Consider the following 72,089-nt stretch of genomic DNA (forward strand, 5'->3'; position numbering starts at 1 on the left):
ACGTACCGCCGAATTGCTCAACACGTGGGGCGTGAGGTCTCCACAGTACATCGATGTTGTCGCCAGTGGTCGGCGGAAGGTGCACGTGCCCGTCGACCTGGGACCGGACCGCAGCGACGCACGGATGCACGCCAAGACCGTAGGATCCTACGCAGTGCCGTAGGGGACCGCACCGCCACTTCCCAGCAAATTAGGGACACTGTTGCTCCTGGGGTATCGGCGAGGACCATTCGCAACCGTCTCCATGAAGCTGAGCTACGGTCCCGCACACCGTTAGGCCGTCTTCCGCTCACGCCCCAACATCGTGCAGCCCGCCTCCAGTGGTGTCGCGACAGGCGTGAATGGAGGGACGAATGGAGACGTGTCGTCTTCAGCGATGAGAGTCGCTTCTGCCTTGGTGCCAATGATGGTCGTATGCGTGTTTGGCGCCGTGCAGGTGAGCGCCACAATCAGGACTGCATACGACCGAGGCACACAGGGCCAACACCCGGCATCATGGTGTGGGGAGCGATCTCCTACACTGGCCGTACACCACTGGTGATCGTCGAGGGGACACTGAATAGTGCACGGTACATCCAAACCGTCATCGAACCCATCGTTCTACCATTCCTAGACCGGCAAGGGAACTTGCTGTTCCAACAGGACAATGCACGTCCGCATGTATCCCGTGCCACCCAACGTGCTCTAGAAGGTGTAAGTCAACTACCCTGGCCAGCAAGATCTCCGGATCTGTCCCCCATTGAGCATCTTTGGGACTGGATGAAGCGTCGTCTCACGCGGTCTGCACGTGCAGCACGAACGCTGGTCCAACTGAGGCGCCAGGTGGAAATGGCATGGCAAGCCGTTCCACAGGACTACATCCAGCATCTCTACGATCGTCTCCATGGGAGAATAGCAGCCTGCATTGCTGCGAAAGGTGGATATACACTGTACTAGTGCCGACATTGTGCATGCTCTGTTGCCTGTGTCTATGTGCCTGTGGTTCTGTCAGTGTGATCATGTGATGTATCTGACCCCAGGAATGTGTCAATAAAGTTTCCCCTTCCCGGGACAATGAATTCACGGTGTTCTTATTTCAATTTCCAGGAGTGTATATTATACTAGAACTGACATGTGATTACATTTTCACGCAATTTGGGTGCATAGATCCTGAGAAATCAGTACACAGAACAGCCTCCTCTGGCGGTAATAATGGCCTTGATACGCCTGGGCATTGAGTCAAACAGAGCTTGGATGGCGTCTACAGGTACAGCTGCCCATGCAGCTTCAACTACGATATCACAGTTCATCAAGAGTAGTGACAGGCGTATTGTTACGAACCAGTTGCTTGCCACCATTGCCCAGACACTTTCAATTGGTGAGAGATCTGGAGAATTTGCTGGCCAGGGCAGCAGTCTAACATTTTCTGTATCCATAAAGGCCAGTACACGACCTGCAACATGCGGTCGTGCATTATCCTGCTGAAATGTAGGGTTTCGCAGGGATCGAATGAAGGGTAGAGCCACGGGTCGTAACACATCTGAAATGTAACGTTCACTGTTCAAAGTGCCGTCAATGAGAACAAGAGATGACCGAGACGTGTAACCAATGGCACCCCATACCATCACGCCGGGCGATACGCCAGTATGGAGATGACAATTACACGCTTCCAATCTGCGTTCACCGCGATGTCGCCAAACGCGGATGCGACCATCATGATGCTGTAAACAGAACCTGGATTCATCCGAAAAATGACGTTTTGCCATTCGTGCACCCAGGTTCGCCGTTGAGCACACCATCGCAGGCGCTCCTCTCAGTGATGCGGCGTCAAGGGTAACCGCAGCCATGGTGTCTGAGCTGATAGACCCTGCTGCTGCAAACTTCGTCGAACTGTTCGTGCAGATGGTTGTTGTCTTGCAAACGTCCCCATCTGTTGACTCAGGGATCGAGACGTGGCTGCACGATTCGTTACAGCCATGCGGATAAGATGCCTGTCATCTCGACTGCTAGTGATACGAGGGATCCAGCACGGCGTTCCGTATTACCCTCCTCAACCCACCGATTCCATATTCTGCTAACAGTCATTGGATCTCGATCAACGCGAGTAGCAATGTCGCGATACGATAAACCGCAATCGCGATAGGCTACAATCCGACCTTTATCAAAGTCGGAAACGTGATGGTACGCATTTCTCCTCCTTACACGAGGCATCACAACAACGTTTCACTAGGCAATGCCGGTCAACTGCTGTTTGTGTATGAGAAATCGGTTGGAAACTTTCCTCGTGTCAGCACATTGTAGGTGTCGCCACCGGCGCCAACCTTGTGTGAATGCTCTGAAAAGCTAATCATTTGCATATCACAGCATCATCTTCCTGTCGGTTAAATTTCGCGTCTGTAGCACGTCATCTTCGTGGTGTAGCAATTTTAATGGCCAGCAGTGTATCTGTATCCATCAGAGAGTGCAAAGCTCTGCCACTTCACCAATGTCCAGGGTCGATGGTCACGTGCCCATTTCAGTCATAGTTGCCGATGTTGTGGTGTTAAGTTTGACATAAGCATGGGCCGTTGCCAGCGGAGCCCCATCGTTGGCAGTGTTCGGTGCGCTGTGTTTCCAGACACACTTGTACTCTGCCCAGCACTAAAATCTGACGTTAGATCCGCCACAGTTCGCCGCCTATCTTGTTTTACCAGTCTGCCCAGCCTAAGACGTCAGACATCTGTGATGAGGGGTGGGCGCCCAATCCCACGATGTCTGGATGTGGTTTCATCTTGGTTTTGCCACGTATTCAAGACATTCACCACACTACTTGTCGAACATCCGACAAGTCGTGCTGTTTCCGAAATGCTCGTACATAGCCTCCGGGCCATCAAAATCTGCCTTCGCTAAACTCAGATCGCGCAGCTTCCCCATTCCGCACACGGACAGCACGCTCGTTGATACTACATGCACCGTGAGTGTGATGATGATGATGTTTGGTTTGTGGGGCGCTCAACTGCGTGGTTATCAGCGCCCGTACAATTTCCCAATCTTTACTCAGTCCAATTTCGCCACTTTCCAGGATGATGATGAAATGATGAGGACAATACAAACACCCAGTCATCTCGAGGCAGGTGAAAATCCCTGACCCCGCCGGGAATCGAACCCGGGACCCCGTGCTCGGGAAGCGAGAACGCTACCGCGAGACCACGAGCGGCGGACGACACACACGCACCATGAGTGTGTCTGACTAGCAGCCATTCCTCGCCAGGTGACGCTGCCATCGCCTCGACGGATTTCTATCGGTAGAAGGTGGTACTTGTAATGTTGTGGCTGATCAGTGTATGATATTATTATGCGTGGAGGGAACTGAACTAATTTGAACATCAATGGGCGATAAAGGAGCTAGAACTCTCCATCATCATGGGTACTGATCCCTAGCTGATTAGCTAGACTACATGTTTAATTCTGAACTCGCCTTTTGGCGAGTCGCTCGCCATCCCAAGCGTAACGAAGAAGATAGATAGGTCCACGCCGACTTGGATGCAAAGTGTCATTTGGCAGTAGTGGACTTTCATCATTTCACCAATGATGCGCCAAACTATAGCAGTAGCTCTGCTGCAGCAAAGGTTCTTCGATGGTAGCCCAAACTGATGGTGTTATTCGGCGGCTGTTATTTGTTGGAGCGCGGATACGGTAGCTGGGAAAAGAAACAATTTAATGAAGTCTTTAGAAACCGCACTGCTTCCGAGGAAATTGGAGTGATTTATTTTGTTGTGGGCTTTTTGGTCTTCATACGTCTCAATTGTTTATTATCCCAAGATATTTTTTCCTTGTATACATTGCCGAGGTACTTGCAAGGACCCAGTCAGAGGTTGTCAGCGATGAATGTTTCCAGTGTTCTGGACCGATCTATGAATTATTTAGAATCAAACCAGACTGGTATAGAGAAGCGATCAGTTGAGTCAGATATTAGTATATGAAGACCTCGGCTGTAAACAATGATTAGAGACAGTCGGTGAGCAACAGTTATTGCACGCAAAGGAGGGTAAGTGATGAACTTTATTCATATTAGTTGATAGTTCCACGATAAGCCAAGCATTGGCAGGTCTGTTTCTAATTTCACATTCTCAATAATGAAAACTTTGTCAGGATGTGTGCATGTAAACAGTGGTAAGTGAAAAAGACACAGCTACCAGTGGTAGCAACGTGTGCAGTGTTCATGCCACACAAGTGCTTTTCAGAGACAATTTGTACAAAACCGAGGATGATGTGGATACTTATGACTCAAATAAAGATCCTGAATATGTTCCTCAACGCGAAAGTGCTTCAAAAGTTGTTGCTAATCAGCTAAACGTGAATAATTATTTAAGAAAGTAAACAATGTCACGTTGTGACCCGTAGCATTGGTTGCGCGCTGTGGTATGGCGATGACAAAATTTTATACTGCGCTGAAGTACAGATTACGTTTTTGAGGTTATTTTACTTTACTATTGGAAAAATTGGTAATGCAGATCTTAGTATCATAAACTGACACAATTCGGACCCTTCTAATTTGTATTTTTGAGAGGTACAACAAAAGGCCTTCGGTAAATCTCCCAGCAAGTAAACAGGGGTAAGTTAATGCAAACCCATGTTAAGTACCCTCATTTGTTAGTTCAAAAAATGGTTCAAATGGCTCTGAGCACTATGGGACTTAACTGCTACGGTCATCAGTCCCCTAGAACTTAGAACTACTTAAACCTAACTAACCTAAGGACAGCACACAACACCCAGCCATCACGAGGCAGAGAAAATCCCTGACCCCGCCGGGAATCGAACCCGGGAACCCGGGCGTGGGAAGCGAGAACGCTACCGCACGACCACGAGATGCGGGCTCATTTTGTATGTGAACGATTTTTTGACTCACTGACGCATATTCGGGAGTACAAATGTGGACAGCATTTACTATTTTAACAATATATCGTCAGTCAATAAATATTTGAAAACAAAGACTTATCTGCGTTAAAAAATCAAAACGAATTTTGTCTGGGAAAACAAAAGAAAAAATTCGAAGGAACAGAGATGTTGATAACCAGAAGAGTCATAAAACATCCTAGAATGACAGCTTTAAACATGGTTGTTTCTCAGGAACCACATATATATTTTCAAACATAGGGATTATACAGCCAAACGGTTGCAAATAACCATTTGATGCATTGGCCTAGGTTTCGACACTTACTAAGGGTGTCTTCATGAGAATAAAATTTTGAAAAACCCTATAAAATAATACATAGAAAATTAAGTATGACAAAAAAAAACAGATTAACCAAGATGACAACTGTCATGAGGTACATACGTTGCCTACGTAAAATTACATCGCGAGAAAGATCTTTTAGTGTCAGTTACAAACAACGTTTATTGGGAAAAAAGAGGCACTAACGCACCCCATTCTATTTTGCTGATCATCTGTAAATTTCTGGTGACGAACCGAAAATCACTGAAGAAATTTCTATTTTACATAAAGAAAGGTCATACCCTCGACGTACTCGAAGAGCTTTAGATTTTCAAGTGTACGGTATTTCTAAGAACGAAGGCCTCATCCTCAATGAAAAGTTACAATTACATAACAAATTTTTTTTTTCAATGGTTTTAATCCACTACTCGCAGAATTTAAATTCCTCTATGTTTGGTTTGTGGGGCGCTCAACTCCAACCTTTGCTCAGTCCAATCTTGCCACATTCATGAATGATGGTGAAATGTTCACGACAGCACAAACACCCAGTCATCTTGAGGCAGGTGAAAATCCTTGACCTCGCCCGGAATCGAATCCGAGACCCCGTGCTCGGGAAGCGAGGACGCGACCGCGAGACCACGAGCTGCCTACAGCCCAACATCGGGCCACTGTCACATCCCAGAGCCCCACATATCTGAACAGTGCACCAGTCGACCAGTCATCAAATGGACACTCACAATGAGCCACTTATGAAACTGTGCACGTGTTGATAACGCTGTCTCGCATGAGTATGCCGTATCTCCGTCTACTTCACCGTGTTCACACAGCACCTGGCACTGTTAAAGCCCCTTAGACACTGAGATGACAAAAATGGGATGCTGACTACTATCGCGTCAGACCTCTTTTTGCGCCGCGCGGAGTGGCCGCGCGGTTAGAGGCGCGATGTCACTAATCGTACGGCCGCTCTCGCCGGAGGTTCGAGTCCTCCCTCGGCCATGGGTGTACGTGTTGTCCCTCCATACCCTCTTTTTCCCAGCATAGTGCAGCAGCTCGACGTGGCATGGACTCATCAAGCCGCTGAAAGTCCCCTCCAGCCATGCTGCCTCTAGAGCCGTCCATAACTGCGGAAGTGTTGCAGTTGCAGGATTTTGTGCATGAACTGACTTCTCTCTTATGTCCCATAAGCGTTCAATAGAACACATGTCGGGCGCTCTGGGTGATCAAATCATTCACTCGAATGGTACAGAATATTCTTCAAGCCAGCCGCGAACAACGGTGCGCTGGTGATTTGGCACACTCTCATCCACAAATATTCCATCGTTGTTTGGGAACATGAAGTCCATGAAATGCTGCAAATGGTCTCCAAGTAGCCTAAGGATCATTTCGAGTCAATGACCGGCTCGGCTGTACCAAAGGACTCAGTCCATTCCATGTAAACGCAGCCCACACCATTATGGTGCACCACCAGCTGTCAAAGTGCATTGTTAACTACTTCGGTCCACGGCTTCCTGGGGTCTGCGCCACAGTCGAATCTAGCCATTAGCTCCTAGCAGCTGAAATCGGGACTCATCTGACCAGGCCACATTTTTCCAGTCGCGTAGGGTTCAACCGATGTGTCCACAAGCTCTGGAGAAGCGCAACAGACGAAGTCGTGCTGTTAGCAAATTGCACTCGCGTCCGCCGTCTGCTGCCGTAGCCTATCAACATAAAATTTTGACGCACTGCCCTAACGGATACCTCCGTCGTACATACAGTATACATCCCACATTAATTTCTGCGGTTATTTCATGCAGTGTTGCTGGTTCGTTAGAACTGACAACTCTACAGCCGCTGCACTCGATCATTAAGTGAAGGCCGTCGGTCATTGATTTGTCCGTGGTGAGAGGTAATGCCTAAAATCTGGTGTTCTCGGCACAATTTTGACACTGTGGATTCCGGAATATTGAATTCCCTAGCGTAGGCTGTTCCAGCTCGTCGGCTCCGTCGTGAGCCGCGGAGCGCTCCCTGCTCCAGGGAGCCGTGTCGGTCGCTGTGACCATTCAAGTGGGCCGGCACGTGGCACGGCTGGCTGGGGCAGGCGGCAAGGCAAGCGTTCTGATGTGCTAGCTGCGTCTTACAAGGTCGACAACCTCATACTCTTAGCTGCTAAGACGTTGTGACTTGCTACACCAGAATATATACGATGTTCACGAAATAAATAAGAAACAACTGTTTTACAAGAAATTGCATACTACATTTATTGGGCCTCACTAGCTTGACATTTTCTTTTCATTACAAGATCGGAAATATCAGGCGTCAAAGTGTTGGCAGCGTTAATGCTGAGGATGGCCTTCATTGTTGCATCCTGAAGAAACGATTGTTCCTTACTTTTTACTCTTCATTGCTGAGAAAAGCAGCTCACAACAATACATACATCCAAACATGCACATGATCTGAGCGGCATTGTTGTGAAGCTTGGGAAATGGTTTTTGCTGTAATGTACGATACCATCGTGACAAATTCAACGTGTTGCAGTACCTCTCTTTCAACAAAGTTGAATTTTGCAAATCAATAATCTCCAATTGAAGTGACGATGACAAGTCATCGGGAGAAACTGAAAAAGGAGTGCTGAACACCTTAAGTTCCATTTCCAAACTAGTGAGGTCTCGGAATCGTGTTTCAATCGACGTGATGAGCTGCTTTAACTTTGCTTGGTAATCGCCGAAAGTAGTACCTTCAGGTAGTTTTAAAGAAGCAAGACGATTGAAGAACGTTAAATGTCCATTACTCATCTGCCTCTCAAATAAACGTAACTTTTCCATGAACGCTTTGATCTGGTCGTGCATGTCAACGATTAGCTGCCCTTTGCCCTGCAATGACAGATTTGAATTACTGAGATGCATAGTTATGTCAGCTAGGAACGCCAGGTCTGATATCCATTTTATACCTTCCAGACAACGCATTTCTTTGCCTTTCATTTCCAGAAAAAGGGATACTTCCTCACAAATGGCAAAGAAAACATCAAGAACTTTTCCCCGACTCAGCTAACGAACTGTACTGTGGTAAGGTATATCCCCATACTCCGCTTCCATATCTTTCAGGAATCCTTTGAATTGGCGATGATTCATACTTTGACGCCGCACAGAATTCATACACTTCACGACATCTTTCATTACGCCACCAGGCTCTACTGTTTCAGCACACAGTGTCTCTTGGTGAATAAAACAATGAAGAGTCAAAATGTCTTTCCCGAGTTCGTCCCCGAGTTTATTTTTCAAACGAGAAGCAAAACCTGGGTGACGCCCGATCATTTTTGGTGCACCGTCTCTCGCTACAGAATGGAGCTTATCCCACGGCAAATTCATATTGTCCACTGATTCACAAACAGCTTTAAAAATGTCACGTCCTGTCGCGCTGTAATCGGATGGTACCACATCCAAGAGTTCATCATTTACTTGCAGCTCCATGTCGACATCACGTACAAAGACTGCAAGCTGAGCACAGTCCGATATGTCGGCTTTCGTCAAGCGCTAGCGAAAATGCAACAAAGCTCTCCGCCTTTTTCCTGCAGCGACCTCGCAGTGATGTGAGCGACCCTGTAGCTTACTCGAATGGCACATTCAGTAGTGTTTTCTCTACTCTCATTCGCCTGAAAATTATAAACGCATTACAGAACACGAACTATGTTGCACGTTTTGATACCCTCCGTATTACGAAACCGTTTTTAGACTTAGGTCTCCTGGTATGTCGTTCTTAAGCCTGGCTACCAGTTCTCTGCGTGCAACGCCTTCTACCTGATCGTAGTGCGCTACTTGAAGACGTGTATAATGTCGTTGTATATTTTACCTCTTCGCAGAATTTAATACTTTATGGCAAACAAGACACTGCGTACGACCACCCCTCTCAATGAACAGAAAGGTATCCTCCAATAGAGGTACAGGGCTCCCGCGGCTAGTCATAGCTGTCATTGAACACGGATTATTGCGTCAGTTGCGGCTGCATGCGGCCAGGGGGCAGTGAGTTCGCTTTCCCCCTCCACGCCGGCTCCGAGCTGCCGCAGTGAGCGCTCCGGAGCGCTCCGGCTCCCTGGAGCTCGGTTGGAACAGCCTGCCCTAGCGAATTCCGAAATGGAATGTCCCATGCGTTTAGTTCCAAATACCAATCTGCGTTCAAAGTTCATTAAGTCCAAACGTCGGAAGCCTTTTCACATGAAACACGTGAGTACAAATGACAGCCGCGCCAATGCCCTGCCCTTTTATATCTTGTGTACGCGGTACCACCACCATCTCTACATATGCATATCGCTGTTTCATGACTTTTGTCATCGCAATGTATAGTCTAACAGGCCTAGTAACGAGGGTCAACACTAACGCGCTTTGGCGGCCGTTCTACCTGTCACAAAGAATCTCTAATCAGTTACACACCCGCCGATAGTACGTATGTGCAAGAATTTACAATGACATCCGAACACGTCTATTGGACGCTTCACTATTGTGTCAGACAGTGACAGGTGCACGAAAGAGCCGCACGAGTACTCACTGAGGGCTCCGCTCGTCGGGGATGTCGCGGTTGCTGGGCAGGCGGTCGCTGGCCTGCTGGTTGAACCTGTTGCGGGCGTAGGGGTCCTCGCCGGGCCGCAGGGCGCCCTTCTGGACGTAGGCGCGCTCGTCGAAGTAGCCCCAGGCCAGCCGCGAGTCCGTGGGCGCGGCGCGCGTGCTGGCCGCCGCCGCTGCCGCCGCCGCAGCCGCAGCGGCCGCTGCCGCCGCCACCGCCGCAGCCGCCGCCTGTGGCGCCACCGCCACCGTGCCGCCGTCCTTGAGTCGCAGCGCGCGGTTCTCCTCCGGCAGCTGCTGCTGCAACATCAACCACCCCACCATCAGCTAGCGCTCTGTGCGCGTGTGTGAATCAAAAGATATCCAATATACAGAGTTATTCATAAGCACATCAATCAGGTGTTGGAAGGTTTCTTGGGGAGAGGCAACCCATTCTTCACGGAGTGCTGCACTGAGGACAGGCATTAGTGTCGTTTGGTGAGGCCTGGCAGGAAGTCGGCGTTCCAAAACATCCCAAAGGTGTTCTATAGCATTCAAGTCAGGACTCTGTGCAGGCCAATCCATTACAGGGATGTTATTGTAATGTAAACACTCCGCCACAGGCCGTGCATTATGAACAGGTGCTCGATCGTGTTGAAAAACGCAATCGCCATCCCCGAATTGCTCTTCAACAGTGGGAAGCAAGAAGGTGCTTAAAACATCAACGTAGGCCTGTGCTGTGATAGTGTCTCGCTAAACAACAACGGGCACAAGCCCTCTCCATGAAAATGGCCACACCATAACACCATCGCCCCCGAGTTTTACTCTTGGCACTACACACGCTGGCAGATGACGTTCACCGGGCATTAGCCATACCCACACCCTGCCTTAGGATCGCCACATTGTGTAGGCTACCCCGATTCGTCACTGCACACAACGTTTTTCCACTGTGCAATCGTCCAATGTTTACGCTCCTTACACCAAACGAGACGTCGTTTGGCATTTACCGCCGTGATGTCTGGCTTATGAGCAGCCGCTCGGCCATTACATCCAAGTTTTCTCACCTCCCGCCTGTCATAGTACTACTGAGGTCGCTGATATCGAGTACCTGGCAGTAGGTGGGAGCAAAATTCACCTAATACGAAAAATGCAAGTTGTGAGGGGTTACCGGATGCTTTTTATCACATAGTGTGGTTGTGCAAACAGAACACGGCCTTTCTTACTCCTGGCGTTATTTTAATTTCTTCTGATGTTTTTCCGTCGGAACTGATAATGGCAGTCTGTTGCCAGGATAAGTTTTTAATTATTGGAAAGGAAGGAAGGAAGATTGTGCTCAACGTCCCGTCGACATCGAGATCATTAGAGATGGGTCACAACCACGGAGGCTGTCAAGGATGGGGATGGAAATCGACTGTGCCTTTTACGGAAATCACGAATAACCTTAATCTGGATGGCCGGACGAGAGTTTGAACCGTCGCCCTCCCAAATGCGAGTCCTGAGTGCTAACTAATGAGTCACCGCGCTCAGTGTTTTAATTATTCTGATGTTCTCCTGAAACATAGAAAGAATAACATGCCTCCGTTCCTCAGAGGTTTCCCATCCAGATTAGGCGCCAACAAGTGACGAACGACATTTTATAACAAGGCGCCTCTTTCACAAAGAAGGTGCCGTTCAGGTTTCTCACAATCAGTGGAATATAACGACTGTCGCCAGTTTGGAGAAACTGCTAAGTACTCTCTCGTTGACTGTATCACACACCAGGTTCAGCGATACTGATCTACAGTTCCCCATTCGTCGAACCGAACCTAGAATCCTCTCTGGAACTAATGCTTAGGGCTACACATGTAAAACGAGTTGAGAATGGAGACAAGAAGCGAAACAGAAATGGAAGGAATTTCATCATCATCTTCTTCTTCTTCTTCTTAACTTTTCACAGATTAGGTCCGTCGAACTGTTCTGACCATCCTACGTCCTTCTTTTCTTTACGTTTGTGTTGTAAGGCCATTTTTGCAATCCTTGTTTCTTCCATTCGTTCAAGATGTTCCTCACTGTTTTGTTTATGTCTTTCTATTTTGTCATTTACTAAAAAAAATATTCAGTTCCTGTTTAACGTGTTCATTAGGAATCAACTCCAATTTAGTGCAACCTTTGACACCTCGTAGAAAATTCACTTCAGCCTCCTGATCATGACTACAATCTTTTCTCTTCATAATCCAGGTGTCACGTCGCACAGTAAAACAGGTACAGCCATGTACAAAATTTCATTTTTCTCTCTCTTCGTGCATTCTTTAATGATCTGCTTACAGCGTCACATATACCCTAATATATCTACAGTTCAATATCTACGTCCTTTATCTACGTTGTAAGCAATACGGCTCGTTATGTAACTGAAGTGCTGAAATACTTCGAAAGTCTGATCTTCAATTACAGTTTTTATTAATATTGGATAAAACACACGAAAATTCATTGTCTTAGTTTTATTTACAGTTATCTTAACCCTTTCAGACCTGAATTCTTTTTCTGGAGGAAGGAAAATTCTTCTTTGTATGCTAATGCTCTTAGGTGAACATTTTGATTCAGATGCAAGATTTATACAAAAACATACACCCACTGACAAAACATAGTACGTATACATGGCTTCATTTTATGGACTAAAATAACTAATTACGAAATATTCTCTTTTGAAACAAATATTAGAACGGTCATTCAATAATTATCATGCAAAATAACACTAAAAATATTCAGTGACACAGTGGAATACAGCGAACCAACCACATCCATGTATTCTGGTGGACACGAGCTGCTGTGCACTACTGCATTTTCATACTGATGCCCAACAGTTGGCAGCACTTGCGCTTGATGAGAAAGTTGAATATTCTCAAATGAGCACCTAAGGTTTCTAATAGGAAAAAATACTTCCGTTGCAGCTGAGACACAGTAAAAGTTAATGTTCGCAATTGTAGTCAGAGGTCTGAAAGGTATAAAGTTATAATTCTTTCAAATTAAATTTAGAAGATGAATTGAGTTATGTAGTTCGTCTTCAGAATGTGCCATTAATATAATAGTACGTTCAATATATATATTCTTGTTGATAAGAAGCCTTTCTGGCACTTTTTATTCAGTTTCTGATGGCGTCACCTACAAAAATATTAAAAAGAACAGGCGACAAAATACACCTTTGTCTCACACCTTCGTTTATTAAAATCATTTCCCCTGTGTAATTGGAGACTTCATGTATAACGTAACTTCCAGTTCACAGACCCTAGATGCAGTTTACTTAGGAAATTTAGGTATCCACCTTTTGCACTAATTTCCCACTGGTCCTCTCAATCCAATCTGCCAAATGCTTTTTCAAAATGTATGGAATCAAGGTAGGTTGGTAAGTTATATTATCTTCTTTTCTAAGTTACCTGTCGCACATCAAATATATTATCGCTGTAACACCGTAATACAGACGTGCAACCTACAATTTTTACCCATTATATTTATTTTAAATAGTATTTAGATGTTTTATTCTACAAATCTTTACACACTGTGTGTTAATCAGAAATGAGAGATGTGCTGCAACCTGTATAAACTACTTTGTATTGTGATGTATTTATTCTGGGTCAATGCCTTCAGGGAAGGTCAGGAAAAGCTATATCGCTGGCAGAGAGTAAAGACGTGTGTAGGAGCGCTGTCTCTGGACGCGTCGTGACAACAGAGCAGAACGCGCAAGATACTAACTTGGTTATGAGACGTAAGAGCGAAGACACGCAACAAACACTTCCGCACCGTTTCATAACTCAAGCTGCTCTGCTTCCTCTCTGCTCGGAATGCGACAGAGACTCTCCATGCGCAAAGATAAACAGCGGCACACCTACTACAATTTCGTCGTTGCCATCGAGAGACTTCAATAAAGTTCCCTTGGCTGCAAATGCCTTGCACTGTTGGGCCTATGTGAGGTGCAACTGTTACAAGAGAGGTACCAAGAGCAGGACGGGCGTGGGCAGATGTGTGCATAACTGGTCAACGTGAATCGAGGTGTGCCCGCAATATAACATGGAGCAATGGGGACATTGTGGACGCAATGAAGATGACGCCTTGATATCTGAAACGAACTGTAAGGTTGTTTTCTTTTAGTCCACGTCAGAAACTTTGTGAGGCATTGCCCACTGGTATTCTCAGTGAAGTTTATTTCACTAATAGTGCTGTAAGTAAAAATTATACGTACCTGATCTTGTCATTATCCTCAGTTATCGTCACCAACCCAGGGTCCCATTTCTTTCAAGTTATTGAATACTCGAATGTAATTGTTTAAACAGCTACAAGAAAAATACGCTACTGGCCATTAAAATTGCTACACCACGAAGATGACGTGCTACAGACGCGAAATTTAACCGACAGGAAGAAGATGCTGTGATATGCAAATGATTAGCTTTTCAGAGCATTCACACAAGGTTGGCGCCGGTGGCGACACCTACAACGTGCTGACATGAGGGAAGTTTCCAACCAATTTCTCATACACAAACAGCAGTTGACCGGCGTTACCTGGTGAAACGTTGTTGTGATGCCTCGTGTAAGAAGGAGAAATGCGTACCATCACGTTTACGACTTAGATAAAGGTCACATTGTAGCCTATCGCGATTGCGGTTTATCGTATCGCGACATTGCTGCTCGCGTTGGTCGTGATCCAATGACTGTTAGCAGAATATGGAATCGGTGGGTTCAGGAGGGTAATACGGAACGCCGTGCTGGATCCCAACGGCCTCGTATCACTAGCAGTCGAGATGACAGGCATCTTATCCGCATGGCTGTAACGGATCGTGCAGCCACGTCTCGATCCCGGAATCAAAGATGGGGACGTTTGCAAGACAACAACCATCTGCACGAACAGTTCGACGACGTTTGCAGCAGCATGGACAATCAGCTCGGAGGCCATGGCTGCGGTTACCCTTGACGCTGCATCACAGAGAGGAGCGCCTGTGATGGTGTACTCAACGACGAACCTGGGTGCACAAATAGCAAAACATCATTTTTCGGATGAATCCAGGTTCTGTTTACAGCATCATGATGGTCGCATCCGCGTTTGGCGACATCGCGGTGAACGCAGATTGGAAGCGTGTAATTGTCATCTCCACACTGGCGTATCGCCCGGCGTGATGGTATGGGGTGCCATTAGTTACACGTCTCGATCATCTCTTGTTCTCATTGACGGCACTTTGAACATTTCAGATGTGTTACGACCTGTGGCTCTACCCTTCTTTCGATCCCTGCGAAACCCTACATTTCAGCAGGATAATGCACGACCGCATGTTGCATGTCCTGTACGGGCCTTTCTGGATACAGAAAATGTTCGACTGCTGCCCTGGCCAGCACATTCTCCAGATCTCCCACCAATTGAAAACGTCTGGTCAATGGTGGCCGAGCAAGTGGCTCGTCACAATACGCCAGTCACTACTCGTGATGAACTGTGGTATCGTGTTGAAGATGCATGGGCAACTGTACCTGTACACGCCATCCAAGCTCTGTTTGACTCAATGCCCAAGGCCGTTATTACGGCCAGAGGTGGTTGTTCTGGGTACTGATTTCTCAGGATCTATGCACCCAAATTGCGTGAAAATGTAATCATGTGTCAGTTGTAGTATAATACATTTGTCCAATGAATACCCGTTTATCATCTGCATTTCTTCTTGGTGTAGCAATTTTAATGGCCAGTAGTGTATTAAAAGTCTTTCATTACCAAGTATCTTTGTTTGCTAAAATGATAACGGAAAGTTATCAATGTCGTTCAAAAATATTTAGAGGAAAAGTCATTCTTGCTAATAGATTGAAGACAAGGTAAAATAAAGTAAAGTAACTAAAATTTAAGTAATTATGGCACTCGCAAATTAAAGAAAAGAATATATTAAGTTTACATATTTTATATCTGTGCCTATTGCAATACTGCTATTGCATACAGGCATGGTTCGTATTTCGGCGTTATCTGTCTGCTGCAAGCCAACAGTTGCTTATTTAATCCAGTAAATATTCGTGGCAATTACAGCCTATTGAATGTACATAGCTCGCCAGGTCCGGGAATCTAGTACACGCATGTAAAAGTTAGTAAGAGCTCACGTAGATTACTGTCGCAACAAAAGCGCTACCTCTAGACAATCATTTATTTTCGAACATCGTGTTTAAACCTCTTCTCAAAATTAACATAGCTGAGTTTTACCAATATCAGACAATTGCTTTCTTTATTCATTAGTATTTCGAAAGGTATTGTATTGTCACAAACGTGTGTCAACCTTCTGTTGACACACGTACAGCGAAACGTTACGTATTCATTGCTGTCTGCATTATTAATCAGATAGTGAACAAACAGTGTCTAATTAGACTGGCGACCATATTAATTGATTTCTATACTATTTCAAACAGATCTCTTGCAGACTCTCTGAGTCACATGGTACCCTTTTTCGTTTCTTATTTTATGTGACTGATGAAATTGTTATAATTATTACACAAAAATCCAAATAAGTAAAAGTGGGAGAGTAGAATTGGTTGCTCATTACAGCAACTTGTTGTACACTTCTCTCCAATAACCTACCAAATTTTCTTCGGAGGCGATAGCGTTGTCCAAAATCAAATTTATCAGCCATATGCGATTACAGTCGTATTATCGCATTAACCGATTAGTAATGGGCGAGGTTACTAAGTTTTTCTTATTAAGCCTCTTAGTTCTTCTGGAAGTAACGGTTCTATGATAATGTTTCATTTGTTGCTTAATACATCTGAATATATGTTGTACTCCGTGTTTAACATACCGATACCTCTATAATTTGAAATTTGGCTGCGGTCCTCTTTCTTTAAAGAGTGAGAACACTTTTTCTGTAAGACAAATCTTCTGGAATTCTAGTGTTTAGCCAATAGGTATAGATTAAATGTAAAATTATAACTGTAGCAATAATCCACCACGTCTACTCATATTCTGGGCATTTCTTTCATTTCCGTTTTTTAGTTAGTTCTTCCATTTCTTCTATGGTTATTAAATCTGTAATAACCAGTTATACTTTAATAATGACTACTTGCCTTTGGATAATTTCATAGACTGTTGTAATGTTCCTGACTTAACATTTTCATTTGTGCTACGTTTTTCTTATATCTATTTACGGGGAGTATCAATGCACGTCCCGGATAATGTTAAATTTAACCTATTTATATCGTTTTCTCAGGAATTACTTAAGATAATAAAGCAAAACTTTGCCGGTATATAGAGGAATATCTTATGCATCTACTGATTTACTATCAAGTATCTCACTGTTAGAAATCAACATATCAATGTTTCAATGAAGGTCTTAAAAATTTATCTAATTTTTCTAAAAAATATTTTTATGGTGAAACTATGAGTGCTATTTCCACCATCGAAGATAAACATAATTCCGCTGTCAATAAGAGATGAAAATTTCAATGTCAAACATTCGCAAAGTTTTTCAGAAACAGCACTTGAAAAGTGAAGTAAAGGAAAATTCACTATTGAATGAGGAGACAGTGTAAAATTCGCCAGCTGTGTAATCTTTATCTTCTTGACGATCAACCAGATGCAGTTTCTTTCTCTGTCTGAGGGACATTGCTCCTTCTGTTGTATTTTTAACATAACTTCTGCCTTCGAGGCTCGCTGTTTATCCAATTGGTGTAGGACTGCTTCTGTATTATGACCAGACATAATTTCGGATTGTTTCGGAATCTTCATTCTGCCGGCGTTTCCATCACTGAAGGCGATCGCAGTGTCATTATCCCCAGTCTTCGGCGTTTTCAAGCGCAAAAATGCGTTTCTGGACACCCTAGTCCATAAAAAATTTTCAGAAATTATTATTTCTACAGTTTTTTTTCTACAGTTAAACTTAATATTAAGATGTTATCACTGGCACTGGTTTCACTTTACGCTTCATTACTGTTCACAAGCTTCTTACAAGTTGTTGGCGGGGAAGGCCTTTTTTCAGTGTTGCTGGCCCTAATCCTATTCTCTAAATGTAAATTTCCAGCTCTATAGAATGTACCTGATGATCAAAAAGTCAGTATAAATTTGAAGACTTAATAAACCACGGAATAATGTAGATAGAGAGGTAAAAATTGACACACATGCTTGGAATGACATGGGGTTTAATTAGGGGGAAAAAACGAAGTATTGCTAGACGCGTGAAAGATCTCTTGCGCGCTTAGTTTGGTGATGATCGTGTGCTCAGCTGACAGTTTCGTCATGCTTGGCCTCCCAGGTCCCCAGGCCTCAAACCATGCGATTATTGGCTTTGGGGTTACCTGAAGTCGCAAGTGTATCATTATCGACCGACATCTCTAGGGATGCTCAAAGACAACATCCGACGCCAATGCCTCACCATAACTCCGGACATGCTTTACAGTGCTGTTCACAACATTATTCCACGTCTACAGCTATTGTTGAGGAATGATGGTGGACAAAATGGCTCTGAGCACTATGGGACTTAAGTCATCAGTCCCATAGAACTTAGAACTACTTAACCCTAAATAACCTAAGGACATCACACACATCCATGCCCGAGGCAGGATTCGAACCTGCAACCGTAGCGGTCGCGCGGTTCCAGACTGTAGCGCCTAGAACCGCTCGGTCACCCTGGCCGGCTGATGGTGGACATATTGAGCATTTCCTGTAAAGAACATCATCTTTGCTTAGGCTAATTATTGCTATTCTGATCATATGAAGCGCCATCTGTTGGACATTTTTTAAACGTTTGTATTTTTTTGGTTCTAATAAAACCCCATGTCATTCCAAGCATGTGTGTCAATTTGTACCTCTGTATCTACATTATTCCGTGATTTAGTCAGTTTTCAAATTTATACTGACTTTTTGAACACCCGGTATTTCCCTTATTTCTTCTCTTCTTAAACTTTCCCTTTGGTGGAGTCATATTAAAGAGAGACACACATCTCAGTGAGCAACAAGTCTAAATCTACACAACGAAAGGTTTTCAAACAACTTACGGGAATTCAGTCAGGTAATATTTACAGCTGTAAATATTACCTGGCTGAATTCCCGTAAGTTGTTTGAAAATTGTATACGCGAGGAGAAACTCAGGCCTCACAACGAAAGGTATAACGCGTCGTACGAAACGTGGTCGATTAACGCGTCGTACGAAACGTGGTCGATACTATGCATTATATCACAAACAGGAAATGATATCACAGCAGTCAATGTGGCCAGCCTATATTGCTGGATTTTTTTTACTATAAATCAACTGTCTTCTACAGTTAACGGCTTCCAAGATATCTAGTCGTAGCTGCTTGTGGAACCTGTAGACATTACGGTACAGTAAATTATTTCAAAATAAATTAAAAATCAGACGTCCAGAATCAATGAAATATGCATCTAATAAGAGAAAACTTAGTAAAGGAGTGTTGCTATTTGCGGAGCAAAATAACTGATGATGGACGAAGTAGAGAGGATATCAAATGTAGACTGGCAATTGCAAGGAAAGCGTTTCTGAAGAAGAGAAATTTGTTAACATCGAGTATTGATTTAAGTGTCAGGAAGTCGTTTCTGAAAGTATTTGTATGGAGTGTAGCCATGTATGGAAGTGAAACATGGACAATAAATAGTTTGGACAAGAAGAGAATAGAAGCTTTCGAAATGTGGTGCTACAGAAGAATGTTGAAGATTACGTGGGTAGATCACGTAACTAATGAGGAGGTACTGAATAGGATTGGGGAGGAGTTTGTGGCACAACTTGACTAGAAGAAGGGATCGGTTGGTAGGACATGTCCTGAGGCATCAAGGGATCACAAATTTAGCATTGGAGGGCAGCGTGGAGGGCAAAAATCGTAGAGGGAGACCAAGAGATGAATACACTAAGCAGATTCAGAAGGATGTAGGTTGCAGTAGGTACTGGGAGATGAAGGAGCTTGCACAGGATAGAGTAGCATGAAGAGCTGCATCAAACCAGTCTCAGGACTGAAGACCACAACAAAAACAACAACAACAAGAGAGAACTCCAAACAACAATTTTCCACAAGAATAAAAATGGACGTTTTGTACTAACACCACCTTTTGTACTGCCTTTAATTAGCTTAACATCTTGGAAGCAAGGTCTTGTCTGCCACGAACATCGTGTTCTAGCTTTGGTACAAATTTGTACGAACCATCTCGATGAGCGTTGTTTGTCTGTCCCTTCGTCGCGGACTTCGTGATAAAATTTAATCGCTGGCCATCCGGTTCAATGACCCTGTGACGCGATTCCGAGCAGTGCCGGGGCGGCGCGGCGTGTCAGTGCGAGCTGACGCAGCACTGTTAGGCGTGTCTGCGTCCGTCAGGCGTCCGCTAGGGTGGTCTGCGCCGCTGAGTCGGCAATGCGTCATCTGTGACGTCACGTCAGGCGCCTGAGGGCGTGCGGCCGCGGCCGGCTGTTGATTGGCTGCTGCTGCGAGCGCGCCGGTCCGATACAGGGCGGTGGGTAGATGCCTGCTGTCAGCGCGAGGAACACGCAGCCACCGGCGCCGACGTCCGCGCCAATAACCGCCGCCTCTGCCTCATACAGCCGGCGACGGATGGACGACGCGCGCGATGAGCAGGGCCGAGGGTACAGCGCCACGTTTCCGTTTCTGCGATTCAGCCCGCTGCTCTGCCATAATGCACCTCATCCAATACCCTGTTCTCCGTGCCCATGACGGACCGTGTAATGTCAGTGCACAAAAAGGCTAGATTTCAACAACAGTCCGACATTGAGGATATAAGTGACGGAGCTAAAGCCTAACTGGACAAAGGTAAGACCACAGAATGCACGGTAGGGGGCACTCACAGGCGGGCTGTGAGGTGTGACGTCACTGTGAACCATCTCGCACGCCGCATTGCAATGAAACACATGACGTACAAATGTTAAACTCATACCAATATATGAATGTGATGTAGATTTTTTTCTATTTTTGTGAATATTCCAGCTCAGGACCACATTCCAATTTTAGTTCTTCGCTCTTTTCTTCTCTTCCAGTACGCTTTCATCTGTTCACTACGATTCTTCTTTCTGTCTTCAGACCATTTCGAACAGTCTTTTTAGCTACCCTGCCTTGGACCCTTCCATTTTCAATACACTACTGGCCATTAAAATTGCTACACCACGAAGATGACGTGCTACAGACGCGAAATTTAACCGACAGGAAGAAGGTGCTGTGATATGCAAATGATTAGCTTTTCAGAGCATTCACACAAGGTTGGCGCCGGTGGCGGCACCTACAACGAGCTGACATGAGGAAAGTTTCCAACCGATTTCTCATACACAAACAGCAGTTGACCGGTGTTGCCTGGTGAAACGTTGTTATGATGCTTCGTGTAAGGCGGAGACATGCGTACCATCACGTTTCCGACTTTGATAAAGGTCGGATTGTAGCCTATCGCGATTGCAGTTTATCGTATCGCGGCATTGCTGCTCGCGTTGGTCGTGATCCAATGACTGTTAGCAGAATATGGAATCGCTGGGTTCAGGAGGGTAATACGGACCGCCGTGCTAGATCCCAACGGCCTCGTTTCACTAGCAGTCGAGATGACAGGCATCTTGTCCGCATGGCTGTAACGGATCGTGCAGCCACGTCTCGATCCCGGAGTCAACAGATGGGGACGTTTGCAAGACAACCACCATCTGCACGAATAGTTCGACGACGTTTGCAGCAGCGTGGACTACCAGCTCAGAGACCATGGCTGCTGTTACCCTTGACGCTGCATCACAGACAGGATCGCCTGCGATGGTGTACTCAACGGCGAACCTGGGTGCACGAATGGCAAAACGTCATTTTTCGGATGAATCCAGGTTCTGTTTACAGCATCATGATGGTCGCATCCGCGTTTGGCGACATCGCGGTGAACGCACATTGGAAGCGTGTATTCGTCACGCTATACTGGCGTATCAGCCGGCGTGATGGTATGGGGTGCCATTGGTTACATGTCTCGGTCATCTCTTGTTGGCATTGACGGCACTTTGAACAGTGGGCGTTACATTTCAGATTTGTTACGACCCGTGGCTCTACCCCTCATTCGATCCCTGCGAAACCCTACATTTCAGCAGGATAATGCACGACCGCATGTTGCAGGTCCTGTGCGGGCCTTTCTGGATACAGAAAATGTTCGAATGCTGCCCTGGCCAGCACTTTCTCCAGATCTCTCACCAACTGAAAACGTCTGGTCAATGGTGGCCGAGCAAGTGGCTCGTCACAATACGCCCATCACTACTCCTGATGATCTGCTGTATGGTGTTGTTGTTGCATGTGTTGTTGTGTGTACCCGTACACACCATCCAAGCTCTGAGTCAGTTCCCAGGCGTATCAAGGCCGTTATTACGGCCAGAGGTGGTTGTTCTGGGTACTGATTTCTCATGATCTATGCATCCAAATTCCGTGAAAATGTAATCACATGTCATTTCTAGTATAATATATTTGTCCAAAGAATACCCGTTTATCATCTGCATTTCTTCTTGGTGTAGCAATTTCAATGGCCAATAGTGTACTTTCTCCGAATTCTCTGTTCGTTATATCTTTTGTTTTTATATCGTTCCTTTCTAAATCCTTTTTTACTTCGTTGACCCAGCCTGTTGTGGACTTCCTACCACACAAGTACTTGAAAATCTTATTAGCTGATCTACTGTCTTGCATTCGAAATAAATGTCCGAAAAACATGTCTTCTTTTTCTCATTACATTCGAAATATTTTCTATATTTTGGTATATTTCGGTATTACTTCGTAATTCCCAACCTGCTGCTATATTTTGTGGTCCTAATATTTTCCTCATAATTCACCTTTCTAATACTTCTAATTTATCTAAATTATAGTATAATGCCAGGCATTAGTTTGCATATACAGGATTGCGTAACTACCGATCAATTAGAAGCCGTCTACGGGCTACATAAGGCCATAAGGCCACCACAGCAGCATATTTGACAGTCAGTTGCAACGAAGAAGAATCCGGTAATCGTCGAAAGCTTGAGATTTTACTCTGAACTGACGCAGGAAGAAGCCCGTGACTGTTTCATGCCTGAGTATTCTTTTAATTGTGACTTCACTAGGAAGAGGATATGTCAATATGTCCGTGATAAAAGATAACTGTTTATAAGACAGGCAACGTCAAGCTGCAGCCTTTGAAATACCTTCAGATGACAGTTAATACAGTCCTTTCACAACCACTTGTTGCTGAAGTCAGGAAAATAGCCGTGAGTGACTTTTCGACCCTGTTTAATTTCCGTAACTCAGCGAGTGCATTTAGAAAGACGACCCCATAAATCTGCATTCTTCTGACTAAGATCTTTTATTTTCGTTTCAATAATTCCTAATTGTTGGCGTAAGCACGCATTACAGCATTCACAACAGTGTCTGTTCTCACGGTTAAAGTTTTGACTAGTTGTAATTTCTTAATTAGTTGGTAATATACTTCCCTGTAAAACGGTAACTTCGTTTTATGCCAAGACGTACTGGGCTCATTACTACGGCCTAAAGAAGTAAGGCAGATTTAGCATTGGAATAGCATGAGTCTTCAACTTGCTTTTCGAAGGAAACAGATCATTTTTCAAATGCCTTTCGTAATTTGAATCAGTAAAATGTATTGATCACACATAAGCATTTTCAACTGAAAACGAATCAGCACGTCTGCACGCATTTCCATTTTTGTTCCGTGTCACAATTTTTTGGAAATATAAGAAATTTAATTCCTGACTTTTACTTTGTCTGCTGTGTGATGAGTAACAAACCATTGTTTTTCACATAAAAACTTATTCTAATAAATCACTCAATACACTGATAATTACTGCGTAACTCTGTACTCAGTCAATCAGTTACTAACAAAAAGCCCGCATCTCGTGGTCGTGCGGTAGCGTTCTCGCTTCCCACGCCCGGGTTCCCGGGTTCGATTCCCGGCGGGGTCAGGGATTTTCTCTGCCTCGTGATGGCTGGGTGTTGTGTGATGTCCTTAGGTTAGTTAGGTTTAAGTAGTTCTAAGTTCTAGGGGACTGATGACCTAAGATGTTAAGTCCCATAGTGCTCAGAGACCACTAATAAAAAATAAAACTGCCGCAAAACAACCTTGCAACCACTTGTAAACACAAATAAGAGCGCCAGTTGCTTTCACTCTGACGTCAAATCGCTGCTTCTTACTGCTCATACACCTCGTGATCCCTGCCAGTAATTATAGTATGGATGACACCTAAAAGGCTTCCCGGCTGATGGACTTCTAATAAATGTCTATTCAACAAACAAAATCTTATCTATAAAACTGTGGGATTTCGTGGCCGTCGTTATTAACGGTAAACTCTTCTCACCGACGGCTTTGTGGCCGAACGGTTCTAGGCGCTTCAGTCTGGAACCGCGCCACCGCTACGGTCGCACGTTCGAACCCTGCCTCGGGCATGAATGTGTGTGAGTCCTTAGGTTAGTTAGGTTTAAGTAGTTCTAAGTTCTAGGGGACTGATGACCTCAGATGTTTAGTTCCATAGTTTGCAGAGCCATCTGAACCATTTGAACCTCTTCTCACTCGTTTGGCTGTGTCATATCCCTCTCCAAACTTCCTCAATACTCGACGTTTCGATCCGTGTGCTCGGATCTCCTTAAGGATTCCACTAGTGTCCCTCAACGGCTCAACACTGTCGAAAGACAGTTGTCACGTTTCTCAAAGCGCGGGCAAATGGTCTTTTCCAAGTCAGTGCAACACACACTTTTGACAGCATTCAGCCTTTCAAGGAAACGAGTGGAACCCAGAGGGCCGCACGGGGCAGCCGGCGGTCCAAGCGCCTTGCCACGGTTCACGCGCCTTGCTACAGTTCGCGCGGCTCCCCCCGTCGGAGGTTCGAGTCTTTCCTCGGGCATGGGTATGTGTGTTGTCCTAAGCGTAACTTAGTTTACGTTGGATTGTTGGATTAAGTAGTGTGTAAGCCTAGGGACCGATGACCTCAGCAGTTTGGTCCCATAGGATCTTACCAATCCCGAGGAAAATCCGGCAGACAGAAGGAATAATACGACGCAGCCTAAAGACTCAGAAGATATTATTAGCAAAATGTGTTTATTTGCAGTGCTATCTTCCGTGGCAGCTGTTACACATAAATTATTAGTATTCGGAACCGACCGCCCACCGTGTCATCCTCCGCAAATGGTGCAACTGGATGCGGCATAGAAGGGCACAGGGCCAACACAATGCTCTCCCGGTCATCCTCAGTTTTCGTGACCTGGAGCCTCCACTTCTGAATCAAAAAGCTCCTCAGCTGGCGGCATCACACGGCTGATTGAACGCCAAATCCCTGGCAGTACCCGGAATCGAACCCGGGTCCTACGCACGGTATTCAGCCGCGCTGACCACGCAGCTATGGAGAGAGACAAGAATGGTTTCCGCATCTTCAACGGCTATTCTTGAAATATTTTATATAATATTTCTACATTTTGTTACTTATAGGTTAAATTTGGCGTTCAGTCTATTTACGGTTTTTTTTCCTCTTGTTCACATGTTCTGAGGTTTACTACTTTTTCTCTATCTGTTAGCGGAGGCAGACGTAAAAAAACAAACAAAATAATGGAGAGGGGGGGGGGGGGAGCGCTGCACATTCATCTTCCATTTTTAAACCGTAGCCTCCGGTAACAAAGATGAAAAAAGCAGTGAATTTTTGAACATGTTAATTGGAGGAAAAAACACTGTAAGTAAATTAAATGCCAAATTTATACGCAAATATTGTTTCCAATCTTTAATTGCAGTAAGCTAATTGAACAAAACAATAACAACTGAAAATTAGAGAAAGTGCACTGTACTCGTATAACCGGTTTCACTTGTTCAAAATGCAACAATCTGTTAATATGCTGACATGGCAGTAACATGACGCGAGGATGATATTTGTGACAACTTAAACCGGTTATAAAATGCAATCAATGTGATTTTCTCGGCTGACGTGGCATTTCTACAGAAAAAACAGTCGTGCTTTATAATGCCCAATAGAACGGCCCGTTCTCATATTCGCTTGAACTGAGTCAATGAAAGCACGATGAACGCGCTGTGACATGAATATCACTTCTCCCAACACTTAGTTCCATAAATTCCGTCGGTCGAAAATAGCTGGTAAAACATTCGTAGCATAATTGTAATCCAGAATATACAGTAAGAAACTGCCAACTAAGTGAAGAACTATTTAATATACAACTAACGATGTTCGTTATCTATGTACACCTGGATGAACTTAATCTAAGTAAGTGGTGGAATTGTCGTTTTTCGAAAGCCGCAATCCAACCAGAGGCATTCAGTGACAAAGAAGACTTTCGTACACGAGCTATAGCGCTATACATTTAGAAGATCCTGCTCCAACAGTGATATTTCGGAGGATAAGTTTAGAACTGATGCAGGACTTTTTACTTACTCGTGTAAGATGGACTGCATTCAACCTAGCTGTATAGAATATAAAACCAAGGCAACGGCAACACAAGAGTGACTACAAATTTATAAGCACACATTGTCTCTCCACGCATGTCAAAGCCCGGCCATAACCGATAATCCAAAGAAGAATGGAAGAATGTGGACAAATTTGAGTGTGTCTTAGTCACTGAACCAGTTCAGTCTTTACATCCGTTACGTTACATCACACTTAACAACTGAGGACTACATCATTTCACAACATAATCGGGGCTCTTTCATTTCTGTTGTATCATGTAGATACAGTAAGATGACACTCTTCAGACCATTTACTCACGTTTGGGTGGAGTACACATACCTCACTTTCAGTTTTAATCTGCGCGGGCTATACACATGATAATTCCACATATAGCCTGTTACGAGCAAAAGGGTTCATGAACGGCGATGAACATTGTAAAATGAGAGAAGAAATCTATTTTGACGTCAGTATAGATGCGTTGTTTTGTGAATATCTCATTGCAAAGCTTATATGGCATGGAATTTAGCACCAAATTATCCGATGAATATTTTAATTTAAGATGTGCAGTTTCTTACATTGCCACAAGAGCAAGGACATAATTTCTTGTCGCTGAGACTGTATACGTGTTCAGTGAGTTTTCATATGAGATATGTCGGGTGCGCTCACAAATAAGGGACACATTTCTTGCCATACTATTAATGATGTGGATTTCTCGCGGCCAGGACGAGTTTGTTTTGAGAAGGGTTCCTATGTTGGCAGAACACACTAGAACTTGTGAATCGGCCTAACATGCATCTCTCTTTTCTCAAACGAACAATAAGAAGTAAACAACATTAATAAGAAGTCCAGTCATGTGGCAGCACCAAATACAGGGATGCAGTTAGCGGAAGAGGGGGACACACTCAGTGAGAAAAACACATCCATCTAACTACAATAGTGATTGGCTAAAGGACACAAACATGTATTTCATGAACTACTTAAATCTCGAAAAATGTTGAAATCGGTCGCAGATATTCACGGAGGAGGTTATAGTCTACAGGAGGTGGCAGACAGAAGTTTCCTTTTTGGAGCATGTTGCTATCTAAATCAGGGATACACTGCAATTTGGTTATTTATTGAGCTAATAGCAAGTTTTGACTGAAGGGTGAAATTTAGAGCGGTTCATTAAACTAACTTCATTATCTCGGTAGAATGGCCTGTTCGAGTAATGATCCACTCTAGGGAAGGGAATTTTTTTTGAATAATTCGGGGGGCTTTGCCGTTTCAGCATTCACCACCAATCAGCCAATAATTGGGGAACGAGAACTACTTTTAATTTTAGATCAGTATTTCCCAGAAAGAAAATAAAGCCGTGTGTGTGTGTGTGTGTGTGTGTGTGTGTGTGTGTGTGTGTGTGCGTGCATACGGAGCATGAGTGAAAGGCAACAGGCATACTTCTAGAAAGTGTTTGACGCAGTGCCTCATTGCATGCTATTAATAAAGGTCCGAGCATACAGATTAGATTCCTAGATATGTGTGTGGCTCGAAAACTTCTCAAGTAAAAGAGCCCAGTAAGTTGTCCTGGACGGCGACGTTCACCAGAGACAAGAAGGGTATCGTGAATATTGTCCTAGAGAAGTATGACAGAACCGCTTTTGTTCTCTACACACATAAATGATCTGCCGGACAGGGTGAGCGGCACTAAGCCACTGTTTGCTGATAACATCGTAAATTAGTGCAGATGAGTGGGCAAAACAGTCCCATAATGTTCGAATACAGTATTAGTGGTGTGCTTGTTGGCGTGGTCACGTCGATTAGATATCTTGGCGTAACGTTGCAAAACGATAACAAAAGGAACGAGCACGTAAGATTAGCTGTAGAGAATGCGAATGGTCGACTTGGGTTCACTGGGAGAATTTTAGGAAAGTTAGGTCATCTTTGAAGGAGATCGTGAGTAGCGCTCGACTGTTTGGGTTCGTCACAAGGTCAGATTAAATAGAGACATCGGAGGAATTCAGAAGTGCGGTGTTACATTTATCACCAGTAGGTTCTATTAAAAAAATGTTCAAATGTGTGTGAAATCTTATGGGACTCAACTGCTAAGGTCATAAGTCCCTAAGCTTACACACTACTTAACCTAAATTATCCTAAGGACAAATACACACACCCATGCCCGAGGGAGGACTCGAACCTCCGCCGGGACCAGCCGCACAGTCCATGACTGCAGCGCGAAAGACCGCTCGGCTAATCCCGCGCGGCAGTAGGTTCTATTAAACACGCGAGTATTACGGAATGTTTCGTGAATTCAAATGGGAATTCCTGGAGGGTAGACGAGGTACTTTTCACGAAACAGTACTGAGAAAATTTAGAGAGCTGGAATTTGAAGTACACTGCAGAACAGTTGTACTGCCGCCAACGTACAGTTCGCGAAATGAACGGGAGGACAAAGTAAGAGGAGTTATAGCTCATACGGAGGCATACAGACAGTCGTTTTTACCACGCTGCATTTGCGAGTGGAACAAGAAAGGGAATGACTAGTACGTGGACTTGCGGAGCGTGCATGTAGGTGGAAAGTCCATGATTTTCTCGACACGTTCAGTGTACCAATGTCGTTCCGAATCGCTGCCGTATTCTTTGCGTGGAAGTATTTGGCCCAGGAGACTACGAGATTTTTAGTTCCTGAACTCTTAGTATCTTCGGGAAGAAGAAACTAGGAGGGATTAAATGAAACAGTCGTGTACTATTTCCTGTTCAGTGGTCAGATCCAGAGTTCTGAACGTTAAAACTGTCGTACATAAGCACGCACTGACTGACCTTGTCACACGTGACAAAGAGGAGCTGGGATACTTATCAAAAGAATTTAACAAGTAGGCTGCAGAGCGTAGGAACTTTATTGGACTCCACGATTAAAGTGTTTTCTTCGCCGATTGCGGTATTATTACCTCTCGTGCTTTGTACATCATCCGGTCAACACGTACGACGGCGTGGACGTTTTTTCGACTTCTCGGAACGCAAAAAATCTGCAGCTTATCAGGCCATTGTCGCTGGATGACTCCAAAGCTCTTCTGATGCATGTGCAAACTGCTGAATTCGACAGACAGGTACAAGATCCTGGCGTGTCAGCGCTGGTGCCGGCTCTGTCGTGTGCTGGTGCCATCCGTCTCGCAGACGACCTCAGTTGACGACGTACTGAAGATAAGGCGCTGTCTGCGCCCGCCGCGCACCACAGCTCGCTTCGGCGCGCAGCCACGGACTTCCCGGGAGAGCAGCGAAATCAGCTACTGCTGTGTGCGCAGTCACAGCTGAGTGCCGAAACTTACCACACTGCTTCCACCGCCATCGAAAGATTCACCGAGTGCGACAAATGTTGCCTACCACGATCGGTTCCATTCGCAATTAAAATAGTGATTATGACAAGTTTCAAAAAATATGAAAGTGTTCCTCACATAACTGCAAGACAGCATTGTTACTATTGCCTAATTTTCTAGTTTTTATAGAAAGTAATCTCATTTTTCATACTGCTGCAATTTTGAGTAACAGTTTGACCATGATTACATTGGAATTCTTTCTACATAGCACAAAAGATCTCACGGCGTGAATGAAAAAAGACTTTTTCATGTATAGTGTAAAAATCATTTTAAAACATCCAATTGCCATTCGGTCTCCTTGTGAGTACAATATCGAACTCTCGACGAAATTTTCCATCTTCGTTAGGAAGAACTGACTGTCGTGGCGCCGACCGAGGTGGCCGCGCGGTTCTTGACGCTACAGTCTGACACCACGCGACCGCTACGGTCGCAGGTTCGAATCCTGCCTCCGGCATGGATGTGTGTGATGTTCTTAGGTTAGTTAGGTTTAAGTAGTTCTAAGTTCTAGGCGACTGTTGACCTCAGATGTTAAGTCCCATAGTGCTCAGAGCCATTTGAACCATTTTTTTGACTGTCGTGGCTACTCTTATGCTAACCGTTTCTAACCAACAGACGGCTCTTGTTCGATCGGCGCGCATAATATACTGTTATTGGCTGATGTTTCACAACAGTGAACTTTAATCCAGTTTTCTAGTCTCGAAAGCATTACAGAAATGGCGAACTGCTCCGCAACTTCAAAGATTTCGTGCGTAGCTTCTCAAGTTGACGAACCTTGCCCGCAATTTCCTCCCCGCAGAGGAAGACAAGGAGACTGTGTCCAAGAGTTTCGACTTGTATTTTTCAGGTATATCCACTGTCAATTTTAATCGGCAGTATTCCTGTACCTCTTTTTTCCTTCCCCCGTATAGTTATGTTCCTCTTCCTGAGCATCCAGGCCATAATTTCTCATTCTGTTGTTGATGTTTTGTCAACGGCCTAGTCGCAGTGGTAACACCGGTTCCCGTCAGATCACCTAAGATAAGCGCTGTCGGGCTTGGATAGTACTTGGATGGGTGACCGACCGGATCTGCCGAGCGCTGTTGGCAAGAGGGGTGCATTCAGCCGTCGAGAGGACAATTGAGGAGCCATGTGGTTGAGACGTAGCGGCATCGGCCACGCAAAATGACAACGGCCGGTAGAGCGGTGAGCTGACGCCATGCCTCCCCAAATCCGCATCCAGTGACGCCTATCAGCTGAAGAAGACACGACACTTGGTCGGCACCGTCGGGCCTTCCGAGTCCTCTTCGGACGGAGGAGACGTTATGCTTTCCCGTGTGACACGCTCTGCACACTATCCCAATAGTCTGAAGCAACAGTTTTCAATGCTCTGTGCAAAATTCTACCAGGCGGCTCCCTCTTTCATTTCTTAGCCCCAATCCATATTCACCTACTACGTTTCCTTCTCTCCCTTTTCCTACACTCGAATTCCAGTCACCCATGACTATTAAATTTTCGTCTCCCTTCAATGGCAAGGAAAGCGTTTCTGAAGAAGAGAAATTTGTTAACATCGAGTATTGATTTAAGTGTCAGGAAGTCATTTCTGAAAGTATTTGTATGGAGTGTAGCCATGTATGGAAGTGAAACATGGACGGTAAATAGTTTGGACAAGAAGAGAATAGAAGCTTTCGAAATGTGGTGCTACACAAGAATGCTGAAGATTAGATGGGTAGATCACATAACTAATGAGGAAGTATTGAATAGGATTGGGGAGAAGAGAAGTTTGTGGCACAACTTGACCAGAAGAAGGGATCGGTTGGTAGAACATGTTCTGAGGCATCAAGGGATCACCAATTTAGTATTGGAGGGCAGCGTGGAGGGTAAAAATCGTAGGGGGAGACCAAGAGATGAATACACTAAGCAGATTCAGAAGGATGTAGGTTGCAGTAGGTACTGGGAGATGAAGAAGCTTGCACAGGATAGAGTAGCATGGAGAGCTGCATCAAACCAGTCTCAGGACTGAAGACCATAACAACAACAACAACGCAGCCTTGTTCGGATCGAATTTCCTACTATGTTTTTAACAGCACATTATATTTTTCTTTCTGTTCTTCATTTCACATCGCTTTCGCAATTAAATTATTTCTAGCAAAAAATCTGTAAAAACAATAAGTTGAAATATAATCCAAATTAAATAGAAGAGAGATCTTCCCTTTAACCTATCACCACACTATTCTTTTGTGTGTATCTTTTTACACCGCAACCCATTATCGACAACTGGCGAAGGGAGATTTTGCATTGGATTTATTTAAATTACGCATTCCCTTGTAGCTGCCGATTTCTACTTGTAATTATATTTTGAAGCAGTAGGCTGATTCCTGTTTCCCTTTCAGGATACGCCTGTAATACTCTACAAAACGACCAAGGAGCCAGTTGGTGCCTATTCTTTCAGTTTCGCGATACGGCCACATATCTTGTGCTGTGAGTAGTTCTATTCTGATTATTATTTTAAGAAACACAGCAACAACCAGCCACTTTCTATTTTATTTTCTATTTACGCCAATATGTTTTTCAGGCTTTCACCCATTTTCAGCCCGACTGCGCTTATCTTACATTATCTGACGTGAACCGGTGTTACCACTGCGACTAGGCCGTTGACAAAACATCAACAGCAGAATGAGAAATTATGGCCTGGATGGTCAGGAAGAGGATCGTAACTATACGGGAGAAGGGAAAAAGAGGTACAAGAATACTACCGATTAAAATTGACAGTGGAGATACTTGAAAAATAGAATAAATCGAAAATCTTGGTCACAGCCTCCTTGTCTTCCCCTAAGGGAAGGAAATTGCCCGCACGGTTCGTCAACTTGAGAAGCTGTGCACGAAAACTTCGAAGTTGCGGAACAGTTCGGCATTTCTGCAATGCTTTCAAGGCAAGGAGATTGTACTAAAGTTTAATATGCTTAAACATCACATAATAACTATATTTTACGCACGACGATAGATGAAGAGCCTTCTGTAGGCTATAAACGGTCACCATAAGAGTAGCCACGACAGCCAATTATTCTTGACGAAGATAGAGAATTCCGCCGAGAGCTCGAAATTATACTCACTAGGAGGCCACGTAGCAATTGGATTTTTGTACTTTTTTATATTCATGGCATGTGAAGTTAAGAACTCAAATTTCAAACTTCTCAAGCAGTTCAATGCAACTGAGTAAAATTCTCGAAGAAACTGAATTCGAAGTTTCCTCAGCTTCTTCAGTACGCTGAACAAGGTCGAGTTCTTCACAAGCAGTGTGGTTCTGTGACAGAATGTCGCCTGGCACGTAGTGGGTGTGGGTTCCACTCTTAGCTCGTCCATAATTTTAAACAAAGGTGCATGTTCTACGAGCATTTCTGTAATGCATAAAATATGTAAATATGGAAAAAATCAGTACAGCCTGAAACTGGTAATCTCTGCTCGATGGCTGTTTCGAGCCTCGTTTCAGCCATAATTAATTTCGTTTTTTTTCGAATGCAATGTCATTTAAATATAAAATTTATCACGTATATGCTAATCAACAGTAATCTAATTGATCTCGTGGAATTACAATTTCCTTGAGATATATGGGTCTCACCTTTATTTTCGATAGCGATAGAAACTGAAGAAATGCATTAAAATTTGTGCCATAGCTGTGACTGGATCCTAGGCCTCCTGGTTCCTAGGCAGATGTGCTAACAATGACGTACAATGCTGGGGTACTATTCCAATGCTGGAGACTCTCAGCAATGCTGACGATTTGAGTGGAAAATTAGCTGAACTGAAGTGGATTAGGGAGGGCACTGGACTAGGGTGCCGGGATGGTTCCTTTGAAAGGGCACGGCCGATTTCCTTCCCAATCCTTCCCTAACCCGAGCTTGCGCTCCGTCTCTAATGACCTCGTTGTCGACGGGACGTTACACACTAACCACCACCCACTGGACTAGGGTAGTTGGCGCAGCTGTGCTGAGCGTACGGCATTGGTGGTGTAACTGTTAGCACGTCTGCCACGTAAGCAGTAGACCTGGGTTCAAGTCCTGACCGTGACACAAATTTTATTTCATTTCTTCAGCTTCTACCACTATCGAAGACAAATCTATTGTCATTTTTACGAAAAATGCCTGTCATTTCTAACTACACACTGCGCACAATAATCAAGCTTCATTGCAAATATAAATTATTAATCACGAATCTTTTACAAAAGATTATTTAAATTACAAAATTCCAATTTTTTCATCTTTATGTATTTTATGCTTCAAAATTTACATCATCCACGAATCGAAATGAGGTTCCCTACATGGCAGGTGAGCATTCTGCCACGAGGACACGCTACATGTCGAAAAATTGCTCTTATTTTAGGGCATTAAAGTCACTCGGGAAACACCTGATTTGATTTTGTGTCGATAATTTTTTAGAGTGGCAACAAACAGCTTTGGAAACTTGACATTTGTGTTCTGAACTTCACGCACCGCAAATATGGAACAACAAAAATCCGATTGCCATGTGGTCTCCGTATCAGAGTTGATGCGACTTCTGAACTGAAACGTTTTATGGCACTATTGGGATTGATGGTTACAGCAACATCAACGTCCTGGAACGATGAAATGTAACAGCACCTCTTAACGGAGAGCGTATGCATTGTTATTAGCAGCCACGTTTCACAGTATAATTACTGACTGCTGTCGCCAGTGCGGCGGTAAACACGAAGGTCCGTCTAAGTTACTGCTACGGAGCAAGTGGCAGCATAACTTCGCCTCGCTGCTACGCACATCATCTAGGATGGCCGAGCGGTCTCCAGCAGCACGGCTAACTGCCGAAGTACATAGTGGCTCCGCCGTGCACCTGCGCACAGGCCACCTACAGCGCCGAGAGACGTAGCAGCGGGGAGAGCGGCACGCACAGCGTTCGCCCCGCAGGAATGCTCCCACGAGTCGCTGGTAGCCGAGTTCAGCGTAGAGCACCACCGCTCGCTTTGATCCGGACTCGGCTAAACTGTGCGCCTGGCGGAGCGCTTCACATAGAGCTCCCTTGTCATCTCGTTAGGCCGGTACGCTGCCGAGTTACGGCCACGGCCGCGGTGGATCGTTCCAGCTGCAACAGAGGCACGAGGCTCGAAACATGAGATGCGGGGCAGTTGTGCATACAGCGTGTGGGCTCCGAAGTCTGTCCTAATTCTCAAACGGTCAACAACATACGTGCTGGGATTAAGGGAATTTACATGACAGTTAGCATAGTGCGTTAATAAATGTTACAACGGCGTGCAAAACTGAAGGACGAAAGTAACTTTAGCGTGACTTGTTACTGCCAAGTGACAGAGAGCGGATTTTGGTTCTAACGCTGGCAGGCCGGCCAGGGTGGCTGTGCAGTTCTAGGCGCTACAGTCTGGAACCGGGACATGGATGTGTATGATGTCCTTAGGTTAGTTTGGTTTAAGTAGTTCTAAATTCTAGGGGCTGATGACCTCAGAAGTTAAGTCCCATAGTGCTCAGAGCCATTTGAACCATTTAACGCTGGCACAGCTGACGCCGGCTACTGGGCCGAGCGAGCTTAACGGTGTGTGCAATACGTTACACATGCTGTCTGCGAATCTGAAGAAGTACCGTTAAATATTAATCGTTCTTTTTGATACTTTCTGTGCCAAATTCTATGGACAGCAGAACTATACTGCTAAAATTTCAAATCAATAACTTCTATACCTTCGGAGATATAATTTTTTACATAAAAGAGATAATAACTGTGCTGTCATCCTGAAACCGAGTTGGGGACTGTACTGTATTCATCTCTAGTATCAATTGAAACTACAAAGGACAGGTTCATATAATCTAATTTTATTTAGCAGTGAAAATATAGTGTGTTGTTGGGCGATCAAACTCTTTTATAAACAATTCAAAGCCAAGGTCGCTTAAACACTGTTTACTAGATGACCGGTTTCAACACACTAAAGGTGCCATCATCGGATCTGGATGTAGGTTAACATGCATAAATCATTTTGGTACAGCGATACATGAGGCAGACCAGCTGATATAAAATCATTGTCGCAGAAATTTAATTTTTATTTCTGCGACATTCATTTTATATCAGCTGGTCTGCCTCATGTATCGTTATATCCAAATGATTTATGCATGTTAACCTACATCCAGATCCGGTGATGGTATCTTTAGTGTGTTGAAACCGGTCATCTAGTAAACAGTGTTTAAGCGATCTTGGCTTTTGAATTATTTATAATTTTATTTAGTTTTTTGCCTTTGATTTCTGACGTAAACAACAGTGCATTGCAAAATTATTATTTCATTATTGAATCATATGAAATAAAATGTCATAACTTTTGAACGGTTTGCGTTAGGACGTTCACACTGCACGGTTCGCCGCGGGATATGATGGGAATTAGTAAGCGCATGCATACGCGCACGCGCCTTGTTGTCGGCCATTTGCACGTGAAAACGCCATAGCACAGCTTGCCTGAGCGTATAGCGCTTATGGAGGCCTACTATGCGATCAATAACAGCCGAATTGCGGCTAAAAGGAAGTTTGCGACCGACCAAGCAAGTCTGCTAACAATCACGAATTTGATTCGGAAGTTTGAGAGAATGGGTGGTGTTCGTGATGTCAGTATTGGCAATGTCGGTCGACCATAAAGGGTGAAAACGCCTGAAAACTTGGGCGCTGTGTTCGAAACCAGCCCCAGGAAATCGATCAGACGAGCTGCACAACAGGTGGGTATCAACAGGAGACACTGCGACAATTTGTTGTTGAAGACCTGCATCTCTTCAAATCCATCAGTCATTAAGCCCCAGGGCCACGGAACAGCGGTTGTGTTTCGCTAACACTATTGTCCACAGAACTGACGAACAGGGCTGGTGTAAATACGGTTTGGTTTAGCGACGAAGCCCATTTTCATTTGGACGGGTTCATCAATAAGCAACCTGACGCATCTGGGGGACTGCGAATCCGCATTTCATGATAGAAAAGTCCCTTCACGCTCAACGGGTGACAGTGTGGTGTGCTATGTCTAGTCACGGAATAATAATTGCGATATTCCTTGATGGCACGGTGGCTACCGAACGGCAGTGAAGATTTTGGAAGATAATTTCATCCACATTATTCAAAGTGATCGTGATTTCGACAAGATGTGGTTCATGCAAGATGGAGCTCGACCTATCGAAGCAGGAAGGTTTGACCTCCTGAAAAGACCATATTGGGGACTGCATTCTGGCTCTGGGGTACCCAGACGCCACTTGCATGGCCGCCATATTCTCCAGATCTGAACACATGCGACTCCTTTCTGTTGGGATACTTTAAAGGCAAGGTGTACAGCAATAATCCTAAAATCAGTGTTGAGCTGGGGACAGCCATTCAGAAGGTCATCGACAGCATCGATGTTCCGGCACTTCAACGGGTTATGCAGAATTTCGCTATTCGTCTGTGCCACATCGTCGCCAATGATTGGTGGACATCGAACATGTCCTAACCTGAATCCTAATATCTGTAGTGACGTTAACCTGTGAATAAAGTGTGTGCACGCCGTAGTTTGCAGCTAATTTACGTTTCTTTCATATAGTTCAAGAATTGAAACTTGAACCATACTTAGAAAGACCTGCTTCATTATATTACCGAAGATAACTGAAAGAAATCCGCAATGAGACGAACAGAAATGATACTTTTATTCACAGACAATTATTACACTGAAGTCATCGTAACTTTTTATAAACCTAACTAACCTAAGGACATCATAGACATCCATGCCCGAGGCAGGATTCGAACCTGCGACAGGAGCAGACGCGCGGTCACAGACTGAAGCGCCTAGAACCGCTCGGTCACAACGGCCGGCGACCATGTTCGACCATGTTTCCAGGTGCATTACGTATTCCCACCTCTAGCCATATTAAGGTACATAATGCGCACAGGAACAGTGTCGAAGATGATCTGTTTGGTGGTCCGAGGGTTATAGTATGGGGAATCATAATGTTCAGAATGGTTCAAATGGCTCTGAGCACTATGGGTTTAACTTCTGAGTTAATCTGGCGATCGTCATCAGATAGTATTAACGGCCAGCAACTTCAGAGAAGTACAGCACGTTTTGTATTATCTACAAATAGGCGAAAGAGTTTCACGAACATAGTACAGGATTTGGGATATAAATCATTAAATCGACGGCGTTTTCCGTTACGGCGCGATCTTCTCACGAAGTTTCAATCACTAACTTCCTCCTCCGAACGCGAAAATATTTTGTTGACGCCGAACTTCATTTTTTCCGCGCGCTGTTCGAAAGTAGAATAATAGATCATTAGTGTGAAGGTGGGTCGTTACCCTCTACCAGGCACTTAAACGTGATCTGCAGAGCAGAGAAAATGGGTAGAACGGGTAATAGGTGGGCGGGGGTGATAGTAGGGCCACTGAAAGAGCTGAATATGTAAAACAGATTATAGACGATGTTGGTGTAGCAGTTAGGTAGAGGTGAAAATATTTCCCCAGATAAAGGTCAGCATCAAACCAACTGAAAAACTGATGACATTAAAAAATACTACAGTAAATTGAGACTCGCCTTAAACTCCATGACTTTCGTGCACACATTCAGCTCTTTAACTTGAGACTCTACATATATACACCGAAAGAAATGAACAGCACATCACAACTGCCACGGTCAGATAAGGAACCATCTACGTATACAAGATAATCTTCGAAAATGTTTACAAACTGCAGGAAATTATCCATGGATCCAAGAGAGAATAATTAGCAAAAATTATCATATGGATATATGACCAGTGTAGGTTTCAGTGATTGGAAGCGAACATGAGAACACACCAGGCTAAGTGCGAATGTTCTTTCTGTATGCTTTATCTCCACACTCAAGAAGACAATGGGCTTGAGCACCATTATGTAGTAGACACAGAGGCAAGTTTCCAGCAGTAAGTACAGATATGCCTCGAGTGATCAGGGTTGTGGAAGGATGAGTGGTCCCACGAGGCAGTCGCCAATAATACTCGCCCTAAAACCTTTGCTGAGGGTTTGTCGCCACCATAAAATATGGATTCTTCATAGCTCACAGGCGTGTGCTGTAAAGTTGACGATATCGCCCTCGTAAAGATACTCTCATCTGTGAGTACGATGGATGACATAAATACTAATACTGCTGTCGCCTGTACGTCGAACGAGCGACAAAACCGTCGCCGTGGAGAGAAATCCGTAGGTAATAAGGTCTGCACGTGTTTTACGTGGTACACATGTTAACAGTTGTCGTTGAGATTGTTTCACAGAGTCGTCAGGCTTACCTATGCTGGCGGGCCGCATCACTGGTCCTGTACCTGGCTCACTTGCCAATGACAATTTATTTTCACCTTCCCCGCCAAAGATATTTCGTTGCCACTTTCACTGCCTGATATCTTTTATCTGCACCTTCAACTGGGTGTACCGCCTTCAGAAAGCATTTTTGGTCATATGTCCATATGATCTTTTTTGTTCCTTATCCTCTCAGAGTTCATTTGTGCCCTTTGTTTCCACTTAAGAAAATTACTCCATAAAAATAGTTTATCTGCCTCCAATGTTGAGTGTGTGACGTAAAATTAATTTGGGGGATTATCCATACTACTATTAATACTAGGTTGGTTGTTACGAAGACTGATGGTTACCCGAATCAGTCACAATCGTCTACGCAGCTTTCACTCTTCTGTCTTTGGGGTATTTATTCTGTAAACTCTTTTGTCTGCAAAAGACCAAATGATTCACCCTGGATTCCAGTTTCAAGGAAGTAACCATTAGAATGGTCTTAGCTCCTCCCTTTTGTTTAGCCCTTTACACAAATTTTGCTGGCGGCGGAGCACACACTCAGGAAACAGTAAGAGGCTAACTCGGGAAGATAAACAGCTTCATTAAAACCTAGTAGAGACCAGCACGGCACCTTGCGACGTCGGCAGTCGGCTCACGGGCTGCCAAGTTGCGAGATTTTATGGCGGGCGGGGCGCTAACGAATTCATTACGGCGCTGCCGGCCCGAGTTTAATAGCCGAGAAACACTGTGCGGGCTGGGCTAGCGCCGCCCGGTAATCCCGCTCATTTGCATTCTCTCACGTTTGTCTGGCGGGGCCCCTTGTTCGCACTTCTCGGCAGGAAGGGCGGTAGTAAATCTGAGCTGTGACCAGCGAGCGGCGCGCCGCTGCCAGATCTTGGCCGGTGGTAGCCGCCTTTGTTTGCCGACCGACACACAATAGGCCGCGGACGGCGGCGGGTACCGCACACACTCGCCCTGGGGATGAGTTTACGCTGGCTGTAAAATGTGCTGCTACTTCTTCCTGCCCGCTGACGGCAGGCAGAGCACAGTGGGAATCTCCCCCGTGCGAATGCGCCACGTAAGCTACAGTTTCCCTGTGCGTTTCAATGCCACAGGGCAAGGCGTGGAAGCCACTGTCAGACATCGCCTATCAGTCTGTTTGCTGGTGCACTGGAGCTGGTTCACTGGAGTTGAGCAGATGACAGGCATAACAGTGGGGCCAACACAGTGTGGGGCCAAAAGAGTGTGGGGCGAAACAGTGTGGGCTGAACACTGTAGGGTAAGCACAATAGAGCAAGCACAGTATGAGGAGCATAGTATGAGGTGTTGTACGGATCACATGTGCAAGTCATGTAGATAAGCTGTTTATTTCGATGTAATAAATGCAGTGGTGACCTAGGTCATTAACCATTTCCTCATGAGCGCCACGAACTTGCATCATACCGAAGCGACATTACTAAATGGAAGGCTAACTATTATTGAGTGCCAGTGACAGTAGGTATAGAGTTTACAGCAAGCTATCAACGCCTCTGATATGTGCTTCTGTACTTGTAGAGCCACTTTCTGTTCGTGCATTCGTTCGTGATACACACACGATACAAATCGTCTTTGTCTGTACCATTATAATTAGATACAGAGACAAGTTCAGTTCTGAAAACTGTTTCTTCTGTAGTATCAGTGACACGGCGCAAATCAGGTTTTGATTTAATAACTAGTTGCACATGCAGGTGAACTGGAAAATGTTTGTGTAAAATTCACACCATTAGACGTTTGTGTACTGTTGTGGCTGGATGGAAGAGGTGGAATCAGGTGAAGTGGAAGCAAATATATATTGGTTGATTTGTGACACCAAAATACTTGTCGAGTAAATGTCTTCGCAGATGTGACAAGTTTCTAGTTAGACAGTGGTTTACAGCACGTCCCACCTAGCTAAATTTTCAGGCTTGTAGCGAAATAATTTCCAGCCTATATCTTGGGAACTATGTTGCGCTAGTGATTGGTAGGAAGCTACTTAGTGCTTGATATCGAGAAGTACCGCGAAAATGGTATAATATTATGACGAACCACAGGAAAATACATGTGTTCTTGTAATCCCTGAGTATGGAGATGTGTGTAGAAAAGCCAGCAAGCAAGGAAGCATGTTTGGATCAGAAACAGTAACATGTTTGTGCCGAGGAGAAACGAGCCCGGATTTGTAGAACAGTTCTGCTGGCGACTTTGGTCCGCTGAGGGTACTCTGGTTGTGTGTTGTGGGTGGATGACTTGTGATCATTGGCTGTGGGAAAATAACTGGTGCTGTGAGGAGTATATACGGTACTGTCCATCTTTGCAGTATATGTACGAATGATGTAAAAGGGATGATTTTGTTTGGCACAGGATATGAATTGTATGTTTACTACATCGACACAGCAGGCAGTGGTATATTGCTGGGCTGGAGATCAGTTTCGCACACTAATATTCAAGCTCCTGTCCTCAGTGCAAGAGCAGTGTAATTGAGTAGGAGTCTTTCCGTATTTGACATTATATAGGGTACACGGTGATATATTGATGGGTCGCAGGTCAGTTTCGCGTTCTGATATTCAAGCTCATGTCATCGGTGGGAGAGCAGTGTAAACGAGTAAGAGTCTTTCCATATTTGATGATTTGTATGATAGTTTGTAAGATTTAACTGTCAGTGCAATATGGCGATCAGTGTAAAATAATCGCCAAAGTCTCGCCTGCAGGAAAAAATTCGGATGGTGCTTCGATACTGGCAGCATCAGTAATTCGGCGGGTAAATTCGATAAGAGTCAATCATAATGCTCGATTCATTCACATTATTTCTGCTGGGATATAGAAGCCTCCACATAGCGGGGGGATCATTTGTGTGTGTTGAAAGCAGGAAGTGATGGACGGGGTACTATGTTACATCCGTGTGGAAGACTGCATTCGACATTATTCTGTGCTATTTTCGTAAACAGATCCTGTTAAGGTAAGAATTTCCATGCATACAAGCTGAGACATAAAGAAAGCGAGCTTTAACTATTTCTGGGACACTATACAATTTAGCGTGTCTGTTGCATTATTTTGCAAGCAGGTCTGTAGGATGCACTATGCGTTATTTGGACATTTTACATTACTGATCGTGTCTACTATCAGTATACTGCATTATTTAGGAGGACTCTGCATGTCTGTACTCAAATTATTTCAGTAAATTAGGAGTTGTTTACGTGTCTGCAGAGCATTATTTAGGAGTAGTTTACAGGTCTTTGGGCTCTGTGGCGTGACCCCAAGCATGTGTTTTGTATCAGTGTGATAAATATACTCCATCCCTAAATAAATTGCTCCAAAATAAATCAAGTACACTCCTTCCTTACACTCTCCAGCAGCCCAGCGCAAGCTGAGTCATTTTTGCACCATTTTCCCCCTCCAGATCACCATCTTGGATTATGTCAGAGGAGGGATGGCAGCACCCTCTGGTGGCCATATTGTGCACTAGGTCACTCTCTGGTGGTGGTACTGTGTACTAGGTCCAAACTATATGCCCTACATCCCCAGCGAAGATAGGATTTTGGAATTTAGTGAGCAGCCCCTTCCATTTAGTGTGATGTCTATCTGCAAGTGTGTCCCACTTCAAACGTTCAATGACATTTGTAGTACTCTCACAATGGCTAAATGTACCAGCCACAAATCTTGTGGTTCTTCTTTGGACCTTCTCAATCTCTTGAATTAGACCCAACTGGTAAGGGCCCTCCATACAGATGAACATTTCTCTAAGACCAATAGGATGCCATGAATTAAAAAAAAACTACCACATACATGTGAAGAATATCGATTTAATTAATTTGCATACTTTTTTTATATCCTCTTAGTGCTTGCGGTACAATAGTTAAGGGGAGGCTGTGTGTGAGTGTGTGTCATGGAGCAGAACAGCAGGTTAAGTGCAGAACGCTAAGTTAATTTGAATAATTTTTATGTAAAACAGAGTTCAATAGTTTAAGGGTGTGGGTGACATAGAACGATGCGCCAGAAATGGCGTTCAAAAGCATGTTGAATTCGAAAAGTGTACCAGAAAATGGTGGGAGGAGATAACTAATTACTTAATTTGGCATCAAAGGCGGTACAATAGTTTAAGGAAATGGGGGCGACATGGAAAACCACTTAACAGAACAATAAGTTAAGTGCTGACAAAGGACCTAACATTAGGTTAAGACACCCAGAGTACAGTGCCGAACATTAGGTTATGCAACTTGTTTGCCCCATGTAATTGCTTCCTGCAAGACCTAGATGTTTCCAAACAGCAGAGAATGATGAGCAGGGGAAATCCAACACCAACAAACTGAATCTTTTATAAATAAACAATATACCCTTTCCACGTATTCCATACATTGTCTAAATTGTATAAACAATTTTCCATATAGAGCAATCGATTTCCCTCCAAATGACCGATCAACTGAGTCTTTTTCCCGCCATTTTCTGGGGGAGAAGGGGAGGGTGGGAGGGTAGGTGGTTCATCAGAGGGGAGAGGTTAATTAAGTAGTCAATCAAAGTAATAGTAGTGACAGGGGCTATTTCAATAACTCAGACCTGAAAGTGTACCTGTAGCAGTGAGGGGAGGGGTTCCTGAGGGGGGAACAACAGTGTGGTGACATGGAAAATCACTTAACAGAACAATAGATTAAGGACCTGTCAATCAAAGGAGAACAATAGGTTTGCCCCCGATTTAGGTAACCCGCACTAACAAAATATGCTGGCACCCCTGTAGCCCCCCTACTTGCACGTACCAAGTGCTGGTTAGCGTCCCCTCAAGAAACACCAAAGGTGAACGAGAGTTGGAGTTCTTCACATCCCAGACCATAAGGCCTGGGGTGGGACCATTGTGTTGTGGACAACACACGCTAAGAGGCAGCGCTCACCAGGTCTATGTCGTACGTACAAACGACCGTCACTTGCGTGCTTTCATCGCTGAAGACATCGGCCCACCGTTTCATCTTCCAAATGATCATCTGGCGGCACCAGTCGAGCTGTGCACGTCGGTGCTCTAGTGTGGCTAGAAGACAGGCTAGAGGTGTTGCCAATAACTGGTTCACAGCAGTTCGTGTTGACTCCTCTGTGCTGTAGTAGCTGTACAATCTGCCACTGCTGCTCTTACAATACGACGATCCTGGCGAGCGTCTGTGCTTGCGTAGACCTCCATAACTGCGGCTATGGGTGTGAGAATATTCACGCGACCTCTGACGCCAGCCTTCTAGCACAACCCACGCAGCACGTCCAACTTGTGTGACAATTCTTCGGAAATACCATCCCGCGACTCGGAAGGCCATTATTTGACCTCTATTAAACTCGCTCATTTGGCTGTAGGCGAGTGTGATTCCGTGGCATGGCTGCCTGCTTTCTTCATACGTTGTCACCACACAGACATCTGCGTGTGAGCATTCCCTGTTAAAGGGAAGACACAGATGGCGATGGAGATCTGGTACCTAAATGACTACCCTGTCTGTTGGCGGTCGACGTTGAAACCATTATCAGTACATCTACTATCCCCCCTGGTGTATGCCGTCATCGGATAAAAATCGACGTCGTCTTCCCAGGTGTACTATTTTTTCCGTGCAGCATATATACTTATAAATAGTAGGTCGGGTTTTAACATTTTTTTGTTGTTACTTGTTTTCATTGATTACAGGATTATATCTCGGCGTAAAAATAGGAACGCTGTATTTACCGAAAATTTAGGGAAGATTACAGTTTTATTTTTATTTTTTCTTCAGCCAGTGTCGATGATTTTTTGAGAATCTCTCCCACGTCCCAACGGCATAGTCGCCATCTGTGGAAACGGCCAGGACGTCGGCGGCTGACTTTGAGCGATTACCGAACTTGCGAGGAGCGCCGTTCTCCGCCTCTGGTGAAAGGCGGCGCGGCGGCCCGTCAGAAAGTAATCTCTGCCCGGCCGCCCGCCTTCCCTGGAGAAGCCATCGAGCGGCACGGCGAGGCAGCCCGGTGCACGGTAACCGGCGGAAGACGCCAGGAGCCTGGGCCTCCACCTCCTCCTCCGCCTCACCAGCCGGATACTGAGGGACGCGCCCACTTCCAGCTCTACTTCCCACTCACAGGGCTGCTTCTTTCCGACAGCCAATTGCTCGCAGCACTTAGCGTGTTCTTGTTTAGAAGACTGGTCCCACGCTTGCGTAGCTTGCGGCGAGTGACTCATACGGTAAAGTCTGGAAAAGCTGCACTACATTATTTCTTCAGCATAAAATTTGCGTGTTTTTAAACTTTCTTGACTTCTGGCAGCATGTTATTATAGTGCATCATACAAACGTAACTGTAATATATTATTGAGACCCTGACACTTAAAAGTCAAGAGATCTGAAGAACAGAGTCAATTAAAACTCCACATTTTTATTTGGACTATGTTTTAATGGATACAGAATTATACAGTGAAGTGTCAAAGAAACTGGTACATCTGCCTAATACTGAGTTGGGCTCCTGCGAGCACGCAGAAGTGCCGCAACACGACGTGGCATGGACTCGACTAACATCTGAAGTAGCGCTGGACGGGACTGACACCATGAATCCTGCAGGGCTAGCCATAAATCCATAAGAGTACGAGTGGGTGGAGATTTCTTCTGAACACCACGTTGCAAGACATCCCAGATATGCTCAATAATGTTCATGTCTGGGGAGTCTGATGGCCGTCGGAAGTGTTTAAATTCAGAAGAGTGTTCCTGTAGCCACTCTGTAGCAATTCGGCACGTGTTGGGGTGTCGCATTGTCCTGCTGGAATTGCCCAAGTCCGTCAGAATGCAACAATGGGCATGAATGGGTTCACGTGGTCAGACAGGATGCTTACGTGCATGTCACCTGTCAGAGTCGTATCTAGACGTATCATGGGTCCCACATCACTCAAACTGCACACCCCCCCCACACCATTACAGAGACTCCACCGGCTTCAACAGTCCCCTGCTAACATGCAGGGTCCATGGATTCATAAGGTTGCCTCCATACCCTTACACGTCCATCTGCTCAGTACAATTTGAAGCGAGGCTCGTCCGACCAGGTAACATGTTTCCAGTCATCAACAATCCAATGTGTGTTGAAGGGCCCAGGCGAGGTGTAAAGGTTTGTATCGTGCAGTCATCAAGGATATACAAGTGGACTTTGGCTCCTAAGACCAATATCGATGATGTTACATTGAATGGTTCGCACGCTGACACTTGTTGATGGCCCAGCATTGAAATCTGCAGCAATTTGCGGAAGGGCTGCACTTCTGTCACGGTGAACGATTCTCTTCAGTTGTCGTTGGTCCCGTTCTTGCAGGGTCTTTTTCCTACTGCAGTGATGTCGGAAATTTGACGTTTTACCGGATTCCGGATATCCATGGTGCACTCATGAAATGGTCGTACGAGAAAATCCCCGCTTCATCGCTACCTCCGAGACGCCGTGCCCCATCGCTCGTGCGCCGACTATAACACCACGTTCAAACTCAGTTAAATCTTGATAACCTGCCACTGTAGCAGCAGTAACCGATCTAACAACTGCGTCAAACATTTGTTGTTTCATATAGGCTTGCCGACTACAGCGCCTTATTCTACCTGTTTTGTATTTGAATACGCATGCCTGTATCAGTTTCTTTGGTGCTTCACTGAATCATTAAATATGTTACTCGAAACAATTTTATAAGTTTATTATAAATTCTGATTGAACATTAACTTTTCCAATGAGTTGTTAGTTATGTTCATGCATTCGCCTGTCTTTATCTTAGCTCAGCAATTACACTTCTACGAACTTTCAAACAACAACTTGTAACGACCGGGAAAAGGAAATACAGTGAATCCAATCACCATTTTCATTAGTTCCGCAACAGATTTCACCACACCCAACACATTCATGTTCATCCCATTCATCAAAGTTATTTTCGTAATCTTCTACAGGGTCTGCGTCAAATGAATTCGGTGAGTTATTTGCAGTATTTTTCTTGTTTAGCTTCTTCAGTCTGTTTTTATCTTCACTAGTATTTCCCTTTGGTTAGCTATTCGTGTCATTTTTCTGTTTCCTTTCTTTTCATATCCCTTTCTTTCTTTACAAGTTCAATATTTTCAGCACAGTTTAGCCCTCTGGATACAGCTGCTGCCGTCCTCTTAAAGTCATGGTTTTTATCAACAGAAGGACCAGGTGATATTTCTTTCAATATTTATCTGTGTTGTTTCATGTGTTTTGAGGTGGTAATGTTGGAAGTTTTAGTAGGAGTGAAACCTGAAGTTGTGACATGTAAGAAATTTGACTTCTGCAGATAACGCTGCTCCTTTGATGTGCTTGGAATCAGTAGGTGTTTTGAAGTGGTTGGTTGGTCTGTGCGTGAGACTGCTCTTACGTTTGTTGGCCCAGACTTATTTTCCGACAAATAAGCATAGTCTGATGCTGCGATCATCTTCAGTGGGATTATTTCACATGCCTTGAATCTAAATTTAATTGTGCTACATGTCTCCGACATTAAAACAAGTGATCCATCTCCCCTAAGAACCACTGGTCCATCTTGCACTACTGTCTGGGAGAGATGGACCACCCCGACTTCTATGTATAGGTGACGAACTCTGTGGCCATTTAAGGTTAGTTTCACGCCTGTGCATTTGTGAAGCTCGCAGTAAAAAAAGGGCATCAATACTGCGCAAACTAAGCCTTAATACTAAAATTATGTAACTACAGGGTAAAACTTTCCGGCTTACTAGAACAGAGAATGTGATTTTTCAGCGTGTCTGTGTTTGGGGAGTTGAAAAGAACAGAGTAGAATGGTCGAGCAGCTCCCACAAGGCACACATTTCTGTACGCAGTGTTCAGTGGCGCTTGAGGTAGAGTAAAGAGCGACGCCGCTGGGCAGCGAACGACTGGAAACGAATGATATGGAGTAACGGACCACGCTATGCCCGGTCGCAATCCCGTGGCAGTGCGAACGGAGCAGTACCGAGGAGGTGCTGTCACGGTATGGGGGTACTTTTTCGTGATTAAAAAACACGAACGTTGTAGTAAATGAACACACTTTACAGCACTGTATACGGTGTACAGTAGAGGTCCTTAGGATACGACTATTGCATGACAATGACGATGCGCCATGTCATAAAGTAGCATCTGTCAGGCAATGGTTTGTGGACAAGAACATTCCTGAAACGGACTGGCCTGCCCAGAGACCCAACGTCAGCGCAGTGCAACACCTTTGGGATGACTTAGAACGTCGATTTCGCTCCAGACCCCAGCGTCCAGTACACTGCCTACTCTGATTTAGCCTCTTGAGGAAGAATGGGCTGCCGCTCCTCTACGTACATTTAGACGCCTCATTGAAAGTGTCCCCTGAAGAGTTCAAGCAATCATGGAGGTGAAGGGAACACACGTCTCCTGCCAACGTCCACTGACAGGCGGACGTCTGTTTTTCATCAGTTTTTCAGTAAACAATAATACATTTAGCATCTGTCAGGTTTTAATTTATTTTTATAATACCAGAAATTAAACATAAAATGTGGTTATTTTTAATAAAAATTGTGATTCAATCTTTGTTAATCAACATTTCTGTCTGTTAATAAAAATCGAACTTCAATAAAAACATAGAGAGTGAGATTGTAACCACCCGCTTTTAGATTAAAAGGATTGTACTTTACGCTCTAGGCTACTGACGACGGTGTTATTAAAAGCATAGTGCTCATCAACTGGTAGCCATCATAATAAGAGCTAAAAGTTTCAGAGTCAACAGTTCTCCGAGATCTTCTAATCTTCAAAAGTGTTCATGATAAAAGTCGAAGAAATGCAATCCGTATGGTCCCTGTGTTAGAGTTTAACGCTCGTAAGGAAGCGACCATGCTTCACTCGTCGATGGTGATATGGGACGAAGGAAACTACCACGAAAAGCATTAGCTAATTGCTGTCTTTCTTGCAGAGCTTTTCAGTAGAAAGAGGAAGTGTAAAATTGTTGGAAGGGAAGTGCAGGAGAGCGATTTCGAAGCGAGCACATTGTGTTTATCCAAACTTCTTGTACGCATTTTCGATAAGCGGAAAACAATTTCAGCGCCGTTTCGAATTTCCGACAGGGAGAGAGCTTTATCGAAGTATAAGATTGATGAAGTGTTCATAACAGCCGGCGGGTAGAATTTCAAAACTTCTTCTGCCAAGTGGAGCCACAGTTCGCACAGTCTGTTAAGTCGAGAATACTTGCAGCCGCTAAATTTGCGCGCCTTGCTGGTCCAGACCTCCGCGCCGGCGGCCAACCGTACATTCAGTTTCTTCCTACAATCCGTGGGACCCAAGAGTTTCTCATTTACATAAATATCAAACACTGCATACCTCGCTATCTCACTTTCGAAGCACTATTTCCTTGTTTATTTTTGAACGCCATAATCTTACATTAATTACAGATTATAATCAGCAGTAGCCATTTGGCATACGCTACTGCACTAAGGTAGACTCTAGACTTTTCCACTCGTTACGGTCTTCCTATGTACGCTCTAAGAATAGAAAAGAAAAGAAAAGAAAAGAAAAGAAAAGAAAAGAAAAGAAAAGAGAAAAAAAAGCGATGCACCACGAAGGACTAGTCCGAATGGGACTAAGATCGATAGATTTGATCCCCATGTACAGACAAAGAAATGATTACAATTTCAGAAAATTGTTCTATGTATTTAAGAGAAAGAGCTAGCAGTTATTCGGCTGCCTTGACATTCATTCATAGAGTTTTTGAATGTCCTAAAGATATACTGCCGGAATCTGTCAAGTTGGCGACTTAGATCGTTAAAATTCCGAGCTGTTTGGAGGACCTTGCCCATAATGCTCGAAACGTCCTCATTTGGGGAGAGATTCGGCGACCTTGCCGGCCAAGGCCGGATCTGGCAAGCACGAAGACAAGCAGTGGTAGTACCGCTGTGTGCGGGCAGGCATTATCTTGCTGAAATATAAGCCCAAGATGGCTTACCATGAAGGGCAACAAAACGGGCGTAGAATATTGTCGACGTACCGCTGTGCTGTAAGGGTGCTGCAGATAACAACCAAAGTGTGGTGTGCGTACTGTAAGACGTTGACTTGTCGCTCTAACGAAGTAGGCAAGTGTCAGCAATATGTCTCGTGGTCTTATCGTGGCGTGTTTATCTTCTGCCATTAGGTCAGACAATAGAAATGCCACTTGCACGCTTAGAGTAGCAGATCGACGGTGACCAACTTTAAACAGAACTTGACTGATTTTCACACGCATTTATTAAAATAATAGCAATCATAAACATTACGTAACTTGATTCTGGATGCTATTTACAATTGACAATCTGAAGTTCCTTTGGTCTTGGTACGTTAATCTTGTTCTCACATATCTCTGATACTTGACAAAGTGTCTATACATTTATCTCCATGGCTATGTACAGGAATATGACAATCTTCTTAGGTGCAGACTGAAACTTGACTATAGACTGGTACAGACTAACGCAGACAAATGCAAACTGACTAATCGGAGGTCTGTACACTCGTTATAATACCTCGCGCGTTCAGGTATCACTGCACGAGTGTGATCCACGAGGAGAAAAGGTTCTACGTTAGCAGCAGTCTCATTGGCTGCGTTACATATTAATACGCGGATTGGCGGAAGCAGAATTTGGTCCGTCTCTAAGGCAGCGCCATCTCGTTGTGCGGAGACGGACGAGCGCTGCGCCTGCGCTGTTGTGCTTAGCGGAGCGCACTCTAGTGAGAAAGTTGTGTAGCGTCCTGCTAGGGATAGAAATGGCAGCCCACCCCGTCATTCCTGGTTGTCGGGCCGTAAGGTAGGTGACAAGTCAGATTTGTATTGCACCACTTTCTGGGGCGTCTCCAGACACCTCTTCACTGGTCATCGGGGCTCATTTCGAATCGAGACTCATCACTGAAGACAATTCTACTCTAGTCAATGACATTCCAGGCCGAATTACCATTCCGCGTTCAAAGTCTGTTAATGCCCGTCGTACTAAGAAAGGAAAGCAAGAAACTACAGAAAAACTTTTGGCTGTATACAATCACTGCATCACGCCTTCTACGTAAATACAAAAATCGCAGAGCAGTAAAAGTAATCTCTTGTGCACCACGGCTTATGCCGTGCAGTCCAGACTTCACAACCTGTAAAGGCTACAATATGTTTGAAAAAACCACAACACGCACCGGCTGATTTCACTACTCCGTTAGCCGCTACACACTAGCTGAACTTTGACAAAACCAGTCCTTCACCCTTCAATAGACGTGGGACATATAAGCACAACACTTGATTATCTACACACTTCTGCAAAAAACTAAAATCCGCACGGTTCCTCGTTTCTGGCTGTGTGCTGGTGTCGTCTCTGGACAACAGGAATAGACATTGCTTTCCACATTGGCAATTCCAGGGTACAGCTTGGCCACGTCCTGTTCACCGTTACGAGTCTCCATGGACTGCCCGGCTCCACGGCACACTACATTCTAGTCTCCTCCTCTTTCCGTCTCACTTGCTGTAGTAAGCCAACTTCTGTTCTCTCCGCCATGCCAACAAAGGACGGATCGAAAGGCGCCAGCTTGGACGGCCGCGCATAGCAAAGCGCATCCTCCCAGCACGCGCTACCACAGGCCACCGGAAATTTTGTCACCGTCGGCGAGAAGTGCGAATGTGTCGCATCGCACGGCACATCTTGTTCTAATTCAATGAGTATATGCACAAAACGGCAGCACATAATGCACACTGTCTAATTTTAAAACTTCATCTATTGTAATAACTGTACATCTGTCACAGCCAAGTTGCATCTTATTCATTTAAAAGTTATTAGTGAAAACGTTCTGTGTGACAATTCCTAAGGGACCAAACTGCTGAGGACTTCGCTCCCCAGACTTACACACTATTTAAACTAACTTACGCTAAGAACAACACACACACACACACACACACACACACACTCATGCCCGAGGGAGGTTTCGAACCTCCGGCGGGAGGGGCCGCACAATCCGTGACATGGTACCTCAAACTGGAAACTTTCTTTCTCCATTACGAAGTGGTGTATTCTCTGTTAGCACACTTCACGCGATTTTCACTATCGGCACTGCTTTTATTGTCTATTGTTTCAAGCGTCAGTACCAAAGCTGAAAATTCTTGTAAAGAATAAACAGATTACAAACGCCCACCTCATCCACACCCCAGGCACAATGTTTCAACTGAATAACACGAAACATATGTCGATTTGAAACCAAAGAGTATCAGCAATTGCATGTACAGGATAATACTTCAGAAATAAAGCTATTTATAAAGTATTGTATCTACCGATACCATGGACGCATAAATAAAGAATTTGAGCGTTGTTATTACAGAAGTACGAGTACACTGAGGGAGGTGGGATGATTTAATATATTTAATATATTATTGTCGTACGCATTTTTCTAAGAACGGGACCATCTATGTTGTTCGTGTTCCTTCGAAATTTCTAAGATCAGGTGAGTAAACGCCTGTTCAAGTTGGTTTGTAGAGTCAATGATATACCATCAGACATTCAGAACAAGATCAAAATAATAAAGATGGAAAGGGTATATAACCGAGAGCAGTACCACAAAATCATCGCAAAAGCTCGTGTATCCAAGCTGCCGACGCTAATATTGCACAGAAGAATGGAAAGAAAATTGAGGATCTGTTAGATCATCAGTTTGGTATTAGAGAAGGTAATGGCACCCGTGAACGGTTCTGACGTTGTCGTTGATGCTGGACTCAAGAAATCTGTGGACCTAGAAAAAGCGTTAGACGACGCAAAATATTCGAAATTCTCAGGAACACAGGTGTAAGCTATAGGGAAAGCCGTGCTATATACAAAACGTACAAGAACCAAGAGGAATTAAATAAGAATGGAGTATCAACAACGAAATGCCAGGATTAGAACAGACAGGAAGCACGGAGGTAGTCGGTCACCCATATTGTTCAATGTGTACATCGAAGAAACAAGGAGATGTAAAAGGAAGCTTCAAGATTAGGATTAAAATTCACGGAGACAGGATGTCAACGAGGAGATCCAGTTATGCAATTGTTACCCACAATAAAAATGAGGAATGACCTGTTGAATGGAATGAACGGTCTAATGAGAACGCATTATAGCCTGAGAGTAAACCAAAGAAAAACGAAATAATGAGCAGCAACAGACAAGACGTTAGCGACGAACTTGACACTAGAATTGCGAACCACGAAGTAGATTGAATTCTGCTGCGTTGGAAGGAAAATAACCTGTGATGAATGAAGCAGTGATGACATGAAAAACAGACTAGTACAAGAAAGAGAGTATTTCTGGCCAAAAGAAGTCTACTAATATAAAACATTGGCCTCGGTATGAGGAAGACATTTCTGAGTGTGCCCGTTTGAAAGATTGTGTCGTGTGGTAGTCAATCATGGACTGTGGGAAAACCGTACAAGAGGAGAAACGAAGCGTTCGAGAAGCTGTGCTACAGAAGGATGTTGAAAATTACGCAGACTGATAAGAGATGGGGAGGTTCGCAGAACTGCCGAGGAGACGAACATGTGGAATACGTTGACAAGAAGAACATACTGGATGTCAGGCCATGTTACGACATCATGGAATAACCTTCACAATACTTGAGGTGTAGAGTGTAAAAACTGTAGGGAGAGACAGAATCTGGAATACTTCCCGCACACAACTATAGATCCTGAGTGCAAGAAGAAGATCGTACAAGAGAGGAATTCCTTGTAGGCCGCATCGAACCAGTCTGAAGACTAAAGACACTCATCCCGCAGCCATGGTTGGTGGCGTTCAGCTACCGTGCTCCGTAGCTGACTGCTTGCTCGCTCCCGGCTCGCAGGAATGGTTTCTGATGCTGTTGCCTGATCCTCTAGAAGGCTCCATCCAGGATGAAGGCTGCTCCCATATGGCTGTGCAAGACTCACCTGCAACAAAAAATATAAAGCACATCATTAGCACAGACTGCTGGCATAACGAGAACCGTTTAAGATCAAGTGTAGCACCAATGTAAAAACTCAAGTACAGGGCTATTACAAATGATTGAAGCGATTTCAGAAATTCACTGCAGCTCCGTTCATTGACATATGGTCACGACACACTACAGGTACGTAGAAAAACTCAAAGTTTTGTTCGGCTGAAGCCGCACTTCAGGTTTCTGCCGCCAGAGCGCTCGAGAGCGCAGTGAGACAAAATGGCGACAGGAGCCGAGAAATCGTATGTCGTGCTTGAAATACACTCACATCAGTCAGTCATAACAGTGCAACGACACTTCAGGACGAAGTTCAACAAAGATCCACCAACTGCTAACTCCATTCGGCGATGGTATGCGCAGTTTAAAGCTTCTGGATGCCTCTGTAAGGGGAAATCAACGGGTCGGCCTGCAGTGAGCGAAGAAACGGTTGAACGCGTGCGGGCAAGTTTCACGCGTAGCCCGCGGAAGTCGACGAATAAAGCAAGCAGGGAGCTAAACGTACCACAGCCGACGGTTTGGAAAATCTTACGGAAAAGGCTAAAGCAGAAGCCTTACCGTTTACAATTGCTACAAGCCCTGACACCCGATGACAAAGTCAAACGCTTTCAATTTTCGGCACGGTTGCAACAGCTCATGGAAGAGGATGCGTTCAGTGCGAAACTTGTTTTCAGTGATGAAGCAACATTTTTTCTTAATGGTGGAATGAACAGACACAATGTGCGAATCTGGGCGGTAGAGAATCCTCACGCATTCGTGCAGCAAATTCGCAATTCATCAAAAGTTAACGTTTTTTGTGCAATCTCACGGTTTAAAGTTTACGGCCCCTTTTTCTTCTGCGAAAAAAACGTTACAGGACAGGTGTATCTGGACATGCTGGAAAATTGGCTCATGCCACAACTGGAGACCGACAGCGTCGACTTCATCTTTCAACAGGATGGTGCTCCACCGCACTTCCATCATGATGTTCGGCATTTCTTAAACAGGAGATTGGAAAACCGATGGATCGGTCGTGGTGGAGATCATGATCAGCAATTCATGTCATGGCCTCCACGCTCTCCCGACTTAACCCCATGCGATTTCTTTCTGTGGGGTTATGTGAAAGATTCAGTGTTTAAACCTCCTCTACCATGAAACGTGCCAGAACTGCGAGCTCGCATCAACGATGCTTACGAACTCATTGATGGGGACATGTTGCGCCCAGTGTGGGAGGAACTTGATTATCGGCTTGATGTCTGCCGAATCACTAAAGAGGCACATATAGAACATTTGTGAATGCCTAAAAAAACTTTTTGAGTTTTTCTACGTGTGTGCAAAGCATTGTGAAAATATCTCAAATAATAAAGTTATTGTAGAGCTGTGAAATCGCTTCAATCATTTGTAATAACCCTGTACATGAAAAAAATTGAGTATGGATAAGATCTAACGAACGTTTGCATGTTTCAGCTCGATTCATCAGTACATAAATTCGTGCTCTTATATACCATGTCAACACTGATGCTTAAATACACTGAAGAGCCAAAGAAACTGGTACACCTGCCTAATGTCGTGTAGGGCCCCCTCGAGCACCCAGACGTGCCGCAACACGTCTGAAACAGTACTGGAGGGAATTTACATCAAGAATCCTGTAGGGCTGTCCACAAATCCGTAAGATTACGAGGGGGTGGAGATCTCTTCTGAACATCACGCTGCAAGGCATCCCAGATATGCTCAATAATGTTCATGTCTGGGGCGTTTGGTGGCTACTGGAAGTGTTTAAACTCAGAAGAGTGTTCCTGGAGACAAACTGTAGCAATTCTGAACGTGTGGAGTGTCGCATTGTTCTGCTGGAATTGCCAAAATTCGACGGAACGCACTATGGACCTGAATGGATGCAGGTGGTCAGGCAGGAAGCTGACGTACGTGTCACCGGTCAGAGTCGTATCTAGACGTATCAGGGGTCCATATCACTCCAACTGCACACGCCCCACATCATTATAGAGCGTCCATCACCTTGAACAGTCCCCTGTTGATTTGCAGAGTCCATGGATTCATGAGATTGTCTCCATACCCGTACAAGTCCATCCGCTCGATACAATTTGAATCTAGACTCGACCGACCAGGCAACATGTTTCCAATCATCTACCGTCTAACGGCGGCGTTGGCGGGCTCAGGCGAGGTGTAAAGTTTAGTGACGTGCAGTCGTCAAAGGTACACGAGTGGCCCCATGGCTCCGAAAGCCCATATCGATTACGTTTCATTGCATGGTTCGCACGCTGATACTTGTTTTTGGCACAGCACTGAAATCTGTAGCAATTTGCGGAAGGGTTGCACTTATGTCACGTTGAGCGATTTCCGATCTTGCAGGATCTTTTTCCTACCGTAAATATGTCGGAGATTTGATGTTTTCACGGACTCCCGATATCCACGGTACACTCGTGAAACAGTTGGGGAAAATCCCAAATTGAACGCTGCCTCGCAGACGTTGTGTCCCAGCCCTTGTGCGCCTACTATAACACCACCTTCAAACTCACTAAAAATCTTGATAACGTGCCGTTGTAGCAACAGTAACCAATCTAACAAGTGTGCCAGACACTTATTGTGTTATATAGGCGCTGACGACCGAAGCGGCGCATTCTGCCTCTACATATCTCTGTATTTGAATGCGCATGCCTATACCAGTTTCTTTGACGCTTCAGTGTAGTTACTCCATCAAACAGAGTGAGAATGCTACACAGCATTAGTACAATATGCATTTGAATGCGGGAGTAGAAACCAAACTCAAAAATATAACAGTGGCGCCAGCTGCAAAGAATGGTTATAAATATATAATACTTCCATTTTGCAGTTTGACACTGATTACCTCCACTGGGCAACAGAATTAAACTATCATGTTTTCTAAACCCCGTAATTGTCTTCTAGCGACACACAAGTTAGAAACGTGGCTCAAAGGTGCCTAAAACCTTCCCTGTAATGGTGCAAAACTGTGGCGCCATACGATGCCACCATCGCACTCGACGAAGCCTCAAACCCGTACATTTGTAACGTTCTCAACAAAGTCGCGTGGGTGGTACCGAGGGTGTTACCGAATTGGGTGTTCTTAGAGGGACCCTTTGCCATTTTATTCACGCACATGTTAATGTTGCACTCCTGTGTGATAACACAACAGGAGAACGTAAGACAGTTGAAAAAGCATAAGTACGCTTTGCTGCTTCGGATCACGTTCATGTTTCGTCGAATGGATCTAAACTGTGCATCAGTGCTGCAGTGCTCCACTCCAAATGGGTGCAATAACGTTCACTGGTGATGCAGCCTCACAACGTCCTTAGAGAAGGCTTGAAACCGCCGAAGGAGTCAGCAATGTCAGAGGTTGTCAAGCACATCTTCCTGTTGCTCACCGCACCACGAACTATCGCATTCAACCGCGATATTTGTGGGAATCGACGCCCCACCGAAAGGGGTTGTTTCATTGACGCTCTTTATGCCACTGTCGGAGGCCTTTTTGTGTCGATTCTGAACGGCAGTCCGTTGTGGCCGAGCGGTTCTAGGCGCTTTAGTACGGAACCGCTGCTACGGTCACAGGTTCGAATCCTGCCTCGTGCACGGATGTGTGTGCTGTCCTTAGGTTAGTTAGGTTTAAGTAGTTCTAAGTCTAGGGTACAGATGACCTCAGATGTAAAGTTCCATAGTGCTCTGAGCCATTTGAACCATTTTAGCCACCTACAGGCAAAACCGCGTGATTTCAACACGGGTGTCTCGGTTTTGACCTCCATCGCAGAGACGTTAAAAGAAAGAGTAAAGTTTGGTTATCAGGTTTGTAACTACCTTCTTATCGCGTGACACGTCGACGGTGCCCATGGGCGAAATTTTGGAGAAATTTGGTGCCAATGTGACATCACTAAGGCATCTTACAGCCCACATGAACTTCCGAACTGCGGTCTTGTTTTCACATGTGTCGATACCTTTCAGTCTGAAGCGCCGCCGAGCCCCGGAGTCACGTCACAGAAAGCCACGCTTTTGCATCACTGCAAAGGAAGGGTGTAGGCCCTTTGAGCTAAATTTCAAACTTAACGCGTCACAATCGGAGACAATTACAGGGTTTAGAAAAAGTAATCGTTTAAGTTTGTTGTGCAGTAATGTTCAGAATTTTCCTTCGACTGTCAGGTATAGAACATTGGGAAACCAACTGAATAGTCCATTAAACACTTAACGTGCGTCTACAGCTCTCGCCTAAACAGGCCAATGTGGAAGTGTACGCACTTTCGTGTAACGGGGAGAGGCACACTGGTTAACGAGCTGGAAGTTGGTGCGGCAACGCGCCAGTTACAAGCCCCGACTCTCGGTCTGCCACAGCCGAGGCCGAGGGACATGCGAGCCTGTTAGTGGGTTGTCCGCTGACCCGCCCCTAACTTCCTCATGACACAAACTGGCGTGCCCACTCAGCCAGCGCCCTGCACCGTCGGCACTTTGCTGGCTCAGCATCTCACACATTCTGTAGCGGCTATTGATTTTAATTGATCCTGTAGCACTCTCTTTATTGATGGCGTGTGATAATCACACGTACGTACGCAGTCACCCAATATTAAAATGTGTGGAATTCAAAACCGTCTCTTATAACAATTTTTTTGCTTTATTTTATGACCGGTTGCAATCTATGAGATCATCGGATGCGTATGCGGCAGTATGCTGAAGGTGATTCTACAACACGGGTCGTGTGTGTTTATCACGGTTTTATTAAGTTTTTACATCTTCGAAGAATGCCTGTCTCGAATATAAGTTTTTTTTTAGTAAACATAACTCCACGTTACGGCTTTGGAGTGTGGGACTGCGGATGGTCGATTAATTGCAAAAATAATACTCCAATAGGTTGTTGGATTATTATTTTTACAATATAAGTTTTTTAAGTTTCATTTATTAGTTCACGCAGAAAGGCGTATTGATGATCTCATAGATCGAAACAAGTATTAACGTAAAGAGAAAATTTTTCGATCTGAGATTCATTTGAATTCCACAAATCTTTTGTTATTGTATTTTTACTAAACCACACGCCTCAATAGTAATTTTTACATGTCGTTCTCTATCAGTACTTCTCTGCCAGATTAATTATTCCTGGGTGCAAATATCTGTGGATACAATGAAATCGAAGAAATCTATTAAAGTATTTCAGTGACAAATGGAAATTTGTAAATTCGTAAACTGTATATTTAATTTCCGTGGTTATTAATTATCGCACTGATGTGGTTCCTTTTCCCATCCAGCTGCACTCTCCAGAAACAGGCGCCGAGATTGAGACAGTATACCAGTATTTGACTTGAGCTGAGTTCTAAGTTCGTCCAGTTAGGTTTTGTTTTATTGACTGAATCGGTTCCCAAGAGTAGCAGGTGGGGAGAAGCGTAGTTGTACCTCATGCAACGGTACTAACCACTACACACGCATGGACAGTGTAAAAAATAAAGTAGACAGATCAAGTTCCCAATGATGTAGTACTAGGAAGAATACGCAGAGATGAGTAGTCTAGAGAATACTTTTAAAAGAGAGAAGCACGCGTTAGCTGGTCATTTGCCGAAATATCTAGGTATGCTTCTTACCGAATGGAACCACAGAATCTGTGACGACATTATCTGTAACTTTTGAGAAACACACGAAGCCAATAACTACGTTAATACAGTTTGGATAGATCCTGCATTTCAGATGTCAGTTTCATGTTAATTGATTTACTGCATGTATTACTGAAGACTCTCCTCCTTTTTCTGCACTCCCTACCCCCTCCCATTCTCTCTCTCTGTCTCCGCCCCCCTCCCTCCCTGCCTAGTAGTTACAGAATTTCATCTGAAAACGCCAAACCAAGTCTCCAGGAAAGTTTGATTTGAGTAGGGAGGTTCTAGCTATCTACTTTTAATTAATGGGCAACCACTCCAGCTGATAAAAAGTTCTCTGTTTTACTGTTTCAGCTCCTCTACTGAAGGCAGGTTCTAGAGATATATATACTATAAATGCAACCAAACTTTGTACATACCGATGTATTGAGTATTCACACAATTTTCGTAATAGGAATGTAGGAGTTTCGACATAAAAACCCTTAATTTTAAACACACACAGTATAATAACAGAAAAAGGAAATATATAGGTTACATTGCGCTGTGGTGAAGCAAAGTCAAATGATTAAGGAAGTTGTAGTCGGGTAGATTTAAAAGTGTGAAAGTGGTGTCCCCAATAATATCGTAGTACAAATAGACGTCTCATGATTATGAAACAGAAAATTTGGTAAATTAATATCATTGCTACATATTAACGTTAAAACGAATTACATTTTGACATGTAGAAACTTTAAATTGCATTCTTTATCACAGAAAAGCTGAACATAGTTGTTTAGATTTAATAAAATTCTAAAATTGTTACAGTGGATTGTACGTCCAGGTCAAGCGTAAAGTTACATCCTCTAGCGTGATCGGGAAAAAGTTACATCCTCTAGCGTGATCGGGGAAAAGTTACATCCTCTAGCGTGATAGGGGAAAAGTTAGAAAGCGAGATACTGTAGAGGCCGCTGTAGTGTGGTGGACACAACGTGGACTCCTTACAAGATAAGGACATGTTTAAGAACACCTGAATGCAGTTACGAAATCACGATAATGGCACCATACATCATGGATAATAGTGCCAGATATGAATAAATAAAATAAAAAAACTTTGTATTATATAGCTGAAGTGCTCTTTCTGGTTACAACGTAAAGTCTATGTTTACTTGATGGTATGCATGTTGGGAACAACACTCTAACTGTTGTGAAAGTCGCGTCCTCTAAGACGGAAGTCTGAGTTGGACTTGAAAATGTGCTCGGGTGCCTGATTCGTTAACGCAACAGCTCGCGATAAGCTGTAATTAAGCGTTCGAACCACAGTCGGCATACATTTCCATTTACCGCGGTAGGTGAGTTCCGTGTGGATTAGGACGTGGTTCAGTTACCTGTCCTCGCTCTTTCTGGAACAGCGTTTCTGGCATTTTCCTTCCATTTATCTTACTAACAACTCATTTCGCAAGTAATCTATACATTCAATTTCTTGCTACGGCGCCATATTTCGACTATCGCAACTGAACGCTCAAACAGTTAAAATTTGCGAAACGTGGACACAATGAAGTAAAAATAAGATTGTGTCGGATCCTTGGCAGGTTCGAAGCACTCTTCAGCTATCTAATATAACAACTTCACTTAATTATTCACCCGTATTTTGGCTCCGTTACGAAGTATTAACACATTCGAGACGAGAACTGAGTCTACGGAGCCGTAACGTTATGACAAAATGAAGCAGTCACAAGAACAGAATTACCTTCACAGCTGTTATCAGCATCACTTGAAAACACTGCCACTTTATGTTTCTTTACACGTCTAACGATGTCACTGTCACTGGAATCATCCTGAGAAACATAAAACATCATTCACACAGTCACCCGAATATTCATTTACAAAAGCAACATAGCAACATCTGAATAATCATCGCCAAAAACATACGAAAGTATTTCAGATTCGTTCACTTCATTCCGTTTTCTGGATAGGACCATCTGCAAAAGTGGGAGTAACTTCAAGGACGACAATAGTAACTATTTGAAGTATCGAAATTCTAAATCAGCAAAACATACACGAAGACATTAAAGTGTGATATATTCAATACCTGCGTGAATACATAAAATGATGAAGTATTTAAAACATATCACAGCAGATGGCAGCTACAGATAGCGTGTAGAAAACACAACTCGAGGTCCATCCGTAACGGATAGCGTGCGAAACGCCATAACTCGAGATCCGTCCACAACGCGTTAATTTGATGTCTTATGTGTAACTTTTAACAGTGAATGACTTAAGTCCATGTACACTGCGGTGAGGGTAATATGTAAAGGTCTTATCTGGTTAATAATATAACTAATAATTTCAATCATTTTTACAAACGACATAGAAAACTTAACAGAACGGTTCCGACCATGGTCTTCCGGAACTTGCCCTCGGTTTATAAAGCATATTACGGAAGTGTCAGTCTCCCCACTGGCAGAACTCCGACGTGACACGCTCAGTTCTTTGTGATCTGGCTGTGCTCGAGCTCTGCATAGTGCAGCGCTTCTAAACAGCCCGCCCGCCCTGTTAATTAAGCAATGACTACATGAAGTGTTCTTTGTGATCTTTGTGATACGATGCAGAAAGAGACGACAAGCTTACAAAATGAAACCGTCTGATGACAAGCCAAGATACCTGCAAGTGCTATTGTGATTTTAAGATAAAAAATTAAAAAATCCTGCAGTAGCTCATTTATTCAGGCATAAAAAATAAATCGGTCCTCACCGAGTTTAAATCCCAATATCCACTGCAGTGTTACTTTTTCCGCCCGTTCCTCCACCCGCTGTGCTGAAGCTCAATTCCCCCTCCGCATCACACACACACACACACACACACACACACACACACACACACACACACACAACCACCATACTCTGTTATTTGGAAACACGTTTGCTGGCAAAATAAAAGACAAATTATCAGCATGAAACGTATCTCGATTACCGCTGGTGTATATTCAGTTAACCGGTGGTCTATGTCTCTAAATGACCGAATTTTGTCGGGCTTTCTACGCCGCACACACACACACACACACACACACACACAGAGAGAGAGAGAGAGAGAGAGAGAGAGAGAGAGAGAGAAAGAGAGAGATTGCGAGGGAAGTGGGGGGAGGGGGGCGGGGCGGTATGGGACAGAGGCTTAAATAATACGCACAATAAATACTGAACATCACAATTACATCTAAAATAAAGAATCTACCCAAATACAAATTTTACTAACGCAAATATTACCTTCGTGTGTTTCTCAAACGTTAGAAATAATTTCGTCATTGTCTCTGGTGTTCCTTTCGTTGACGAGTTAACTATTCCTGATTACTTTAGTGGGTGTCCCACTAACCTTTGTTTTTTTTTGTGTTATAATTTTTCCGAAGACTACCTATCTCCGTCTTTTTCTTCTTAGACCCCTTTCACTGGGTGCTTTATACGTCCACCTTCTTCTTAACACTATCTGTACGTGTGTTCCGATTAGTCCCATCGGAATGGTTAGGCTCAACCTCCTACGCCCTTTCCCCTTCGGCTTTACATGAAAAGTGATTCCGTCAACCAAGGAAAACTTATTGCATATGAGCGAACGAACATCAGAACAACGCTAATCTCAGACACCGGTCCAATGTCTCAATCACAGCACCATCTGCATCTGTGAGCAAAATTCCAAAATTTCCTTGAAATAACACTTTTCATTTTTCCTATTTCATCTTGTGTAACGCTCTGCATTACAACGCTGTTGCATTTTCCACGATATTACCATTCACGCAGTCGTCCACTTTTTTTATTTTGTTACTCCGCACTGCTTATACCTTCCATTATTGTTTGAGACCACTAGTACGCATAGCATTTTGATCACAGCACACTGACTGCCGAAAATAGCCCCGTAACCGTTGTCAATAACAGAATATAGAAGAGATGTTCAAATCATGAACAACGGGAAAACAGAAGAGGGTCAAAGCGTTTGAGGAGTTATGTTATGAAGCGATATTGAAAATTTTGTCGACAGACAGAATAAGAAATGAGAAAGAAGGAAGATTGAGTCTAAAAGTTCCGTGACAACGAGATCATTAGAGACGGAGCAGGAGCTCGAATACTGTCAAGCACGGTGAAGGAAATCGGCCGTGCCCTTCAAAGGAGCCATCCCGTCATTTGCCTGGAGCGATTTAGAGAAATGACGGAAAACCTAAATCAGGATGACTGGACGCGGATCTGAACCGTCGTCCTCCCGAATAGGAGTCCAGTGTGCTAACGACTGAGCCACCTCGCTCGGTAAGAAGTAGGGAGGTTCTCTACTGAATCGACGAGGAAAGGAATATGTAGGAAAATACTGACTACAAGCAGGGATAAGATTATACGGCACAAGACTTGAGGGAACCACTGTAGAGGAAGATGTACCGCGCCATTTTCGTTTTATAAGACGCTTTCAGTGTTTCGTTCGTACCAGCAGTAGTAAACATCGAAACGCAAATGCATAAAGCTTGAGTAATATGTGTTTGCACAAATTCGTGTCTTTCATACTTTTCTGTAATGCATACGCGATTAGCGGCGACCATTAAACGAGATCTATCTATGCAAACAGTGACTAACATTACTGTATAAGGGGAAAGGGGGGGGGGTGTTGTTTAACAAAACTACAAGATGCCTTTTATCTATCGTCTGTCTGGACGCATGTTTCAGAAAGGAACTGCCTACTGATAATGCTGTAAAGTATAGCGGGCGACGTTGTTCTTTCTTGCCTAAGTTGAGTATAAAGCATCTGATTTTCTTTAATTGTAAAGAAAAGCTTTTTAGCTTAGGTATGAAGAATGAGTAACTAGACCATTTCTGACACTGATTATACGTACTTTTTGTTTGGCAGGAAGAATGCGGTGGCTTCAAATATATTTTTTTAAATAGTTTTTGAAGGAAATCTTCGAGCAAAGGGCTGCAGGTAAAGTGAAAGGTAATTTCATTTTCCGTAGGAAAAATACTATAGGCTGCAAAAATAGCTTAAGCTTCGTTGACGAGTTTCACCTTTGTTTCATCTTCTTCAGATATCCGACGTTTAAAATACATAGAAGCAGATTAGGTGTACAGTCCTATGTAGCACCCAAGAGCAAAAAATTGTCTTTTCTGGAGCAATTGGAGACTATGAAACACTCTCATGTTGTTAAAGATGTTCGTCTTAATGAGCAGATCAGACATTTTATGATTCAATGATGACAGTTTTTCAAAGAATGTAACAGAACAGTCGCACAATTCTCCTCATAAAGATGTCAATTTATTTATGTATCTTATACTTTAGATTTCACTTATAGAATTGTTTATATAACTTCTCTGTTTTTAAACAATATGTTATGTCCACGTATTTCTCACAGACTTCCTGTCCTTACCTCTGACAGCAGCAGATAGCGTCACGTGCTAGATGCTGTATATCTTCTTTAATTGTTTGTACATCTATTTTACTGTCATCACCTACTTTCCACCTGTTTTTAATTTGAATGGACGTCACTGTACGCTCTATTTTATCCTTATTCACTGTACTTTCAAGCATGTAAATGCCACCTAGCGGAGCTTCCATCCGCTGCGTCGACAGCGTCCTGGTTGGCAGTCTCACGTGGCGTGCCCACATGTGGTCATGTATTCGCGGCCAGTACAAGCTGCATACAAGTAATTGTGTCAATCATGGAAGTGTGGCCCTATCTGAGCATAGCTGCATGTGTTCGCCGAAGGTGGGGATCGGCACCTCTATGCAAACAATGCACTAGCGATTTGCAATTTGGCTCTCCGTTCGAAGTCTAAGGCAACGTTTTTTTTTTTCAATTCGTTTACTTCTGCATTTTAGCTGCACAACAAAAATTTCGACTACTTACTATTACTGCGTTGCTCGCAGTTCCTGTAAGTAAATCTCCCTTCACTCCGTTGTTTTCACAGTATTTTTAAAAAGTTTTAGCACTTGTTATGCTAGATAGGACCATCCCACTACTCTGCTCTTATGTATTTTTCCCATGTAGAATTTCTGAAGATGTTTCAAAAAGTCGAAACGCGTAAATAAAACCTATGCTCTTTTTGCAACGTAGACTGTTTTCTCCTTCTGAAAATACATCACGGTTGCTGCACCGAAGCCACGGAGTGGGAGGATTTACTTAATTTAATGTCAGCTTAGCAGCATAAGCGATAATTACAGTGTATTATCTGTTTTCTCTTTAATTAAACCTCGTTTTACCATAAAGGCAAAAATCGCAATTAACATTTTTCTGGGTGTATTTGAAACAAAACGTAATGGAACAGCTTACAACTGTAAGTTTACCTAAGATAATTATGTTATTGAGTGTGCCTAGGAATCGACACTGAGAAAGAAGATCGGAAGAAAAAAAAGCTGAGTCTGAATATACGAAAAATGTATTAGTTGAATATTCAGTTTGTAGCTGAAGTACTAGAATTAAAAAAAAAACACTGAAAGTAAATAGATCTCCCAAGTTAGAACGTTTTAACGGCTAAATGAATTTTCTTACTCGTAATGGATTTTTTTGGTAAGTTATTTTTTTTCTGAATTCAGTCAGGTGACTTATTTTTATGTTCTGGGGTGTTTACACAAATATGTCTACGTAACAGGGTTAATGAAGGTAACGATAGATAGTACGGCAGTCTGAGATAAAATAGGAACGATTGATAATATTGTTGCCAGCTGGCTCAATATTCTCGTTTGCACACGCCACCAGGTAAACGGATTGTAACAAATCTATACTACACTACCTGCGATGAAAATGAAGAAAAACACAAGGCATAATAAATAGTAACTAGCTTTGAGATACCCCGAGTTTAATCCCTGTCGACTCTGCAGGTAATACTGGTACAGAAACGGTTGGCTGCTGGAAGCTTACAGCAGTGTATCACAGTAAATCCATAAAGCTTAGCCGTCACTGCTCTGTTGGTTTGTCCTTTGCGCATAAGGTACGTGCAATCCGACAAAGACAGAAATTCGAATAAACGGAGCAAATAACTGAGGATGTCGAGTGTGTTGCTCTGAGATGAAAGCGATTGCTACAGGGGCGAGTCAGTAGAGCTGCTCTGCTAACTGAAAGCACGGATAATTCAAATAAATATGATGTTGGCGAAAACTGCTAGTTTTTTCAAAAACAGTTTACGTGCCGTATATGAAAGCCCAGTGCATTTACACACCGTAACTGAAAAACGTGTTTACAAAAGTAGATTAAAACGCACTGTATCGTATCACTCGCTTTCAGTTACCTCCTGGGAAACAACCGTCCATTTATTTCTGTTCGTTTTCCATCCCCTTTTTAGTGACGATGGCTCTTATTTTCTGCACAGTCAAAATATCAGTAAATCAAACGACCTTTGTCTTGCCAACTCTAACAACAGATCAACGTACACTGGGATGACAAAAGTTACGTGAAACTTCCTCATATACTTATAGTATCGTAGCTACCTTTGCCCGCTACAGCAAGGCGACATGGCATGGGAGCGAAATCAAGTGTTTGGAAGTCCCTACAGAAATACTGAGCCACGCTGCCTTTGAAACAGGCCATAATTAAGTGTCGTCGGTGCAGGATTTTATGCACGAACTGACCTCTCGATTACGGTAGTTAAATGTTCGATATGATTCATCTCGGTCGATCACAAAATTAACTCGAATTGTCCACAATGTTCTTCAAACCAATTGCGAACAGTTGTGGCCTGGTGACACGGATCATTGTCTCCATACAGATTCCATCGTTGTTTGGGAAAATGAAGTCATGAATGGCTGCAGATGGTCTCCAAGTAGCTGAAAATAACCATTTCCAGTCAATGATCTGTTCAGTTGTACCACAGGATCCAGTCCATACAGCTCATGCCATTATGGAGCCACCATCAGCATGCTCAGTGCCTTATTGACAGTTTGGGTCCATGGATTCGTGGGGTCCGCGCCAACTACACTCCTGGAAATGGAAAAAAGAACACATTATACCGGTGTGTCAGACCCACCATACTTGCTCCGGACACTGCGAGAGGGCTGTACAAGCAATGATCACACGCACGGCACAGCGGACACACCAGGAACCGCGGTGTTGGCCGTCGAATGGCGCTAGCTGCGCAGCATTCGTGCACCGCCGCCGTCAGTGTCAGCCAGTTTGCCGTGGCATACGGAGCTACATCGCAGTCTGTAACACTGGTAGCATGCCGCGACAGCGTGGACGTGAACCGTATGTGCAGTTGACGGACTTTGAGCGAGGGCGTATAGTGGGCATGCGGGAGGCCGGGTGGACGTACCGCCGAATTGCTCAACACGTGGGGCGTGAGGTCTCCACAGTACATCGATGTTGTCGCCAGTGGTCGGCGGAAGGTGCACGTGCCCGTCGACCTGGGACCGGACCGCAGCGACGCACGGATGCACGCCAAGACCGTAGGATCCTACGCAGTGCCGTAGGGGACCGCACCGCCACTTCCCAGCAAATTAGGGACACTGTTGCTCCTGGGGTATCGGCGAGGACCATTCGCAACCGTCTCCATGAAGCTGGGCTACGGTCCCGCACACCGTTAGGCCGTCTTCCGCTCACGCCCCAACATCGTGCAGCCCGCCTCCAGTGGTGTCGCGACAGGCGTGAATGGAGGGACGAATGGAGACGTGTCGTTTTCAGCGATGAGAGTCGCTTCTGCCTTGGTGCCAATGATGGTCGTATGCGTGTTTGGCGCCGTGCAGGTGAGCGCCACAATCAGGACTGCATACGACCGAGGCACACAGGGCCAACACCCGGCATCATGGTGTGGGGAGCGATCTCCTACACTGGCCGTACACCACTGGTGATCGTCGAGGGGACACTGAATAGTGCACGGTACATCCAAACCGTCATCGAACCCATCGTTCTACCATTCCTAGACCAGCAAGGGAACTTGCTGTTCCAACAGGACAATGCTCGTCCGCATGTATCCCGTGCCACCCAACGTGCTCTAGAAGGTGTAAGTCAACTACCCTGGCCAGCAAGATCTCCGGATCTGTCCCCCATTGAGCATGTTTGGGACTGGATGAAGCGTCGTCTCACGCGTTCTGCACGTCCAGCACGAACGCTGTTCCAACTGAGGCGCCAGGTGGAAATGGCATGGCAAGCCGTTCCACAGGACTACATCCAGCATCTCTACGATCGTCTCCATGGGAGAATAGCAGCCTGCATTGCTGCGAAAGTTGGATATACACTGTACTAGTGCCGACATTGTGCATGCTCTGTTGCCTGTGTCTATGTGCCTGTGGTTCTGTCAGTGTGATCATGTGATGTATCTGGCCCCAGGAATGTGTCAATAAAGTTTCCCCTTCCTGGGACAATGAATTCACGGTGTTCTTATTTCAATTTCCAGGAGTGTAAAATGGGGACTCATCTGATTAGGCCACAGTTTTCCAGTCGTCAACCGATTTGAGCTGTGGCCGCTTTAATTTTGGTGGGCATGCCGTTCCACTGGCGCCACTAACTACTTGTACAGACGATATCAATCCTAGTCACATACCAGGGCTAGGGTCTTCGGTAGAGGAGTGTGTTGTTGGGTTTGGCGCGCCGTGGTACCGGAGGCCACATGGCCGGTGAGTTGGTTTTTGCGCCACTCCTGCTGGCAGGATGTGGAGCATGCGAAACTGCGAGTTCTTAAGTTGGTCGCAGCCAAAGTTTTCCGGCTGAATTAAGCATTGATAGCGATGAGTTGCGGTACCAGACGCCGCATGCAACGTGGTCAGCAAGCACCGGGCCAACTCTGGAGTGGAGTTAAGTGTTGATCTTTTATTGGTCCTTGTTACCATAAGCCCACATCTGTGTTAATGTTCAAGTAGACTCATCATGTTCATTACGCCTCCGAGTGATTGTGTTACGGTCATCAGCCAGTGTAATTGATTTTAATATGTTTGTTCAAATTCAATACTTTATGTTGTAAATAGAGTTGATATAATTGGGACTGCAATATAGTCTGTGTCGAAGGCAATGCACTGTTAAAAGAGGCTCTGCCCTGCTATTTGGATTTGCAGGGGCTTGTAGTTCACGTAGTCAGTTTTCATGTATGGAGTGTCAAGTTCGTGACTTGTATGTGTAGCCACTTCCGCAATAAGTTAATATTACCTACATCTTAGATATTATCGTTAGTAGCCTTATTTGGGCAGAGTACTGTGTCTTTTTTTTCCTCTTTTTCTCTTTCTGACACATGTTGGCACGGCAGTTCGGACTAGACGTTCCTGTTTCCTGGGCCTGGAGCAGAGACGTGTTTTCTTCCTACTGCGGCAACACTTCCATCGTCGCTCGAAGTCTAGGTTTGCCCGCAGCCAGGTGCTTCTACCGGCTACCTCGTACTAGCTCAAGTTAAATACATTTGGTCGTTTTGTACGTGCACTGCGGAGTTTCGTCCAGTTAATTCGAGAATCCCTGATCTATTCATATATTGACAGTTGAGCAAGTACACAAGTCCTGATGTATGTTCTGCAAGTCCGAAGTCCCTTGTGACTATGTTTGGACTTTAACAACTTGTTTAAATCTTGCAAGCCCTATTTCTTAGTTCTGGGGCACGTTAAGTTTTAAAGGCTTTAAGGCTTTTACTTATGATTATTAACTACTGAGTTTTTTATCCGCAGTCATTAGCAGTGTTAACTGGTTGCTGTTAACTTGTCACCTTTCTTGTATTCTGAAGCACTGTATATTTATTTAAAGATCATTATTAATATTTCTGCTGATGTGAACCATTTGGGAGTCACGTTTAAATTGTATGCCTTCCCATCTTTTCTTGTATTTTGTGGGATTGTGTATTTTATTGCTTCAGGAATTTTATTAAGTTTTATAAACTGTTAAGTGCTTTCTAACAACCGCAATCAGTGGCGTGACTTGTGATCCTTTCTGAATTTCGATGGGTTTGTCTATTTGTTTAAAGTTTTACCCACGCTTGGAAATTTTCAGTACCTTTAGTGGCAGTCATTTGCAATTCATTTTACAGGTAAAACTAATGTTATTGAACCAGTCTGCAGTCACACCTAGTTGGTGTGACTTCTTATTTGCATTTGAGGACTCCTGGTTTTAAGCTCTGTTCTTAATGGTATAACCTGTTAAAGTTTTTTATTAAGGAATTGATCCTTTTCCAGTTCTTTAAATTATTGTGAGCGTTGTTATTCATTTATGAAAAGGTTTCTAATTTGTAATCATAATAGTTGTTCTAAAGCGATAAAGTGTGTTTCATGAAATGACAAATGACGAAATATGAGGATCCGCGAGAGGCGCTGCCGCGCGGGATTAGCCGAGCGGTCTCATGGCACTGCAGTCAGGGACTGTGCGCCTGCTCCCGGCGGAGGTTCGAGTCCTACCTCGGTCATGGGTGTGTGTGTGTTTGTCCTGAGGATAATTTAGGTTAAGTAGTGTGTAAGCTCATGGACTGATGACCTTAGCAGTTAAGTCCCGTAAGATTTCACACACATTTGAACATTTTTGAGATGCGCTGCAGGCGATGTGCTGTTAGCAAAGGCACTCACGCCGGTCGTCTGCTGCCATCGAGCATTAACGCCATATTTCGCCGCGGCGTTTGCCTAGAGCTCTCAGACAGGCAAAACTGCGTAAAAAAAAATCACAGAAATCAATGTGGGACTTACGACGAACGTATCCGTTAGGACAGTGAGGCGAAATTTAGCATTAGTGGGATATGGCTGCAGACGACAGACGCGAGTGCCTTTGCCAAGAGCACGACATCGCCTGCAGCGCCTCTCAAAAATGTTCAAATGTGTGTGAAATGATGACTGGAAAACTGTGGCCTTGTCATACGAGTCCCGATTTCACTTGGTAAGAGCTGACGGTAGGGTTCGAGTGTAGTGCAGACCCCACGACGCCATGGACCCAAGTATTCAACAAGACATTGTGCAAGCTGATGGTTCAAATGGTTCAAATGTTACATCTGACGTCATCAGCCCCCTAGAACTGAGAACTACTTAAACCTTACTAACCTAAGGACATCACACACATCCATGCCCGAGGCAGGATTCGAACCTGCGACCGTAGCGGTCTCGCGGTTCCAGACTGTAGCGCCTAGAACCGCTCGGCCACCCCGGCCGTCTGTGCAAGTTGATGGTGGGTCCATAACGGTATAGGCTGTGTTTACATGGAATGAACTTATTCCTCTGGTCCAACTGAACAGATCATTGACTAAAAAACAGTTGTGTTCGGCTACTTGGAAACCTTTTGCAGTCATTCATGGGCTTCATAATCTCAAACAACGATGGAACTTTTGTGGATGACAATGCTCCATGTCACCGGGTCACAATTGTTCGCGCTTGGTTGAAAGAACATACTCGACAGTTCGAGAGAATGATTTGACCAACCACATCGCCCAACATGAATGCCATCAAACATTTTTGGGACATAATGTAGAGGTCAGTGCGTGCACAAAGTCCTGCATACCGGCAGTTCTTTCAATTATGGACGCCTGCAGAGCGTTCATTATTTCTCCACGGTACATCCAAAGACTTGAGTTCACGCCATGTCGAACTGCTGCACTACGGCGGGAATAATGAGGTCCGAAACGATGTTAGGGGGAATCTCATGACTTTTGTCATGTCAGTGTACTTTCCCTCCCGCGTCACGTGCCCGCAACAGCACCGTGGTTTCCTTCTAGCCCATATTTCCTGCATCGTGAGTCGGCTAGCTTACGCCCCTGCGTCCGAGGGACAATGCTTCTCCTTTTTGGTCGCTCGTCTCAGTGTACCCGTTCAACATTATCTTTTTGAGGAAGAGATCCCTGTCACCGGCGTCTTTTGGTTTGAGTTGTGCGAGTTGGTGGTCTTCTTTGGTATTTACAAAGCAGCATATCGTGGTTTGAGGTTTGAATTAAAAAAAAAAAACAATTCCCGGTAAGCCTGTTGCAGTCCATTTGTTTGCGATGACAGTAAAATCTAATACGTCTTTTATGGACTATGTCCATAATTCTTTCTACTTTGCCACAGAGCCGCGCGGGGTA

General features: G+C 44.4%; 1 protein-coding gene and 1 pseudogene across 1 annotated transcript in view; one reads left to right on the plus strand and one right to left on the minus strand.

Annotated features, from left to right (window-relative positions):
- LOC126092658 (polypeptide N-acetylgalactosaminyltransferase 2) overlaps positions 1-10,029 on the minus strand; it is a 183,719-nt gene extending 173,690 nt beyond the window's left edge. The window contains exons 1-2 of the mRNA XM_049908379.1: positions 9,963-10,029; positions 9,692-9,881 (exon numbers count right to left, since the gene is read on the minus strand). Of these exons, the coding sequence (XP_049764336.1) occupies positions 9,692-9,881; positions 9,963-10,029 (257 nt within the window). The remainder of the gene's footprint in view (positions 1-9,691; positions 9,882-9,962) is intronic.
- Positions 10,030-30,364: 20,335 nt separating this feature from the next.
- On the plus strand, positions 30,365-30,483 carry LOC126093803 (5S ribosomal RNA; annotated as a pseudogene).
- Positions 30,484-72,089: the final 41,606 nt, after the last annotated feature.

The sequence above is a fragment of the Schistocerca cancellata genome, chromosome 7 (assembly GCF_023864275.1).
Source record: "Schistocerca cancellata isolate TAMUIC-IGC-003103 chromosome 7, iqSchCanc2.1, whole genome shotgun sequence".
Lineage (NCBI taxonomy): Eukaryota > Metazoa > Arthropoda > Insecta > Orthoptera > Acrididae > Schistocerca > Schistocerca cancellata.